A 72,089-nucleotide genomic window follows, 5' to 3' on the forward strand; every position below is an offset into this window, starting at 1 on the left:
CGATACACAGAATTAGAGCTCGCATGTCCCGCAAAAAGAAATAGAGCAAGGGTCACAAAGCTCTAGCTGAATGTGTTTTCGTACATTATGTCGTCAAGCTTTCTGCATGATCTTATATTAGGACGTTGCATTAGAGACTAGCTTTTACTATTATACTTAGCGAAGCAGATCGATCGAGGAGATGCCCAAAACATGATTCCTTAGCAGGTATATGATTCCTCTTTACAGGAGATGAGCTTGACCACAGACCACCCATGCGTTGCAATTCCTTCTCCTATTCAGCCTTGTATGAAGCATCATTCAATCTAGGCTGGCGTTATCCTAGAGTACGTTAGGTCGTCAAGCTGCTCCAAAGGACGTTGCTGCCTTGCACCATGCAAGACAAGAACGGGTATAAATGCCCCTGCTGCAGGGTGATCACTAACCCTGTGTGCTCCCCAGATGAAACAGAGTGCCACACCAGGGGATAGGGGAGAGTTGGCTGGCATCATGATCAGGTAGAAGATGTGCAGCTGAATTGCTGGCCAGGGTCACCTTTGGCAGATGTTGGCACCATTTCATACTAGTGTGTGTGTTGGGGGTTGCCGGTCGGGGGTCTGCCAAACGAAAATTTCCCTGGAATTCATCTTCACAAGCACAGATTGGAGAAGAGAAGATGGGTCTCAAGTTGCCTATGTGTGAATGTACACTATATATACTTGGTGTTACATTCTGAATGTTTTACAGTTGAGTTCGGTTTGTGTGCTCTACATGCCGTCAACATCATTATTGATAACTTGCCCAGAACCCTGACAAAACAAACTTAGTGTGGTTTATCCTTGTTGATAACTTGCCCATAACCCTGACAGAGCAACCTCATTATTGATTTCCAGTTTCAACTTGATGCATTGCTTCACACCTTCAGGACAACGGTTCCCAAAAAAATAGAGGATTTATCCTTGTTGATAACTTGCCTAGAAACCTGACAGAACAAACTTAGTGTGGAATCCAATGTAGCCATACTACGAGTATCACTTCTAGAAAATAAGATCTTGTCATCTACGAAAAAAGATGTGAAATAGGTGGACCAAAATGGCCATTCCGGATACCATGTAGCTCACCACAACTCTCTTTACTAAATAACAAACTTGACAGACATTGCATAGAAGGAACTAGTAGGGACTTATAGGATCACCTTGCCGGATGCCCCGAGAAGGAACCACAGGATTAGTCAACTCACCATTAACTCTGACAATATAACAGACATTAGTGACAAATATCGTCATAGATTGAATCCATACCGAGGCAAAGCCAAGCTTGCAAAGACATATATGAAGATAATCTCATTCGACGCAATCATACGCCTTTATCATATCAATCTTTCGAGCAAAGAAAGGTTGTTTTGCATGTTGCCGACGAATACTGTGTAAGATCATTTTAGTGCAAAAGCAACCATCTTCGTCAGTGCGAAAACAACAAGTTTAAGTAACATGGTGTATGTTAAAATCAACAGTTTGACGAGATTTATACTGATTTTTTGTACTTCACTATAACCTATATTGTCACTAAATATATGTCATGTTCTATTGATTTTCATTCGGTTATCCATAAACATTTGTCACAAGCATAACTAATAGGAGTAACATTGCAATCACATTTTTTTTAATATGAAGTTGTGTATTTTTCATACAATACTAGTAATATTTTTCATACAAATGTTCTATTGTTATTGTGCTAAATCAAAGTTGTATTTTGTCTTTTATTTTATTTTTTAGTTAGTGTTAGAAAAAACATTTACAATCTATTTATGGCATTACATCATAAAATATTTATACATCTGAATTATTTATATGTGCCCTTGTCCATAGTATTTGGTAGAACATACTAGATTGTACTAATCTAATACATTGTTTGATACAAGTTTCTAGAGTGCAAGAGTATCAAGTTTAGGAGTAACTAAATAATAAATTCTAGTTCACTCCAACAACCATAAAATGAATTCTAGAGTGTGTATGAGTTGTCCATAGTAGATTCGTCTCAATCTCCTTATACGATCTTGCTCATTTGTGGTACTCCTTTGTTTGTCCAATTGTATATTTAGGGATGAATAGTTAGCCATGGGCACATGCCTATTGTCCATTGTGTTTGTATGGAAATCATAACTTTTTGTTATAGGCGTGAGTATTTAGAACTTCATTACGATGTTATGTTCTCCACTTGATTTCTATGTTTTTGCACGGACAAATTATTGTAAGCTCCCCATGATGTGTACTCAGTCTAGAGATACCAGCAATTTGAGAATACCCACTTGAAATCAGGACATTCCTCCTAAAACCTAGGAGGGAGACAGGAGTCTACGCCTTCCCCAGCGGGATCCACTAAAATTTCACTAGAATTGGCTTGTATAAAGAGTACTTAATATCGTTAGATGTGTATAGTTATTTTTTTGTAGGGAGATTTATGCAAGTAGTTATCTCCACTACAAAAATCTAGTTCCATATGGTTTTCACTTTCAGTTTCAGAAATATTTCGGAAACAGACAAAACCACGGTGATTTTTGTTTGCATTTCGGCCAAAGGGTCAAACATTCACTTGAATTCAACCAAATGTTTGAAATTTATGAAAAATGTTTTGGAAAGTTATTTAAATTCCACTACAAAAATCTAGGTCCATATGGTGTACTACTGAATTTGTTGAAATATTTTAACCGAGGGGTAAATATTTTAGTGTCTATTGAAATTCAGTGAATTTCATTGACATCGCACTAGAAGTGAAAACCATCTGATGAAACCAACACACTAAGATTCTTATTCATAGGCTACGACCAAATTAAAGTAAATCACCCCTTAAATTATAGATGTACATTCCTGCTATACTAATATTGCTTGGACTTGCTATTACTGGACAAATATTCATGGCCATTTATTATGAATGTCGGAGATAATGGCCACGGGTAGCCTAACCGACTCCTTCTGGCTCTTCGAAAAATTATCAGGCCATTTGAGCCTTCAAGCATACAAAGCATAGGGCCGCCTTCCCCCGGCAGGCTATCCCTGGGGCCGACTACCAGAAGGCGACCCGGCCTCAGAAGCCTCCTCCAAGAAAGATACGAGATGGCCGACTCCAGGAAGCTGGCCCCAAGAAGACCGACTCCCAGAAGCCGGCCACGAAGAAAGCCGGCTCCCAGAAGCCGGCCAAGACTGTACCCACATAGCGGCAGTACGATGGGTTGTGGCCACAGTACAGCCCACTACCCCCGAATCCCAGAACAGGCATGGCCATAGGGCGCCGTACGGGCCAGCCATCTCCCGTCCGGCGCGGCACTGTAGCCATGTTGGCCTCGATGTCACCCATGACGGGTGCCAGTACGGCCCGTGGGCGGCGGGCCCCTTTGCCAGAGTGACATCTGAAGGCGGCCTGGCCTCCTCTAGCCAGCCAGGGATGTGGCTGGCACCCAATAGCCGGCTACCTCCCCCCTCGAAGCGTGCGCCCCATTAAGGAGACAAGACGAGGTAAGGCTGCACTGAGAGCTCGCAAGACGGCGACACTGTAGCCACACTTACCTCGACAAAGCCCTCGTCATCAGAGGTGAGGCAATAGTAACCAGCCGCCGACAAAGCCCCCAAGCGGTGGGGCCGGCCTGCCGGCCAAGAAGCAGGCAACCGGCGGGACCCACCAGTCGGCGGGCCCCAATGACCGGCGGAGAAGCCGGCGAGCATAGACACTGACAGCTGGGACCCGCGCCCAGTCGGATTACCGTTGTACCCCTGGGGGGTAGGCATATATAAACCCCCCAGGGCACCCATGCAAAGGGTTGATCTCATAGAGTTTCACACACCACATAGAGAGAAAGGGAGAGCTAGCCTTGCCCTTCTTCTTCCTCTAGCCAGACAGCTCAAGGAGCACTTGTAGCTACTTGTATTGATCTAGTGATCATGCGGAGACCCCGCAGAGCAGGATTAGGGGTGTTATCTCCACGGAGAGCCCCGAACCTGGGTAAGATCCGCCGGCGTGCATGTCTTCGCCTCATCCTGTTTCCAGGCACCGGCGACGTCTTACTGGCTCCCACAATGATAAGCCAACCGTTGGCATATGTCGCACCTACCACCCGACATTTGGCGCCCACCGTGGGGTCAGGTGCACCGTCGTGCGGAGACCTGTTCTAGACGGGAACCCTTTTCCTCCCCCACGAGCGCAGCCAGCCTACTGTACCCGATGGCGCTTGCCCCGACGCGCTGCGAGGCGTTGACGACGCCTGCGCAGCGAGCTGCCTTGCCGATCTTCTTGGCGAGACTCGCATCTCCGATGAGCCCGCGTCCGGCGCGGGCACGGACTACCCCGAGAGTCGCCTCGTCAGCCTCCTCGACCAACTTCACGTCTCCAGCGAGCTTGCTGTAGACTTGGAGTCGGTCGGCTCCACCGACCCGATGCTTGTCGACTCCGACACAGCATCGCTCGACGCCTACCCCTCCGACGTAATAGTCTTCAACGACCCTCTCCCTCGAGCCGACAGCGGCATCAGCGCTATCACTGAGGTGCTGGTCATCAGCCACATCGCCGACTCGGGCGAGAACGCCCGCGACGCCCTACAAGCGGCGATGCATGACTTGTCCGTCCCCATCGGGGCCGACGCGGACGCCGAGATCCTGGAGGCACGCCGCCTAGCCCTCATCGCGGAGGTCCAGAAGATAGCTTCCATGAGACGCCTCACCGAGGCTCACCAGCGCGAAGTCGACCGCGCCGCCTTCGGTACGCCGCCTCATGGCGGGCCGAGCCGAGCCGGCCTCGTCAAGAAGCGCGGCGCGGCCATCGCCAGCATGCTGGGGGCAAACCGCCCCGTCTACGCCACACTGCTCGAGAATCTGCGAGCCGCTCAGGCGGCCGCTGAAGAGCTAAATAGGCTGGGGGCTGATGAGCTCCCCTACATGACAAGGCGCATCCAGCAGCTGATCGACGCGGCCGTAGAACGGCATGAAGCCGGCGCCCGCACTGAGAGTCCTCCCCCGTGCCGAGAGCACGCCGCGACATCCCGGTCGCCGACTGCGAGCAGCGCCCGCGCAAGGAAAGACAAGGAGCCGGCTGCTAGCCGCAGCCGGACTCGGATCACCATCGAGTGCGACGCGGAAGGCCGCCCTCGAGCAGTGGAGCGCCAAGGCAATCCGCCTCCTCCCCCGCCCCGGGGGGAGAGATATCCCACCCCGCCACCTGTCACACATCCGACTCTCGGTGGCCGACTAGGCCACCGCGAAGGAGTCGGCGAGAAGGACGCCCGCCACCGGATCGACCGCCTAGCTCGATCCCTGGTGCTAGAAGAAGAAGACGATGTCGGCCCGCCATGCTTTGGCCCTCGCATCCGCGACGAGCCCTTCCCCAAATGGTTTTCGCTCCCCAGAGACACGCCCAAGTACAACGGCTCTGTGAAGCCGGAAGATTGGCTCATCGACTACTCCACCGCTGTCAGCATAGTGAACGGCAACAGGCGCGTAGCCGTGAAGTACGTCCCTCTCATGCTGCAAGGCACGTCACACACCTGGCTCAACAGCCTCAAGCCCTACAGCGTCAAGAGCTGGCTGGACTTCATGGAGGCCTTCGTCCGCAACTTCACCAGCACGTACAAGCGGCCTCCCAAGCCCCGCCAGCTCTCCCTATGCGTCCAAGGGCCCGACGAGTCGACCCGCTACCTCACGCGGTGGGACGAGCTCCGCAGCTCCTGCGAGGGGGTGCACGAGGTGCAGGCCATCGAATACTTCACCGCCGGGTGCCGAGAGGGCACCCTCCTCAAGCACCGACTCCTCTGCGATGAGCCGGCTACCCTCGACGAGCTGCTGGTCATTGGAGACAAGTACGCCACAGCTGACTCCTCGATGAAGACCGAGCTCCGAGTAGGCGCCTCTGGGAAGGTGCTCGCTCCGGCTCCTAAGACGCCGGCTGGTGACTCCAATCGGCGCCCCTACCAGAACGACCACAAGCGCAAGGCCCCTATGCCGCCTTCCACCAATCGGCAGGTGGCCACGGTCGAAGACGAGCAGCCCGAAGAGCGGCCCGCTCCCAAGAAGAAGGGCGGCAGGCCGGCTTGGCAGCCGGCCTTCTCCTACGAGCAGACTTTCAATGCCCCCTCCAAGTTCCATAGCGGCGCGAAGCCATCCAACCACACGACCCGAAAGTGCCACTGGCGCACCCGGATCTCCAAGGGCGAGGGGCTGGTGCCGCCTCCCGGCCCGCCGCCTCCAGCCCCCCAGCAGCCGGCTGCTCGACCAGCAGTCGGAGCCATTCAAGATGAGTTCCCTGATGAGCACGCCGCCTACGTCGCCTTCACGAGACAGGTTGAAGACAAGCGCAGCCGGCGCCGACAGCATCAAGAGGTCAATGCAGTCGCCTCCAACAGCCCCGAGTTCATGCATTGGTCCGAAAGGCCTATCAACTGGAGCCGGGCCGATCACCCAGAAGTGATGCCGTCCCCTGGCTCCTACGAATTGGTGTTGGATGTCACTCTCGCAATAGAGAGGCGGGCTGACCGATTCTCCCGCGTTATGATTGATGGCGGGAGCAGTATCAACATACTGTACCACGACACCATGAAGAAGTTGAACCTCAAGGCGAAGCAGCTCATGCCGAGCCGGACCGTTTTCCATGGCATCGTACCTGGCCTGTCCTGTTCCCCGATCGACAAGATCAAGATGGATGTTCTCTTCGGAGACAAGGATCACTTTCGCCGAGAAGCGATCTGGTTCGAGGTAGTGGATCTGGAAAGCCCTTACCATGCTTTGCTCGGCCGACCTGCTCTAGCCAAGTTCATGGCTGTGCCCACTACGCCTACCTGAAGATGAAGATGCCGAGCTCAAAGGGGATCATCACAGTGGCCGGCGACTACAAGAAGTCCATCGAGTGCGCTGCAGCCAGCAGCCGACTGGCTGAGTCCCTCATAGTGGCAGAAGAGAAGAAGATGCTGGATCGAGTTGTGGCCATGGCCGGCAAGTAGCCGGCCTTGTCCCCCAACCCCAAGGAGTATGATACGCAGGGCTTCTTCCAGCCGGCCAAGGAGACGAAGAAGATACCTCTGGACCCGGAGAACCCGGAGAGCTTTGCAGTCATTGGTGCAAACCTGGACAGTAAATAGGAAGGCGAGCTCGTCGACTTCCTCCGTGAGAATCGAGACATCTTTGCATGGTCCACAAAGGACATGCCGGGTGTTCCAAAGGATTTCGCCGAGCACAAATTACACGTCCGAGCAGACGCGAAGCCGGTCAAGCAGCCCCTCCGCAGACTTTCAGAAGAGAAGAGAAGAATCGTACGAGAAGAGATAGCCCGGATCCTTGCCAACCCAGTCTTGGTGTTGAAGAAGAATAATAAATGGCGTATGTGTATAGACTACACTAGCCTCAACAAGGCCTGCCCCAAAGATCCGTTTGCTCTGCCACGGATTGATCAAGTAATAGACTCCACAGCCGGATGCGAGCTGTTGAGTTTTTTGGATGCCTACTCAGGATACCACCAGATTAAGTTGGACCCAGCAGACCGCCTGAAGACCACCTTCATCACACCATTCAGAGCTTTCTGTTACCTGACTATGACATTCGGCTTGAGGAATGCCGGTGCCACTTTTCAGCGTTGCATGCAGAAATTACTCCTCAAGCAACTCGGCAGAAATGCCCACGTCTACGTAGACGATATTGTGGTGAAGACAGAGAAGCGCGGCACCCTGCTGGAAGACCTCAAAGAAACATTTGCCAACTTGCGCCGATTCCAGATCAAGCTCAACCCCGAGAAATGCGTGTTCGGAGTACCAGCCGGCCAGCTTCTAGGCTTTCTGGTCTCCGAACGCGGCATTGAGTGCAACCCTGTGAAGATCAAGGCCATTGAGAGAATGGAGATTCCCACCAAGTTGCGAGACGTTCAGAAGTTCACCGGGTGCCTGGCCTCCCTAAACCGCTTTATCAGCCGGCTAGGAGAGAAGGCTCTCCCCCTGTACCGACTCATGAAGAAATCCACTCATTTCGAGTGGAATGACCAAGCAGACCAAGCCTTCCATGAGTTGAAGAAGATGCTGACCACTCCACCTGTCCTGGCGGCACCGACTGAGAAGGAGCCCATGCTCCTCTACATTGCCGCAACTAGCTGAGTGGTCAGTACAGTCGTCATGGTCCAGCGCCCAGAAGAAGGCCGAGCCCAGCTAGTCTAGAGGCCGGTATATTATCTAAGCGAAGTACTATCCAGCTCAAAGCAAAACTACCCACACTACCAGAAGATGTGCCATGGAGTATACTTCGCCGCCAAGAAACTGAAGCCCTACTTTCAAGAGCATCCCATCACGGTCGTGTGCACCGCCCCGCTTGCTGAGATCATAGGCAGCCGGGATGCATCCGGCCGGGTGGCTAAATGGGCCATTGCGCTTGCACCTTACACAATCTTCTATCAGCCCCGCACCACCATCAAGTCCCAAGCGTTGGCCGACTTCCTCGTCGACTGGGCCGAGACCCAGTACCTACCGCCGGCTCCCAACTCTACTCATTGGCGGATGCACTTCGACGGGTCCAAGATGCGCATCGGCTTGGGAGCCGGCATCGTCCTCACCTCTCCCAAAGGCGACAAGCTCAGATACACGCTGCAAATCCACTTTGCCGCCTCCAACAACGTGGCTAAGTACGAGGCGCTCATACACGGGCTCCGGCTAGCCAAAGAGCTCGGCATACGCCGGATCCTGTGTTATGGCGACTCGGACTTGGTGGTCTAGCAGTCATCTGGCGACTGGGACGCCAAGGATGCAAACATGGCGAGCTATCGATTCCTCGTCCAGCAGATCAGTGGGTATTTCGAAGGGTGCGAGTTCCTTCACGTACCACGGGCCGACAACAACCAAGTAGACGCCCTGGCACGGATCGGCTCCACCCGACAGGCTATACCAACCGGTGTCTCTCTCCAGCGCCTTCTCAAACCATCTATCAAGCCGTCTCCAGAGTCGGACTCTATCTTAGTACCGCCCGTCCCTGATGCAGCCGGATCCGACTGGAGGAACCCAGCAGGCGGCTCGAGGACTTCGACAAGTGACCCGGGGACTGCCGTAGTCGCACCCGGCTCGAGGACTTCAGAACCCGGCCCGGGGACTGCAGCAGTCGGCCCGGGGACTGCAGCGACACAAGAAGCGGTGGCCGACTCCAACTCCCCACCACCCAACCCACCCACCCGAGTCACAGTGGCCGTACTAACAGTAGAAGAAGTCACAGCTCCGTCATGGGCCCAGCCCATCCTCAACTTCCTAGTCAACAGAGAGCTGCCGACTGATGAGATCTCGGCAAGACTAGTGCAACGCCGAGCCGGAGCATATGCAATAATAAACAGAGAACTTGTCAAGCGCAGCGTCACTGGAGTCTTCCAGCGCTGCGTCGAGCCAGAGAAAGGTGTAGCAATCTTCAAGGATATCCACCAAGGCGAATGCGGCCACCACGCAGCCTCAAGATCACTTGTGGCCAAAGCTTTCCGCCATGGTTTCTTCTGGCTGACTGCTTTGGAAGATGCCAAAGAGATAGTCAAATGCTGCAAAGGATGCCAAGTCTTCAGTTCCAAGCAACACCTGCCGGCTTCTGCACTCAAGACCATCCCCCCACCTGGCCCTTTGCCGTCTGGGGGCTGGACATGGTGGGCCCATTCAAGATAGCCCGCGGCGGCTTGACACATCTGCTTGTTGCCGTGGACAAATTTACCAAGTGGATCGAAGCGAAGCCGATCAAGAAGCTGAACGGGCCGACTGCCGTGACATTCATTGCCGACATCACTACTCGGTATGGCGTGCTGCACAGCATCATCACCGACAACGGCACAAACTTTGCCAAAGGAGCACTGGCACGTTTCTGCGCGACACAGGGCATCCGACTGGACTTAGCGTCCGTTTCCCACCCGCAGTCAAACGGCCAGGTCGAGCGAGCAAACGGACTCATCCTCTCCGGCATCAAGCCCCGACTAGTCGTACCACTGGAGCGATCGGCCGGCTGCTGGCTCGATGAGCTGCCGGCTGTCCTCTGGAGTCTGCTACTACCCCAAACAAGTCAACCGGCTTCACTCCGTTCTTCCTTGTATACGGTGCCGAGGCTTTCATCCCAACTGACATCGAGTTCCACTCGCCTCGGGTCACCATGTACACGGAGGCGGAGGCCAAGGAAGCGCGAGAAGACAGCGTCGACCTGCTGGAAGAAGGCCGGCTGTTAGCACTCAGCCGGTCCGCCATCTACCAGCAGGGTTTGCGCCGTTACCACAACCGAAAGGTCAAGCCAAGATCTTTCCAAGAGGGCGACCTTGTGCTTCGGCTGATCTAGCGAACAGCCGGCCAGCACAAGCTCTCGGCCCCTTGGGAAGGCCCTTTCGTCATCAGCAAGGCACTAGGCTACGACTCCTACTACCTGATCGACGCACAAAAACCAAGAGCACACAAGAGGGATGATTCCGGCAAGGAGTCGGAGCGACCATGGAACGCGAACCTCCTGAGAAGATTTTACAGTTGAAAACAGTATGTACCATGCTACCGTTTTTATTAAATATGAGACAAACGGCCCCCCGAGGAGCACTCAGGGACTGCCCTCCTTTATCTATGAATGACGAGCGTCATACTCATGAATGTATTATTACATTTGATTTTCTGTCTGGCACCGGGTTCGACTAGTCGGCCTGGGGACTGGCCGCCTTAAGTTATATTAAAAGTTCTACCTGAAGTCAGACAAGTAGTGTGCCGGCACCCGAGCCCTCTCTTTTTGAAAGTCGCAGCTCGAAGAACCGACTGTCCGACTGGCAAGAGCCAAAGGCAGAAAGGATGCCCACACGAAAAATGGCTAAGGACTAACAAACTTATATAACGCAAAGACGGCCTCCAACCACGCCTGCCGGCTGCCAAAACAGCCGGCTGCCCGGCCTCCCAATCACTTCGCTATAATTCAACAAAGCCAGAGTACTTGCCCTCCCAAGCACTTCCCCAGCCACAGATTGCAGAGCAGCTGTCCGGCTGGGAAGGCGGCAACCAAGGGAGGGCGGCAAAGGAAACAGCCGAAGGATGAAAAGCAAAGAACAAGGGAAAGCCAAACGCATGCATAATTATATTTACACATAAGGCCCCAAACAGGCCGGCAGTCAATATAGTTCGACTACACCCCCAGTGGGTGGAATTGTGGAAACTTAACAAAACACTGTTCCAAGAATGGTGAAACAGGAAAGTAGACGCAGCAGACTAGACTAAGGGCGCAGCAGGGGAGCTGGGCTGGTCGGGGGAGACGGCGCCGCCGGCTGGACGAGTGGCCGGCTGGCGGGTCTCAGCTTGATCATCGCTGGCTGCAGGCGGCGCACCCACGCGTGCCTTGTTGCTAGAGGCACGGTCAAGCTGAGGCTGACCGGCCGCTCCACCATCTGGCGCGGCATCTCCATCCTCCTCCTCCTCCGCCTCCCGCTCCTCCCGCGCCTCCCGCGCGTTTCGCTCCGTCGCCGCCTGAAGCTCGGCGCGGGGGTCCACGCGGCGGGTGCTCCCGGATCCTCGCGGCGATCCAACGACGAAGGCGGCAGCAACCCGCTCGAGCGAAAGCGGAGCCCTAGTTTTTTGAGAAAGGACAAGGATTCAGAAATCACCAAAGAAAAGAAGAAAGAATGTACAAAGGAGTATACGCTTACGCCGACACCATCTGCGGCTGCTTCACCACCTTGCGGATGCGGGCCGCCTTCGCGGCCGCCTCATCCCGCCTGGTCGCCGCCGCCCCGCCCTTGGGCTTCTTCGGCCGACTGCCGAACAAGCCTGATGCGACACGACACTTCTGCCCGCCGCCCCGAGCAGGCGGCGCGGCGGAGGAACCCGCGCCGTGGCCGGACGCCGGCCGGCGGCGTCGGACGAATTCCGCCTCATCGTCGTCCGGCCAGTCGTCGAAGCTGGCTCCAAGCCCGGAGCCGCCTGCCTCGCCACCGGCTTCGCCGCCACCCGCCTCGGTGTTGTCATCCATGGCGGCCGCCCCCAAGTCGTGGTCCTCCAGGTCGTGCTCCGCCCGGTCGGGGAGCAATCGGCGCTCTGCCTCCGACCCGGCTGCAGGTCGAAGGAGAGGGCTCTGCCGAGACGTGCCGACTGGTCAAAGTCGGCCAAAAGGAACTCAGCGACAAAACTAAGAGAAGAAAGGGAAAAAGACAACATACCGTGGGCGGCGGATGTGCCCGAGAATATGTCTCCTTGCCAAACCGCCATTCTGCGGAGAGCTTGCAGTTCGCAAGGTAATTCACCTTATGGGCCACCTCGTCGTGCGGCATGTCCTTGGTGCACATCCGACTCGGATCGAGATGGCCGCTCATCTGACAGATCAGGTGAGGGCGGCTCTGAAGCGGAAGCACCCGGGGCGCGACGAAGGCGGCCAGCAAGTCGGATCCAGTCAGGCTCTCCGACTGGATCATCACCCGCAGTCGGGCGACGGCCGCTGCTCCAGCCTGCGACAGCGTCATGGCCCGATAGGACCAGTGGGGCCGCCTCCCAGCCGGCGGGCCGACTACATAAGCCGGCAAGTTGACGTAGTCGCCTTGCGGGGTGACATTCTTCACGTAGAAATATGACTTCTGCCAGAGCTTCACCGCCTGGATTAACGTGATGACGGGGAAGGGGTTGTCGGCCGCGGGCCTCCGCATCGCAATGAAGGTGCCACTCTGAGCCGGCACGCCCTGCATACGGGTGCCCAGCTTGGATTGGAAGAACTCCCTCCAGAGCTCGAGGGTGGGGAGAACGCCAAGATAGCCTTCGCATAAGGTGACGAAGGCGGACAGCAACACCACCGTGTTCGGGGTGAGGTGGTGCGGCTGGAGTTGATAGAATTCGAGGAAGGAGCGGAAGAAAGCGCTCGCCGACAAGCCGATGCCGCGCAGGAAATGCGAGCGGGAGACCACCCGCTCGCCTTCCTCCGGCTCTGGCATGATCTCCTTCGCAGGCGCGAGACGAACCCGCACCTGGTCCGCGCCGGGCAACCGCCGCGTCTTGCGGAGGAACTCAATATGGACCATATGGACGTTGGAGCCGTCCCAGTCCCCGCCGTACTGCATAACGGCGTGAGGCTGGCAAGAATGAGTGCGGCGGCGGAGAAAGGAAGGGTGGGACGATGCGGCGGCGAGGCGCTGCTGCGAGGGAAAGCAAGAGGAAGAAGATGGCGGAGAGGAGAGGAGCATGCGAGCGTCTGCCGCTTCCCCTCCTCCCCCTACTTATAGCCTCGTGCGGCGAAGCCGAGGAGGCGAGGCGTGGGGAGGAACGTGGGATTAACAGCACCCACTCACCCACGACTCGCGATTATTACGCCCTAAACAGCAAGCGGAAACCGCCCCCGGAAGACGTGTGGACAGTTGTGGGCCGCAAAGAATCCGCGCCTGGGCCTAGGTGTGGGAGTGGCGGGCCCTCGGCCTGCGGCGACGTCTTGTCGCGCGCGTGGGTTGGCAGGCTCTTTTCGGCCAAGGGACGCCACGTGGTTCGCAGGCGGCGAGCGGCCGGCCCACAACCCGGCATGCGCGCCAACAGACTCCCGCCCTCCGACTTTAAAAATTTCGCCAAGACGGCGCGCCCAACCGAAGCCGGCTCCCAGCTGCGGGCTCGTCAAGATAAGAAGCTGACCGAGCTTCTCGACCTCCTCTCAGCCTCGAAGCTCAACCAGCTTCGGGGACTACTGTCGGAGATAATGGCCACGGGTAGCCTAACCGACTCCCCCTGGCTCTTCAAAAAATTATTAGGCCATTTGAGCCTTCAAGCATACAAAGCGTAGGGCCGCCTTCCCCCAGCAGGCTATCCCCGGGGCCGACTTCCAGAAGGCGACCCGGCCTCAGAAGCCTCCTCCAAGAAAGATACGAGATGGCCGACTCCAGGAAGCTGGCCCCATGAAGACCGACTCCCAGAAGCCGGCCACGAAGAAAGCCGGCTCCCAGAAGCCGGCCAAGACTGCACCCACCAAGACTGTACCCACATAGCGGCGGTACAATGGGGTGTGGCCACAGTACAACCCACTACCCCCGCATCCCGGAACAGGCATGGCCATAGGGCGCCGTACGGGCCAGCCATCTCCCGTCCGGCGCGGCACTGTAGCCATGTTGGCCTCGATGTCACCCACGACGGGTGCCAGTACGGCCCGTGGGCGGCGGGCCCCTTTGCCAGAGAGACATCTGAAGGCGGCCTGGCCTCCTCTAGCCAGCCAGGGATGTGGCTGGCACCCAATAGCCGGCTACCTCCCCCCCTTGAAGCGTGCGCCCCATTAAGGAGACAAGACGAGGTAAGGCTACAGTGAGAGCTCGCAAGACGGCGACACTGTAGCCACGCTTACCTCGACAAAGCCCTCGTCATCAGAGGTGAGGCAACAGTAACCAGCCGCCGACAAAGCCCCCAAGCGGTGGGGCCCGCCTGCCGACCAAGAAGCCGGCAGCCGGCGGGACCCACCAGTCGGCGGGCCCCAATGACCGGCGGAGAAGCCGGCGACCATAGACACTGACGGCTGGGACCCGCGCCCAGTCGGATTACCGTTGTACCCCTGGGGGGTAGGCCTATATAAACCCCCCAGGGCACCCATGCAAAGGGTTGATCTCATAGAGTTTCACACACCACATAGAGAGAAAGGGATAGCTAGCCTTGCCCTTCTTCTTCCTCTAGCCAGACAGCTCAAGGAGCACTTGTAGCTACTTGTATTGATCTAGTGATCATGCGGAGACCCCGCAGAGCAGGATTAGGGGTGTTATCTCCACGGAGAGCCCCGAACCTGGGTAAGATCCGCCGGCGTGCATGTCTTCGCCTCATCCCGTTTCCAGGCACCGGCGATGTCTTACTGGCTCCCACAATGATTAGCCACCCGTTGGCATATGTCACACCTACCACCCGACAATGAACTAGCACGGTGTCTGCATAATCATGAGGAAAACACTTTTAATTATCTTCGACAAAAGGGTGGGTATATTTATTTAATTATGATTTTTTATAATCATGCACAATAAGATCGATACACATCACTAGAGCTAGCCGATGGAAATTACAGGAGACTACCCATCATCAGATCGATACACATAATTAGAGCTTGCATATATCCCGCAAGAAGAAATAGAGCGAGGGTGACAAAGCTCTGACTGGTTATGTTTTTGTACATTAGGTCGTCAAACTTTTTTGTACATGATTTTAGATTAGAATGCTGAATTAGACACTAGTTTTTACAATTGTACTGAGCGAAGCAGATCGATCGAGGAGATGCCTATAACCTGATTTCTTAGCAGGTATCTGATTCTTCTTTACAGGAAATGAGCTTGACCACCCATGCATTGCAATGTCCTCTCATATTCAGCCTTATATGAAGCATCATTCAGTCTAGGGCTGGCATTGTCCAAGAGTATATCCTCAGTTCATTCCTCATTGTGCCTTTGCAGCCAGAGCTCAGAAAGGTGCATAGCTGCTACAAAGGACGCTGCTGCCTTGCACCATGCAAGACAAGATTAGGTATAAATGCCCCTGCTGCAGGGTGATCACTAACTATGTGTGCTCGCCAGATGAAACAGAGCGCCACACGAGGGGGAGCAGTGAGAGTTTGTTGTGAACCTGTGATCACTATTGTGTAGAAGATGTGCAGCTGAATTGCTGGGCAGGGTCTCCTTTGGCAGATGTTAAACTTCAATGAAGTCTATGGAGTATAGTTGGCAGTATACTACCACTAACCTGTCGTGCGTCCACCTCTGAACGTTGGAGCAAAGCTGCAGCGATCGAACCGAAGAGCGTGGACGAGTCTCCGCGTGCGAGATCGAGCAGGGTCCATCCAAAGAACATGCTCTCGGATATCCAATTTCCTTTCTCGCCAGTAGATCATGTTGCATTTCGCCTTTCCGTGATTCTGTTCCAACTTTATGCCGGTGAGGTGATCTGGCGGGAATAATATAGGCACGCGCTAGGTGCCGGTCATCCCTCGACCGTGCGATTAGCGCATCTTGTCTCGTTCAAATCTTACCCCCTCGCGCCATGTTTTCCTCCTCGCGCCTTCTGTATACCCCGCTTCGCGCAGCAAACTCAATGTGGCGCGCCGCTCCTCTACACGCTCCCCTCGCCACTTGTGAGACCACCGCGGACCTCCACCCCTTGTCTTCGTAGGTCGTGATGGTCACGGCACCACACCGTCGTCGTTGGAGCACCAGCAGACCAAAATAAGTAAAACCTTCATACGTAGCTTAAAACAGACTACCTTATGATATTTCTTGAGATGTTATCACTGTAATGCTACACTTTGTACTATCACCTTCATTACTAAGTATTTGGCTGTCAAGTATAGTAAATAAACATGTTATTGTTGTCACTTTTTAGTGTACTGCGAAAAACATTTTTTTCCGTAAGAGTGTTTTGTGTAGTGCAACTAAAATGTCACATAGGGGGTGTTTCTCTATTTGAGATGCACAACACAAAAAGTTTCAACCAAATCGCACAACCTGCGGTTTGAGTTAGACCCTTGGCAATTTTTAAAGAAATTGTAAGTTTGCCATTTACTCTAGTTTCTCTACTTTTATCAAGTTGCTATTTATTATGCATTGCCTATTACCCACTTGAAACCAACCCAATCCTCCAGAAACCCAAGCGAGGGGGGGGGGGGGGTACGCATAGCCCAGTGGAACCCACTCAAATTTCACTAGAGTTAGCATGTATTTCAAAGAATATCGGTACTCAATATGGGTCTTAGGTCCACATGCTCCCATTACCTGAGCTTGAACTGTTGACATGTCTCCACCAAAAACATACGGGTCCAAATGGTTTTCACTTTCAATTTCAGAAATATTTCAGCAACAACTGAAATCACCGTAGTGAATTGAGTGATCTCCATTTGCATTTTGTCCAAAGGGCCAAAACATTCACTTGAATTCAACCAAATATTTGGAATTACTGAAAAATATCTTGAAAAATATTGAAATTCCTGTGCACTACTGACATTGTTGAAATATTTTAACCGAAAAAGTGTTTTGTGTACTACCCATAACTAGACCGATACATAGAATTAGAGCTCGCATATCCTGCAAAAAGAAATAAAGCCAGGATCGCAAAGCTCTGGCTCATTGTGTTTTTGTACATTAGGTCGTCAAGTTTTCTGCATGATGTTAGATTAGGACGCCGAATTAGAGACTAGCTTTTACGATTGTACTTAATGAAGCAGATCGACCGACGATATGCCATAACCTGATTTCTTAGAAGGTATCCAATTCTTCTTTACAGGAAATGAGGTTGACATGCAATGCCCTCTCCTATTCAGCCTTGTATGAAGCATCATCCAGTCTAGGCCTGACATTGTCCTAGAGTATATCCTCAGTTCGATCCTCATTGTGATTTTGCAGCCAGAGCTGAGAAAGGTTGCAAAGGACGTTGTTGCCTTTCGCCATGCAAGACAAGAACGGGTATATATAAATGCCCCTGATGAAGGGATCCCTAACCCTGTGTCCTCCCCATATGAAACAGAGTGCCACACGAGGGGGAGCAGGGAGAGTTGGCTGTGATCCTGTGATCAAGATTGTGTAGATTGTAGAAGATGTGCAGCTGAATTGCTGGGCAGGGTCTCCTTTGGCAGATGTGGCGCCGTCCGATACATGTGTGTGTCAGGGGTTGCCGGTCGGGGATCTGCCAAAGGAAATTTTCCCCGGAATTCATCTGCACAAGCACAGACTGGAGAAGAGAAGATGGGTCTCAAGTTGCCTATGTGCGAATGTACATTATATATACTTGGTGTTACATTCTGAATGTTTTACAGTTCGGTCTGAGTACTCTACAGGTCGTCAACATCAGCTACATCATCATTTACAGATGAAAAATGAGAAGCTTGGCAAAAAGAAAAAGGGAGGTACATCTTTCTTGGTTATCTATCTCTACACACCATTAGACTATACTATGCATGTAGCTAAATGTGATGAAATGATATAAGTAGGAATCAGAACAAATATTCCTCTGTACTGCTACTACTTTTTGTTGCCTACTGCATCTGGAAGTTTGTATCTCGGAGGCCTATCAGCACCTTTCCTTGAGTATTCTCTCCATGGCCTAGCAGCTGTTGTCGCTCTGTTCGCTCTCTCTGATGCTTCTTCATCTTCTGTTTGGTTTTGATTAATCAGACTCAGTAAGACAACCATATAGGAATGGATGGACAGTAAGAGAACACATTTGTTTCGAGGAAGGTATTGCTATAAGTTATGTTTTCTTAAATGGATTTTATTGAGGATATCTTATTTGCAACAACATAACCAGTGTTCTGGTGTCGCGTTGGAGATCCCCAGATATCACTCCAAGGGCTAGTTGCGTCTGAATTGCTTTGGTTTATCATTTGTGTTCTGATTCTTTTCTGTAAAACTCAAATAGGTTTGCATACTTGTTTTAGTTCCTTTGTTAACCAATGACACATCTTACGTTCTGGTCAAATATATTGAAAGTGGAAAATTAAAAAAAATGAAAGTGGGAAACCATCATGATATTTTGAAGGGCATATCCTCATATGGTATTATAAAGATGAACAAAACAGGAAGGGATTATACAAACACTTTTGTTTGTCTCTTTCCCCAACTTGCACTTGCCTGCCTGATAAAAAGCATCTTTAAAAAATGTCGTCTTACATGCACCCTCTCTATTCTTCTGGTTTCATTCTTGAGAAGTGAATGTTGACGAGCAGAAGTCTAGCGAATATGGTCAAATTGGTTGTAAATATACAGAGATATCAGATACATAAGAAAGTTCAGTACAACAACCTGAACATGTGCCCTACATCATGAAAATGCCAATCATATATCCAGTAAAATTATTCCGAATCCGAACATCTTGCAAGAACTTCAATATAGTGGTGGGGATAATTGGTAGGCCACAAACTCCTAATGATAAAATAAAGTATCATGGTGGGCATTGTATTCTCACCAACTATCAATGGCATCCTGAATCAACTCCATGCTACGCGTCTAGGAATAGACTCTTGCCCTCCCAAACTCATCCCCAACTTGAAAGACATTGGGGCACACATTGGCACAAACTTTGCATCACACACTCAAAAGAATAAAAAATTGCATCCTAAAACGGAGTGAAATGAAAAAAATACCCAATACATGCGTCACTAGGAGAACAAAACACCACAGTACATTTGGTGACGAACTGCACCGAACATGATGTTTAACAGCAGAAAAAACACTAACACGTGGATCTAGAGACTGATTGGTTTGATGCCAAATATTGGCTGGTGCTTGGTTGGTTACCATGTTTACTTGCCAGCCTCACAAGAAATTACCAATTTTTTGCAACTTTTGATATTGTCAATTGTTCGCTTGCCAAGTATTGGCAATGCCAAATGTTGGCATCAAACTGATTATCCTCCTAATTACTTTGGTGATGATTCTGACTGGTGGGGCCCGCCCATCAGGTTTGACAAAGAAAACTGCCATGCGGGCATGTTGACTTAGTCTTCTTATTTCTCCTCTTCTCTGGCAGGGGCATTACCTCAAGCACCTCACGTGCGTCAGAGATGGCAGCACCATCCTTGCTCTCGTGCCCGACCCGATTGCTCCGGCGAGTCCAGGACGCCGCGTCCGTCCCTCTACGTCATGAAATCCATGCACCCACCTGAGCAGCAAGAACTAAGGCTAAATACTCTGAGGGTGTGCACATGCATACGTCCATGGTTTGGACTCCAGGCACAGATGCATACGTGCACGGCTTGGCCATCCGCTACGGACCCAACTGCATCGCCACGTCTGTGACCCAAGCACTCCGACACCGGCGAGCGACCAGGATGCAACCAGAAGCATTGGAATCATGTTCCATCACAAGTCAAAGTGATCGGTGCAAGCATGCGTCAAGGAGTGAAGCACATCCTGGTAACATGGGACAGACTTGAGGCTAAAGATGGGATATCCCTAAAGATGTCATGGAGGTGGAGTCCTTTTTCCCAATGCCGCTCATACATAAACATGGTTGTGTCAAAATAGCAATTGCAACAGGGGTTTTTTCTCACTTGCAAGACATGAAGCTCGGGCAAACAGATGGAGAGACCGTCTGCATATTTGTTTATGTGGGTCATGTCACCACTCACGACTCTAGTATATAAACAGGACAAAGGTATATATGATGATAGGACTAGTAGGAGTTGCAACTTTACTGATTGCATCAGAAAAATGGAGGGCAAAAAATCCATTGTATTTACTTTTTCAAGTACAATGATTGCCACGTGTACCATGCTCCTACCCACGAGGCTAAAACACACCGACCGACGATTCCCGCCGTCGTCTGCCGTATCTACGAAAGAGTTATGCTACAGCTATAGACTAAATCATTACTCCTACAAAAAATGTTGGAGTATCTGGGGACATCGTGGGCGCGAGTGCCCTCAGTACCGGTCGTTCCCACGTGGCATGCCGCGGGGGCCTCTCGGGGTTTCTCTGCGGCGTCTGATTTGCCTAGACAGCACGCACTCGGGCGGCCCGCCTTGAAGGTCCATCACGGGTGTATCGCGAGCACGTGCGGGTCGACCATCATGTGGGTTTTTCAGTGCATCCGTGTGTGAGGCCTCGTGCATGATCGACCATTCGGACCCGGCTATTGGCGTCTTCGGCCACGCCAGGCTAGTTCAGCCGCGACAAGTGGGGTGTGCGTCGCGCCACACTCACGTGTTGCCCCGTACACGCAGGGAGAGGCCACATTCTTTTCCTTAAGACGGTTGTGTTGTCTTGTAAGTTCACTGGTTTATGCCGCAAGCTAGGTGCCGCCCACACTGGGCTTCCTCTAGACTTCACTCTACTCCTGCCGGCGGCGAATGCAACAACAAGGTGGACATTCTTAGGTGCAACGGCGGGCAGTTAATGGCCCACCAGGGGTGGAACAAGTCATCACCATGGAGGTCGGCATGGCGCCAACATGGCATGTTACTGATGATGATATATTACTGTTGGCGTCGGACACATGGCACGCCATCAATATTTGTATTACGAGTGGCTTGGGTTACCAACGTCACCACTGTTTTATCAATGGCACCATATTGATAGTGTGGGGTGTCCATGCCACCAAGTCATTTTTTGCCACGCCACCAATGGGCTTTTCTGTACTTGTGTCATAGAGTGAAAACTGAACGTAACTCAGATGGTTATGTTCCTTGTGGTCGAACTGGACCATCAGCGTTCAAGTCTTAGACTTGACACTGGTGGTCGCACTATTCTGGATTTATTTCAAACCTTTTGGCGATGTGTTCCCGTCGACTATATATGAAGGCATCTTTGGCGAATTCATCAATCTCAAGATGTTATTCCGTCTCGGTATTTTAGAGGTGCTCAAAGGAATATTGTGTGTGTGCGTACATTCGTATGGTCGAGTATATGTGTGTGTTGTGAGCATCTGCGTGTTACGTACCTCTCTAAGATGATTCAATTATCTCTCTCATGATACAAATCTGAAGAAGTTTGGGGCGAGGACAGGAAGAATAGAGGGGGAGGCCAGGCGGAAGGAAGATTGGGAAGGGGAAAGAGCCTTTCAGTCTTTACATCACCGTAACCCCACACACAAGAGCATAGCCACGCCACGCCGGAGCTGAACCTTCTCTCCTCTTAGGCTGTGCCACACCGGTAGTTACTAATGGGTCTTCATGTGTTAAAAAACTAAATTCATCGACTGTGACTCCATGCATGACGCTGGCGGATGAACACGTATAAATGTCGAAGAAGAAAAAAAATGGTGCGACCCAATCAAAGAACGCGGACAAGTCTCTGCGCGCGAGAGAGGAGGGTCCATCCGTGCAGGGAACCAAAAGCCAGCCCGCGGAAACATGCTCTCGGATATCCAATGGAACAATAATTTCCTTTCTTTGTCACAGATCGCATCATCTTCCGCCTTTCCGCGATTCGGTTCCATCTTTATGCCATCAAAGATATGCAGAGTGGTTGATAAGACATTCTTGTCTTAAGCCTTACATATAATTTAGAGATGACAACAAAAGCATGTCTACAATGGTTACCTCTTAGCTTTATCTTAAATAACTAATTATTCCTAAAATCATGGTGAGACATGTTGTGCTATGAGATCATCTCTTAAATAAGAGAAGACAAGTCTTTTCTTATGATTTCTCTCTCCTTCACCCTAACACCCTAATATTTATCCTACTTGATACTCATAAGATAACATCATTGTATGCCCTAACAAATCCGCGGGGCTTGTCTCTCTAAATTTGCTGGTCCAGAGAGGTGTTTGCGACAAAACAGTGACACGTCAAGATCCCCCTAAAAAAAGGCATGTCCAGCTTTGGATCACCGGCTCTCTTCTCATAATTGTTGTTGTTCACTTTGTTTTTTTATAGAGATAGCGAGAGAAAGAAACAGGGTCCATTGAAATTGTCCAATACGCCCTGGCGCAAACCAACTGGTGCATGGGCAAAACAACGGCCGAGCGCGTCCAGATGATCATCGACGGAGCAACTCCAGACACAAGTTAGGGAACCAGATCGATGCTCTCCTTGGTGGCCTGGCACATTTGGCTCGAGCACAACGCATGCACCTTCAGAGGGAAGACTCCAAGCGTGAGAAACATCACTGAAGCCCGCTGCTGGGATATGGAGCAATGGAGCATAGCCGGAGCAAAATGCATCGAGCACCCCTTCAGGGACGTACCATGAGAAATCGCGATCAGACAAAATCGCTAGCTTAGGAGCCCGCGAAGCTGGCAATGTACTTTTCTTTTTCAACCCACTGATCTCTTGATCAACACTTGTTTTCTGCTCTCTTCATGCTAATGAAATGAAAGCCAGCAATGGCCCTTTCAAAAAAAAATGTGTATTACATATATTTAGGGATGAGACCGGATTGGATTCGGACAGGTAATCCTTTTACCGTATCATACTTCATATTTATTTTTGAATTTGGAAGCTGAATGAACGCGGATTCCAATACTGGATTACGTTGATTCAGGCGTCGTGCAGTAACGGAACAGCGTCAGATCGGAAATAATCATTTACCATATTCATATACGAGGAATACATAAATGCTTCAAATAAAATTATACATAAACACTAGATGGTATTAAAGTAAGCCAAATAAATCACTAACAATCATTTGTCTTGTATCATAAACAGCATTCATGTATTGCTAGCTAATACTAAAAACTTCACCCATAAATCGGTTTAGGAATTTAAAAGGTTGATTACCCGGCTAGAAAAAAGGATTATCCTACGGCATCGTATATTAGCAAGATCATATCCTATACCGTATCCAGATCAGAATGTTGTCGGATGTCAAAATCTCTGACCATATCCTATAAAAACGGATCCGGAACAGTTTCGAGCGAAAATTATCCTAATCACTTTGGAGTTGTGCCAAATAATAGTTGATTTTGCCATGACAACTGTTTTATTGTTGTTGTGCTAAATCATACTTGAATTTGGTCTTTTATTTTATTAGATTAGTTTAAGAAAACATTTACAATATATTTATAGCATTAGTTCATAAATTATTTATACATCTGGATTTATTTATGTGCCCTTGTCCATAGTATTTGGTAGAGCATACTAGATTGCACAAATCAAATACATTGTTTGATACAAGTTTCTAGTGCAAGAGTATCATATTTAGGAGTAACTAAATAATGAATTCTAGTTCACTGCAACAAAAATTAATGAACTCTAGAGTGTGTATGAGTTGCCAATATTAGGTTTCCCCTCAAGCCCCTTCTTCGATCTCGCTCATTGGTGGTACTCCTTTGTACATCCAATTGCTTAATTAGGGGTCAACAGTTAGTGATGATCACTTTCCTATTGTCCATTGTGTTTGTATGAAAATCTTTTTTTTTTGTAATAGGCCATATATTTAGAATTGGAACAAAATTATTGTAAGCCACGTACAATGTGTACTCAGCCTAGATGATGCGGAGCATCCCTCGACCATCCCCGTGGACGTCACACCACCACCGCAAGCACGGAGTGGACCTAGGATGAGTGCACACGCACGTGCCGTCGAAACCGAGGTTAACTCTTTCCTCTTCGAGTTTCATTCAGATTCACACGAAAGTCGGATTCTACATCAAATGGAAATTCTATGCACTCTTAGGTACCAAGAAGAAGACCGTGAAGAGGCGAGGACGGAGACACAAGAACCTATGGAGGAGGAGAAGAAAGAAGGATGCACGAGGCGCGAGGAAAGAGAGGTCTCGGACCTCCTCGGGTGCCCGGCCACCCTCAGCCGCCGGCTGGCCTCGTCTCTGGACACCCCGGGTGCCCGGTCCTCAGCCCCGGGTGCCCGGCCACGGCCTGGGCCGCGCCCCTGCCTGCCCCGGGTGCCCGGCCTTTTGGCCCCGGGTGCCCAGCCCCTCGCCCAGCCGCCGCCTGGGCCTCGCCCCGGGTGCCTTGCCTTTGGCCCCGGGTGCTCGGCCTCCTCTCCTGCCACCACCCCGGGTGCCCGGGCCATCACCCCCGGGTGCCCGGCCCCGACCGCGCCTAGGCCTCGGCCCTCCTGACCGGTCCGGGTGCCCAGGCCATCCGCGCCCGGGTGCCTGGCCCCCTCCGGCCACCTTCACTCCGGGTGTCCGGGCCCCTTTACCCCGGGTGCCCGGACACGTCCGATTTGTGCCTCCGTGCACCAAGGGAAAATGTCCCATGTACCCTTATTTTACCCTCAATTCGTCCCTAGCCTATATATACTCCTCACCTAGCTCATTAGAGGGGATAGCAAAGTAGTTGATAGACAATAGAGAGCTTTTCTCCTTGTATCCACTCCTCTAGGAGATCATGACCTCCTTGGAGAAGATCCCCTTGGGATTCAAGACCCCCTCTTGGGGAAGACTATCATCAAGACCTCATTCGTCATAGGATTGGGATGAACTAGTTACCTTGCATCTTTCCTTTGTTGTCCTTGAATCATTGTGACCTCTTGTATGTTCTTGGATCTACCATATGTGTGATTGGATCTAGTCAATTTGAGTGTTTCCCCTCTCTTGTGTTCTTCGTGTTCTTGGGGATTTCCCCTCCAATTCGTGAAAGATCCCCATCTAGGGTTCCACCCTACAACATCTTGGTATCATGAGCCATGGTTTCTCACGAAATTAGAGGCCCCCTCCTTGTTCTCTTGCCTAATTTTGTTGTGTTCTTCCCCAATTTCGAAATTTCCCCTCCAAAAATAGCCCCAATTTTTTTTTGTGATTTGTTGGCTTCATGAGGTTTTGTTGGATTTGATCCATGGATTTACTTGGTTTCAAGTGGATCTAGCCTTCCCCCCATCCATCTTCACCTTTTCCTCAACGAAATCCACCAATTTCTCCCATTTTCCCACAAATTTCCGCCCAATTCCGTGACCCCCGGGCACCCGGCCCCCCCGCCCATCCCCGCTGACCACCCCGGGTGCCCGCACCCCTTCCCCCCAGGCACCCGGACCCCCGGGCCACTTCTTCGGCCCTACCCCGCTGACCACCCCGGGTGCCCGCATGTCCGACCCCCGGGCACCCGCACCTCCCAGAATTAGCCCACCAACAAAAACCGTTTCGGCCATAACTTTCACTCCCGGAGCCCGATTTTGATGTTCTTTAGCTCGTTGAGTGGCTATTGACATCCCCATCCATCTAGATAGGTTCCAACACCATTTGAATCCATCAAAATGTTAGAATTTTAGCATCTTTGCCTAGGCCATCCACCATATCATCCGCAAAACCACCATAGCTTTCCGCAACCTAACCCATTTTGATCCATATAGCATTTGTGGTTACTTGAGGGGTGACTTGAGTCTCCTGAGGTGTTTCGGCTACTTAGGGACGGTTGCTTCTTCGTCAACCATCGCCACCACTTCCACATTGCTAACTCCGGAACCACCAACGCATTCCGCTACCACCATTTGACATTTTCCTTTGAGATTTTGAGTTTGCGGTTTTTCCGTTTCCTAGGGTGTTTCGGCTAACTAGGAATGGTTCGACTTCGACAACACCGCCGCTCACCTTCGACAAGGATTCGACATCGACCAATTCACCATTTTGACACCCTAACCGTAAGCAAGAACTGTAACCTCTATATCATCTTGTTATCGTGGTATCCCATCATTGTACATTCTTGCCATTACGTTGTTAACCCCTTAGCCCATTTTTCGTCACTTGCCTATCGAGACTAGCCTTTGAGTATTGCCGGCAACGTTACTTGTGCACATTACTGATCATTGATCTACACCTTCCATTGCATACATACCATATATATCATATTGCTATCTTGGTTTGTACATTTCGCATAAGTGGCCATACAAAAACAAAAGAGAATAAGCTTTTAAGCAAAACAAAAGAGCTTGTAAGCTATAGCCATAGCATCGCCACATTGCGTATCATACTACCATATCGATCATCTTGGATCATCGTGTGCGAAACATCGGAACATCATACATATATAGCATATTGGGATAGAAAGTTGCTACATTTGGCATCTAATTTCCCGGCCGGTCACCCATCCTCTCACTACTCCAGCCTGAGCACGCTTTAACTTCCGGGTTCTATTCCCCCCCGTTTCCAAGTCTGCACTTGTTGTTTTCCTGACAATAGTAAGATGTCAATCCTATTAACCATCAGGAGTTTAGTTTGAGCATGAAGTCACACGTTTCATTGTTTGAGTTTGAAACTATTATTCTAAAAATCAATAATTATTTAGTAACACTAATATTTCTTGAATAAGTAGTTTGACCATAGTTTGACTGGATTTGACCAAAATTCAAAAAAACTAAAATAATTATTTAGTCACACTAATATTCTTGAATAATTATTTAGTAACACTAATACATTTTGAATAAGTAGTTTGACCATAGTTTGTCCAGTTTTAACCAAAATTCAAAAAAACTGAAATTTGAGCATAACTTTTTTCCCTTTTAGAATTTGAGGATTCTAAAAATTTGCAAACAGGCCTACGGCAGTCAAAATTGGATGCGGATTTTCATGCTCAACATTTTGATATATTATACGTTTTTTTCAGACATCGTATGCAAAAGTTATAGCCGTTTTACTTTTTCATAACAATTTTTTGCAAAACATGTCCAAATATAAGTTTTTTAATTTTCCTAACTAGTAGATGTAGTAATATGACTACATCTCGAACGATTTTATTTTTTGAAGTTTTTATCATTTTCTTTTGGTTTTTTCAAAACTGAAATGGCGATAAGGGGGGTAGAGTTTGAGACACGAACCCCTTTAGTCCCGGTTCGTGTCTCAAACCGGGACTAAAGGTCTACCAGGACTAATGCCTTTAGCCACTCGAACCGGGAATAATGCTCACATTAGTCCCGGTTCGTAATGCAACCGGGACTAATGTGTATATTGAGCTGTGACAAAAGCCCTATTTTCTACTAGTGATTGATGGCAATCATACCAGGCTGATTAACGTGACCTGAAGATGGAGCATGATTATGGGAAATCAAATGATCCGATGCAGATCCGTAAGTGCTATGATTTTGAGTGGAGTAGATACCTGGCGATCTAAGAGCTTGGAGGTATGATTTCCTAGGACGTTTACGGAAGATATGGGTCCATTCATCCTCCTTTTCTTGAATATATTGATCTAGCTCCTAGGCGGAGTTAGGACCCCCATTACCCCATAGTAAGAAATTGACATTTAGGATGGGGAGTGATATGTTACCTCCTTTGATGATAGAGAAACCCACTTCCTTCAATAAGACAGAGAATTTGAAGGATCAGTTCTGAAGGCGTTGGACTTTGAAAAGGGATCCTCTGCCTCCAAAACATGAAAGCATAATAGTGCCAATGGACTATTCAGTGAGTCGAAATTGAGAACGAGTGAATTCGGTGAGCAAGAGGAACTCCTCAAGATCTTTACCTTCTTCATAGTTGATCGGGACTCCCCACTTATTCCAAATTTCTGCTGCAAAGTCCTGACTGTTGTCAAAATTGAGATCTGCCAGCGCCATGAGGAGTTGATGAATCCAATGTGAAATGTTGTGGATATGGGTTGGGGAAAGGGAGTTTCCGGCAAACTCCGGCGGAGTTTTTTGTGGACGCCGGGGCCGGAATGGCCACCGGCGGGCTGCGTCTGGGGCGCGGGGCTAGGGGGCTAGATTTTTTGGAGGGTTAGTGGAGACATCAGCTGGAACTCCCCCTGTTTACTTGTTCAATCTGCAGAATCTCTATCCAAGAAAGTAGCTATCGTGGCTCACAGGGATGAGTTTGATGTTATATTCCGTTTACTTTGGCCCAAATCTAGACTACATATTGCATTATTATAGAGTAAAGGCAAGTATGGCCTTATTAAGTCAAAGAGATGAGATTATATGGTAACATGATCTCTTTTTAGTTAGCACCTAGCAGTATATCAGTAACCTGTCTGAGAATGTGCACATCGATGTGTCGTGCGTGTACGCTGGCGTGCAGACACGTCTGAACGTCGGAGCAAAAGTTGCAGCGACCGAACCGAAGAGCGGGGGCGATTCTCCGCGCGCGAGATATAGCCTGGAACATGCTCTTGGATATCCAGTCGTGATTTCCTTTATCGCTCGCAGATCGCATCATGTTTCGCCTTTCCGCGATTCCGTTCCATCTTTATGCCGGTGTGTTAATCCGAGGGTAATAACAAATCTGCAGGCCTGTCAAACTCTGGGTCACCGGCTGGTGGGTGGGTTTCACTTACTAGCCTCCCTAAGATCAGCTCTCTTCTCATTAGTGTTGTTGTTTACTTCGTTTTTCGTAAAGAGGCGGAGAGGACCTTGTACCGCAAGAGATGTTCTCGCCATGTCAAGTGTGAGCCCGTTCACAAACTACTCTTTGTAAATTGTTGTAAATGGAACAAAATATGTTGCTGTTGAAAATAACAGTTCCATTGAAACTCTCCAATATTTGTATTACGTATTTTGGAATAGACGCTCATAGTTACATCTTTCTTGACTGAGCGATCTGACCCATCTGATCTGAAACTACAGCTTTGACTGAGCCATCTGAAGTTAAACTACCCCCTTGATTCCAGAACATATATTTAATTCTGGATTTCCAAATTTGTTGCTAAGATGCAACGTTCTTCAACTTTGACTATTTCGCTTCCTTTTACACTATGTGCAAGTGATTTTCTACAAGAGAGCACCATGGACTGAAGCACATAAGGTGACACAACTGAGTTGTACATCCACACTAAGTTGAATCATTTTTCCCAATGCCGCTCATCCCTAAGTCACGGTCAGGCCAAAATAGTGTTTCGAGCAGAGATTTTTCTCATATAAAAATATGAAAGTTGGACTTGCCGATAAAATGGTCTGCTTATTTATTTGCTTTGGTCACGTCACCCTTCACATCTCTAGCATGTAAAGAGGGAATGCTCAAGAGGGAAAGAATAGCCATATATAAAGACACACACGCGCGTGCGTGTGTATATATGATGGAACGTAGTAGGCGTGGCTTTACTCATTGCATTATCAGGGGTACAATAGCCATTAATTGATTTTTTACTTTCACAAGTAAAGTGGTTGGCATACTGCTAATACCCGCGAGGGTAAAACACAACACCCATCGGCGATTCAGACTGCCCGTCACACGCATCAACCTTACTTTGAGCTGCTTTCTTCAGCATATGCTAGTGGGCATAGAGGTTATTCAAGATCTATGATCGATCACAAGTTCACAACTCATGCATGCAGATCATCAAGCCCGGGATCCACAGCTAGCGAGCCTGATCATTCAGCCGGTCACCCAATCCAAATGTGATGTCCTAATGATTAGTTGTGCACACAGGGCCGTCGAACAGTAGAGATAGACGTTTTGTTCAAGCCGGTCAGCACATATACTTCGTAGGAGATCTTCCCTTTCTTTTACGTACCAGAAAAACTAGCTAGCATATCTTCGGATATATCAAGCTACCTTGTGCTGCGCATAATGTTGGTTCCATCTCCCGGTCTGGAAAACATGGCCGTACGCACCCTACACCTATAAATTCCTTGATCAATGAGGAGAAACCTCAAAGCATACAATGGTGAGCTTGTAGCAACCGCGGTATGGGCCCATGCATTACTGGGCGGGTCTCCTTTGGCAGTGGCCTCATCAAATAACCAACCACTGCCAAAGGAGACTTGCCCAGCGATGCAGCTTTTGCGCCCCATGGAAAGGTCGTGCACGGTGTATGGTTTGCATAGCCACATAGTGCTTCCTTTCAGTATTTTGTGATATGTGTAGTTGCAATTTCAAGTGTTGCTCAGGCCTGAACAGTCTAGAACCTGATCAAGGTGTGACAAGAATTGGTATGCTCCTATACGTACGCAGGCCGGCTGTAGACAGGTGCGGTTGCGGTTGTTATCAGCAACTTCGACAAGTGACACATTGTTGAGCTAACATCTCAGTGTGCATGTAATCAGTACTTTGTACTAGTGGAAGCTACAAACGTTTCCCAGACTTTTTGTGATACAAACCATGCTAAGTTGTATGATTAACACATACGACAATAATGGCGACCTCTAAATTTGTGAGTGTAAGACATAGAGAACAAGTGCTACAAAAATGTTTGACCGAAAGTGACCCCGCAAAAAAAAGTTTGACCGAAAGTGACTTTTGCCCTGTTTTAAATATAAGCAACAACCAAGCATTACAACCAGCATTATGATACCAGAGTGCACCACACAAACGACAAAGGAAACTGCAAAATATTACAGTGATGATGATGGCAAGAAAGCCCCAAAACAACAAGCAAACAAGAAAATGAAGATTAAAGCACCGCCTGGAGTCCTAGGAGCCCTTATCCATGATCAGGTAACCAGAGCCGAGAATGGAGCCAATTTTAAAGGGGGACTAGCCGTCCCATGAGGATATCCCGTAGCCAAGTGTTTAGTTGTTCTTCTACCCGATTGACCTATGTTTAGTTGGGGCTGAGAAACCATTTAGTTCTTCTGCTCATGCAACACTAGCTTTGCATGTCAGTGTACGTTGCTAGTTGTTGCCCTTATAACCCAACTTCTTATTTCTACCTACCAATGAAATAATACGCACTCTGTGTATTCGCGATAAAAAATCCTTTTCCCAATGCCTCTCGTTCCTAACTCATGGCCATGCCAAAATAGCGATGGGAGCAGGATTTTTTTTCTCAACTGATTATATGAAGCCTGGCGAGAAATAGTAATAAAGAGATAGTCTGCATATTTGTTTCCTTAGCTACATGCATGGCACACGGCAGCACTCACATAGTCACATCTCTAGCATATGTAAAGAGAGGATAGAGATATATATACAGCTTTACACTCATTCTACCAAAATTCTTCAAGGGCAAACTGACCATTGGTTTTTACATTTCAAGTACAAGTACAGTGCTTGGTACGGTGTACCATGCTCTCATCACGCAAGAGTAAAACACACCCAATAGCAATTCCCACTGTCTTCGTCACATGCAGCATTAAGTTGCTTTCTTGGGATATTCTAGTGGACGTCGAGCATATCCAAGATCAGTGATCGATCACAAGTTCACCTAAACGTATGCATGCAGATTGATTTTTCCCAGGATCAACATCTAGCAAGCCAGGTTGACTGGTCACCGAATCGAAACAAAATATAGTACTACAATTGGCTGTGCAATGCGGAATCCTCAAACAGAAGAGAGAGATGTTAGCTAGCATGCACAAACTTCATGGGAAGATCTTCTTTTTCTTCCACGTACCGGAAACGCCAACATATCTTTAGATACAACTATCCAGCTTGTCTCGAGCATAATGCTGGTTCGATCTCCCGGTCCGGCGAACACGGCCCCACGTGCCATACTGCCATGCGCCTATATATTTGCAAGCTGAGGAGGATAAACCTTGATCTTGGAGAGTAGGTAGCGTGAGTACGCAAGCCGCGGCGAAGGACCCAACGACCAACATATGGGGCCATGCTTTACTAGGCATGTCTCCTCTGGTCCGTGCATGGGGAGCAAATCACGACCGTCAGATCACAGAGACCGCAGATGAATCTCTGCGAAGCTAAGGAACCAAGAACCATCGGGGGACATGCTCTTGGATATCCTACCTATCACCCGCCTTTCTTGCTCGTGCTATATTCCGTCTATTTATTCCAATGGTCTCAGTCGGGAGGAATAAATCTGCAGAGTCAACCCCAGAAAGTAGCAATCGTGGCTCAAGGATCAGTCTGCTACTCGATCCTGTTTACTTTGGTCCAAATCTGGATTACATATTGCATTATTACAGAGTAAAGTCCAAATCTAAAAGTTAAACTTCGATGAAGTCTATGGAGTATAGTTACTAGATCCTGTTCACTAACCTGTCGTGCGGCCACGTCTGAACGTTGGAGGAAAGCTACAGCGACCGAACCGAAGAGCGTGGACGAGTCTCCGCGTGCGAGATCGACCAGGGTCCATCCAAAGAACATGCTCTCGGATATCCAATTTCCGTTCTCGCTAGCAGATCGTGTCGCATTTCGCCTTTCCGCGATTCCGTTCCAACTTTATGCCGGTGAGGTGATCTGTGGGGAATAATAAAGGCACGCGCTAGGTGCCGGTCATCCCTCGACCGTGCGATTAGCGCATCTTGTGTCGTTCAAATCTTACCCCCTCGCGCCCTGTTTTCCACCTCGCGCCTTCTGTATACCCCGCTTCGCGCAGCAAACTCAATGTGGCACACCGCTCCTCTACACGCTCCCCTCGCCACTCGTGAGACCACCGCAGACCTCCACCCCTTGTCTTCGTAGGTCGTGATGGTCACGGTACCACACCGTCGTCGTTGGAGCACCAGCAAACCAAAATAAGTAAAATCTTCATACGTAGCTTAAAACAGACTAGCTTATGATATTTCTTGAGATGTTATCACTGTAATACTACACTTTGTACTATCACCTTCATTACTAAGTGTTTGACTATCAAGTACAGTAAATAAACATGTTATTGTTGTCACTTTTTAGTGTACTGCAAAAAACATTTTTTTCGTAAGAGTGTTTTGTGTAGTGCAACTAAAATGTCACATAGGGGTGCGTTTCTCTATTTGAGATGCACAACACAAAAGGTTTCAACCAAATCACACAACCTGCGGTTTGAGTTAGGCCCTTGGCAATTTATAAAGAAATTATAAGTTTGCCATTTACTCTAGTTTCTCTACTTTTATCAAGTTGCTATTTATTATGCATTGCCTATTACCCACTTGAAACCAACCCAATCCTCCAGAAACCCAAGCGAGGGGGGGGGGGGTGTACGCATAGCCCAGTGGGACCCACTCAAATTTCACTAGAGTTAGCTTGTATTTCAAAGAAAATCGGAACTCAATATGGGTCTTAGGTCCACATGCTCCCATTACCTGAGCTTGAACTGTTGACATGTCATAGTTCTTTTTTGCAAGGAGATTTGTACAAGTAGTTGTCTCCACCAAAAACATACGAGTCCAAATGGCTTTCACTTTAAATTTAAGAAATATTTTAGCAACAACTGAATCACCGTAGTGAAATGAGTGATCTCCATTTGCATTTTGTCCAAAGGGCCAAAACATTCACTTGAATTCAACCAAATATTTGGAATTTCTTAAAAATCTCTTGAAAAATATTGAAATTCCTGTGCACTACTGACATTGTTGAAATATTTTAACCGAAAAAGTGTTTTGTGTACTACCCATAATTAGATCGATACACAGAATTAGAGCTCGCATATCCTGCAAAAAGAAATAAAGCCAGGATCGCAAAGCTCTGGCTCATTGTGTTTTTGTACATTAGGTCGTCAAGCTTTCTGCAGGATGTTAGATTAGGACGCCGAATTAGAGACTAGCTTTTACGATTGTACTTAATGAAGCAGATCGACCGACGATATGCCATAACCTGATTTCTTAGCAGGTATCCAATTCTTGTGTACAAGAAATGAGGTTGACTTGCAATGCTCTCTCCTATTCAGCCTTGTATGAAGCATCATCCAGTCTAGGCCTGGCATTGTCCTAGAGTATATCCTCAGTTCGATCCTCATTGTGCTTTTGCAGCCAGAGCTGAGAAAGGTTGCAAAGGACGTTGTTGCCTTTCACCATGCAAGACAAGAACGTGTATATATAAATGCCCCTGCTGCAGGGATCCCTAACCCTGTGTCCTCCCCATATGAAATAGAGTGCCACACGAGGGGGAGCAGGGATAGTTGGCAGTGAACCTGTGATCAAGATTGTGTAGATTGTAGAAGATGTGCAGCTGAATTGCTGGGCAGGGTCTCCTTTGGCAGATGTTGGCGCCGTCCGATACCTGTGTGTGTCAGGGGTTGCCGGTCGGGGATCTGCCAAAGGAAATTTGCCCCGGAATTCATCTGCACAAGCACAGACTAGAGAAGAGAAGATGGGTCTCAAGTTGCCTATGTGCGAATGTACGTTATATATACTTGGTGTTACATTCTGAATGTATAACAGTTTGGTCGGTGTACTCTACAGGTCGTCAACATCAGCTACATCATCATTTACAGATGAAAAATAAGAAGCGTGGTAAAAAGAAAAAGGGAGCTACATCTTCTTGGTTATCTATCTCTACACACCATTAGACTATACTATGCAGGTAGCTAAATGTGATGAAACGGTATAAGTAGGAATCAGAATAAATATTCCTCTGTTCTGTTTTTACTCTTTGTTGCCTACTGCATCTGGAAGTTTGTATCTCGGAGGCCTGTCGGAACCTTTCCTTGAGTACTCTCTCCATCGCCTTGCAGGTGCTGCCGCGCTCCTTGCTCTCTCTGAAGCTTCTTCTTCATCAATTAGGTTTGGTTAATCAGAATCAGAAATATAAACCATATAGCAATAGACCGACAGTAAAGGGAACACTTTTGTTTTGAGGAAATATTAACCCATCTACTTCGTTGGGAAGGTGATGCGAATTTATCATGGTGTCGAGGTGTTGCTGCAATATATGTTATTTGCAGAAACATTACCGTTGCTTTGGTATCATGTTGGGGATCCCCACATATCACTCCAAGGGCTAGTCATGTCTGAATTATTTTGGTTCATCATCCGTGTTCTGATTTTTTCCTGTAAAAACACACAGGTTAACATACAAAACTTGTTTTAGCTCCCTTGCACTTCTTCAGTTCTGATCATACAATGAAAGTGGGAAATAATCATGAAATTCTCAAGAGCATATGGCATTATAAATATGAACAAAATGGAAAGGAATTATACCAAGACTTTCGCTTGTCGCTTTTCCCAACTCGCACTTGCCTGCCAGGTAAAAGGTATATTAATAGCAAGTAACAACATATTAAAGCAGGCAGTATCTGCAGAACCCCAGATATTGAACAGAAGTAAACGACATTTGTATTCAGGTAGCCTGAAACCCTCGACATTGAGAAGGAATACATAATTTTGGGAGGATGCCTAAAGAGTAAATTAGATAAGAAAATAAAGTCACATGAATGAAGAGACTATTACCATACGAAATACGTTGACTGAAACTCCCATCCCTGCATTCATCAGCCCAATCTGCCCAAATACGATACACACTTTGCATATTAGCGATTAAAAAATCATTTTCCCAATGCTGCTCATCCCTATGTTATGGTCATGTCAAAATAGCTATGGGAGCAGGATTTTTTTTCTCAACTGACGTATGAAGCTTGAAGATAAATGAATAGAGATAGTTTGCCTATTTATTTGCTTAGCTACATGCATGGATCACGGCATCACTCACACATCTAGCATATGTAAAGAGAGGATAGAGATATATATAATGGTAGACTAGCAGGTGCGGCTCTACACTCATTGTACAAAAATATTGAAGGGCAAAATAGTCATTGATTTTCATGTTTTCAAGTACAAGTACAGTGGTTGGCGTACCAGGCTCTCATCATGCAAGGGTTAAACATACCCATCGGCAATTCCCTCTGTCTCCGTCACATGCATCATCCTTAATTTGAGTTGCCTTCTTCAGCATATGCTAGTGGACGTCGAGCATATCCAAGATCAGTGATCGATTACAAGTTCACCAACACGAATGCTTGTAGAACGATCGAGCCCAGAATCGACAACTAGCGGACCCAATCTCCTGGTCCGACGAACACCGCCTATATATTTGTCGGTCGAGAAGGAGAAACCTCGGACTTGAAGAGTAGGTGGCGTGAGTCTAACATGTGCAAGCCACGGCAAAGGGCCCAACGACCAATGTACGAGGCCATGCATTCCTGGGCGGGTCTCCTTCGGGAGTAGCCTGATCAAAAATCCAGCCACTGCCAAAGGAGACTTGCCCAGCGATGCAGCTTTTGCGCCCCCATATGGAAACGTCATGCACGGTGTCTGGTTTGCATAGCCACGTAGTTGCTTCCTTCACTAGTAGAAAAAGGGCCTATTGTCCAGGTTCGTAAGGCCCATTTGTCCCGGTTGTTGAACCGGGACTAACGGATCGTTACTAAAGTCCTAGGCCTTTAGTCCCGGTTCTTACACGAACCGGACAGATGGGCCTCCACGTGGCCGGTGCGGCAAGCCCAGGCAGAAGGGCCTTTGGTCCCGGTTGGTGGCACCAACTGTGGACCAATAGGCATCCACGCATCAGCAGCTGGCAGGAGCTGAGTTTTTTTTGAAAGGGGGTGGGTTTAGGGGGTTTGGGGGGGGGGGGGGGGGGTAATAGGCGTCCACGCATTATTGTTTACGCACTTCATATTGTTCGTTAGAGTAGCCCTGCTCACAGGTCGTGTGGCAGATGGACTCGCAAACGTAGTATCCACAGTAATTATTCCCAGCTTCCTGCCACAACCACCTTACAAGAACTAGAGGTCAATCAAACTGATAAGCAAGCATGCTATAAATGGTATTGATGAAACTAGCGCTTGAATCACTAGGAGATGCGCAGAACATGCTAGTAGTACTTACTTTCGGGTGTCTAAATTGCAGCTTCTTCGGCAGTCTCGGAGCTTTTGAGGTGAATTTTGTCCAAACCCTGCCAGACAAAGAAACAATTACTTGATATCAGGAAATGAACAAAGTTGCCGATATAGTGCGATAATGATTGATTTAACTTACTTCTCTAGCATTTCAGTCATGTCCGCATACTCCTGGGGATCTTTTCGTTTCGAGTCTGAGACGGTTACTAGTCCCTGCTCAAGCTTAATCTCTAGGAGAATATAGTGGAACCTGCGCACGCATGCATAACTCATCAATTACATTACTATAACCTGGACTAATAAGGGAAACCGAATATGCACAAGACAGTAACACTCACTTGAAGTTGTAAGGAAAGAGTATTGTATCTTTGTTTTCATTTATTACCAACGATCGTAGCAAGTTGGCCTCGGTCTCTCTGGCCTTAAATTCAACCGTATATGCATCTATGAGATTTGTGTTAATGAACCCAATATCACCGATTTATCTTTTCTTCAATTCGGCGATTTTCAATCTGCATAATATAGTGAGGATAATTATATATACATGCAATGAAAGAGCTGACCTATATATAAAGACTTAATGACTGAAGTAGTACTTACAGACAATAGCAAGCGACCATTAATTTATCGAGGGCCTTTTGATTGAAAAACTGGAAAAACTCCTCAAATGGAACATTCAACAGATCAATTCCAACGAGGTCATGCTTCTCTTTAACTCTCAGCGTCAAAATATTCATCCCCCAGGCTCTCTGCAGGTTTTCATGTATCAATCATGGAATCTTCGCATCATCATTGTTAGAGATCTTTCATCTTTGACGAGAGGCTTCCCGTAATGGTATCTGTGTTCGTCCACCTTCAAGAAATCATAATGTACATCGTCGGGCAGGTAATCTCCAAGATTGGTATAACCGGGCACCATCCTCGGATCATTAGCGACGATATCGCTAGACACCTTCAGCGGGGGCACGATTGGTTCGCTTGTTCGCCGAGCTTAGCAATTTTATTCCCAGCTCGTCGTTCTGCTAACCTTTGATCACTGATAGTACTTTCCGACCGCTCCGCTTCGATAAGTGACCTTTCAATAATGCGCTCATAGTTGCCTTTCGGCGGAGACTTTGGTGGTTTCTTCAGGGCAGCCAGAGTGTGCTTCTCTTTCACCGGATCTATCTTCTCCTCCGGAGGTGGTTGTTTCTTCGCTTTCACCACTTCAAATAAGTTCGTCACTTCGGCTTGCACTATCTTCGCGTTTTACGCCACACTCCTCTCGTATGGTAACTTCTCCTGAGGCTTGAGAGATGGACCGAATCTGTATTGCCTCCCACCTCTGGCTGTACTGATAGACGCCGGAGCAGACGGAGCGGCTGCGGCTGTCTTCTTTCCTTGCTTACGTGGCAGAGGAGAAGGACTACGACGCGCCGGAGCATGCATCGATGTCACGTTGTTGTGTGTAACATGCATGCATGTAGTTGGCTGGTCATAGGTGGTTGCCGAGTCACTTGGATCAAGGAGTGAGTTTAGGCCGTTGCTAGTAGTGCATGCGTGGGTTGTTAGGATAAGTGGTGCGTCCAAGTTGTTAGCTGGATGTGGATGTGGTTAGTTAGTTAGTGCGTGGAGTTGGGGCCGGCTCGCGTGTGTGTGCACCGGGTATAAAGACCATACCATGTACTCATCGAGGCGCTGTGTTGTGTTGCCGAGCCGGTGTATGTGTCCAATCTAAAGAAAAGTGAGGCCGTTCGTGCGGTCGAGGCGCCGTTTATCAGCGTGGCGCCGTTTGTGCGGCATTGGTGTTTGTCGCCTGGAAAATTCAGTGTGCTTCTCTTCTTTCTCCTACCTCCGTTCGAGCGTGAGTGCAACGCGAGAGAGAGAGCTAGAGTTCATCCCGGGTTTGTTCCCACACGTGCCTCGTCCAGAGCGCTGGGGCAATGTAAGGTTCTTCCTCGTGCACAATCTGAACAGCTCAGGGAAGAGCACGTCCAAGCTGGCATGAAGAAGCGGAGCTTCTTTCCAGAAGCTGATCCGCTGCCCATTACCCAGATCTGAACAGCCAATGTCCTGATCCAAGGTGTGAGAAGCACCGATATGCATGCTTCAACGTGCCTCCACTAATACCCGGTCTATGCAATTTTTAAAACTTCAACGTGCCTCCACTAATACCCGGTCTATGCAATTTCAAAAATCTGCATTCCCACAAGAACAAAAGTTCGAAAATCTGCACGCTCTGAAAGTTAACTTCGATGAAGCCCGTGCAAATGCGACCCTCTCTCGTCTGTGCTCTCCGTGCTTAGGAAGCAAATCACGACCGTCAGATCGTAGAGAACGCAGATGAGTCTCTGCGAAACTGAGGAACCAAGAGCCACCGGGGGACATGCTCTCGGATATCCTAACCTATCACCTGCCTTTCTTGCTCGTGCTATATTCCGTCCTTATTAATTCCAGTCACTAGTAGAAAAGGGGGTTTTTGTCCCGGTTGGTAAGGCCCTTTAGTCCCGGTCCCGGTTTTTGAACCGGGACTAAAGGGTCGTTACTAATGCCTCTCCCCTTTAGTCCCGGTTCTTACACGAACCGGGACTAAAGGCCGCGGCCACGTGGAGCTCCACCTTGAGTCTACCAACCGGGACTAAAGGAAATTTTATGATTTTTTTTCTGAAATTTTTTTTTGAATTATTTTTGAAATTCTTTTTTGATTTTCAAATTTCTGAATTATTTTAACCTCTAATCTCTAATCATCATCCCTCATCACTGCTCAATTTATCCTCTAATATCTAATCATCACCCCTCATCATTCCAAATCATCTAACTTCCCGAACGGTCACCCATCCTTCCACTCCCCCAGCCTGAGCACGCTTAACTTCCCGGTTCTATTCTCCCTCGTTTCCAAGTCTACAGTTGTTGTTTTCCTGACAATAGTAAGATGTCAATCCTATTAACCCTCAGGAATTTTGCTTGAGCATGAAGTGACACATTTCACTGTTTGAGTTTGAAACTATTGTTTTAAAAAACAATAATTATTTAGTAACACTAATATTTCTTAAATAATTAGTTTGACCATTGTTTGACCACAGTTTGACCAGATTTGACCAAAATTCAAAATAACTGAAATAATTATTTAGTAACACTAATATTCTAGAATAATTAGTTTGACCGTTGTTTGACCATTGTTTGACCACAGTTTGAATTTTTTTTGATTTTTTCCACTCTAGATCTTAAAAGCCCCGTAACTTTTTTTCTGTTAGGTTTTTGAGGATTTTGAAAATGTTTAACGGAGTTTCCCCGGTTAAATTCGGATGTAACTTTTCGAGTAGATGATTTTTCATATAAAAAACTTTTTCATCCGAGTTCGTATGCAAAAGTTATGCCCATTTTACAAATTCGAGAGAGATTTTGCAAATAAAGTCGAAATTCATGTACCGGTTGGTGGCACCAACCGGGACTAAAGGTCAAACTTTAGTGCCAAAAACCGGGACTAATGGGCATCGCACCCTTTAGTCCCGGTTCGTGGCACCAACCGGGACTAAAGGGCCCAGGTGAACCGGGACTAATGCCATAGCCGCACGAACCGGGACGAATGCTCACATTAGTCCCAGTTCGTGACTGAACCGGGACTAATGTGAATACTGCCCTGTGACCAAAGCCCTGTTTTCTACTAGTGAGTGGTCTCAGTTCAGAGGAATAAATCTATAGAATCTACCTCAGAAAGTTGCTAGCGTGGCTCAGGGATCAGTCTGCTACTAGATCCCGTTTACTTCGGTCCAAATCTGGATTAAATATTGCATTATGATAGAGTAAAGTCCAAATCTGAAAGTTAAAAGTCGATGAAGTCTATGGAGTATAGTTTGCAGTATATCACTAACACTCCTAAAAAAAGCAGTATATCATTAACCTGTAGTGTGAGCCAGGTCTGAACGCCGGAGCAAAGTTGCAGCGAACGAAGAGCACGAACGAGTCTCCGCGCACGAGATCGAGCAGGGTCCATCCAAAGAACATGCTCTTGGATATCCAATTTCCTTTCTCGCTAGCAGATCGTGTCGCATTTCGCCTTTCCGTGATTCTATTCCAACTTTATGCCGGTGAGGTGATCTGGCGGGAATAATATACGCACGCGCTAGGTGCCGGTCCTCCCTCGACCGTGCGATTAGCGCATCTTGTGTCGTTCAAATCTTACCCCCTCGCGCCCTGTTTTCCTCCTCGCGCCTTCTGTATACCCCGCTTCGCGCAGCAAACTCAATGTGGCGCGCCGCTCCTCTACACGCTCCCCTCGCCACTCGTGAGACCACCGCGGACCTCCACCCCTTGTCTTCGTAGGTCGTGATGGTCACGGCACCACACCGTCTGTCGTTGGAGCACCAGCAGACCAAAATAGGTAAAACCTTCATACGTAGCTTAAAACAGACTAGCTTATGATATTTCTTGAGATGTTATCACTGTAATACTACACTTTGTACTATCACCTTCATTACTAAGTGTTTGACTGTCAAGTATAGTAAATAAACATGCTATTGTTGTCACTTTTTAGTGTACTGCGAAAACATTTTTTTTCCGTAAGAGTGTTTTGTGTAGTGCAACTAAAATGTCACATAGGGGGTGTTTCTCTATTTGAGATGCACAACACAAAAAGTTTCAACCAAATCGCACAACCTGCGGTTTGAGTTAGGCCCTTGGCAATTTTTAAAGAAATTGTAAGTTTGCCATTTACTCTAGTTTCTCTACTTTTATCAAGTTGCTATTTATTATGCATTGCCTATTACCCACTTGAAACCAACCCAATCCTCCACAAACCCAAGCGAGGGGGGGGGGGGTACGCATAGCCCAGTGGAACCCACTCAACTTTCACTAGAGTTAGCATGTATTTCAAAGAAAATCGGAACTCAATATGGGTCTTAGGTCCACATGCTCCCATTACCTGAGCTTGAACCTTTGACATGTCTCCACCAAAAACATACGGGTCCAAATGGTTTTCACTTTCAATTCCAGAAATATTTCAGCAACAACTGAAATCACCGTAGTGAATTGAGTGATCTCCATTTGCATTTTGTCCAAAGGGCCAAAACATTCACTTGAATTCAACAAAATATTTGGAATTACTGAAAAATATCTTGAAAAATATTGAAATTCCTGTGCATTACTGACATTGTTGAAATATTTTAACCGAAAAAGTGTTTTGTGTACTACCCATAACTAGACCGATACACAGAATTAGAGCTCGCATATCCTGCAAAAAGAAATAAAGCCAGGATCGCAAAGCTCTGGCTGATTGTGTTTTTGTACATTAGGTCGTCAAGCTTTCTGCATGATGTTAGATTAGGACGCCGAATTAGAGACTAGCTTTTACGATTGTACTTAATGAAGCAGATCGACCGACGATATGCCATAACCTGATTTCTTAGTAGGTATCCAATTCTTCTTTACAGGAAATGAGGTTGACATGCAATGCCCTCTCCTATTCAGCCTTGTATGAAGCATCATCCAGTCTAGGCCTGGCATTGTCCTAGAGTATATCCTCAGTTCGATCCTCATTGTGATTTTGCAGGCAGAGCTGAGAAAGGTTGCAAAGGACGTTGTTGCCTTTCGCCATGCAAGACAAGAACGGGTATATATAAATGCCCCTGATCCAAGGATCCCTAACCCTATGTCCTCCCCATATGAAACAGAGTGCCACACGAGGGGGAGCAGGGAGAGTTGGCTGTGAACCTGTGATCAAGATTGTGTAGATTGTAGAAGATGTGCAGCTGAATTGCTGGGCAGGGTCTCCTTTGGCAGATGTTGGCGCCGTCCGATACCTGTGTGTGTCAGGGGTTGCCGGTCGGGGATCTGCCAAAGGAAATTTGCCCTGGAATTCATCTGCACAAGCACAGACTAGAGAAGAGAAGATGGGTCTCAAGTTGCCTATGTGCGAATGTACGTTATATATACTTGGTGTTACATTCTGAATGTTTTACAGTTCGGTCTGAGTACTCTACTGGTCGTCAACATCAGCTACATCATCATTTACAGATGAAAAATGAGAATCTTGGCAAAAAGAAAAAGGGAGGTACATCTTTCTTGGTTATCTATCTCTACACACCATTAGACTATGCTATGCATGTAGCTAAATGTGATGAAACGATATAAGTAGGAATCAGAACAAATATTCCTCTGTTCTGCTACTACTTTTTGTTGCCTACTGCATTTGGAAGTTTGTATCTCGGAGGCCTATCAACACCTTTCCTTGAGTATTCTCTCCATGGCCTAGCAGCTGTTGTCGCTCTGTTCGCTCTCTCTGATGCTTCTTCATCTTCTGTTTGGTTTTGATTAATCAGACTCAGTAAGACAACCATATAGGAATGGATGGACAGTAAGAGAACACATTTGTTTCGAGGAAGGTATTGCTATAAGTTATGTTTTTTTAAATGGATTTTATTGAGGATATATTATTTGCAACAACATAACCAGTGTTCTGGTATCGCGTTGGAGATCCCTAGATATCACTCCAAGGGCTAGTCGCGTCTGAATTGCTTTGGTTTATCATTTGTGTTCTGATTCTTTTCTGTAAAACTCAAATAGGTTTGCATACTTGTTTTAGTTCCTTTGTTAACCAATGACACATCTTACGTTCTGGTCAAATATATTGAAAGTGGAAAATTAAAAAAAATGAAAGTGGGAAACCATCATGATATTCTGAAGGGCATATCCTCATATGGTATTATAAAGATGAACAAAACAGGAAGGGATTATACAAACACTTTTGCATGTCTCTTGCCCCAACTTGCACTTGCCTGCCTGATAAAAAGCATCTTTAAAAAATGTCGTCTTACATGCACCCTCTCTATTCTTCTGGTTTCATTGTTGAGAAGTGAATGTTGACGAGCAGAAGTCTAGCGAATATGGTCAAATGGGTTGTAAATATATAGAGATATCAGATATATAAGAAAGTTCAGTACAACAACCTGAACATGTGCCCTACATCATGAAAATGCCAATAATATATTCAGTAAAATTATTCCGAATCCGAACATCTTGCAAGAACTTCAATATAGTGGTGGGGACAATTGGTAGGCCACAAACTCCTAATGATAAAATAAAGTATCATGGTGGGCATTGTATTCTCACCAACTATCAATGGCATCCTGAATCAACTCCATGCTACCCGTCTAGGAATAGACTCTTGCCCTCCCAAACTCATCCCCAACTTGAAAGACATTGGGGCACACATTGGCACAAACTTTGCATCACACACTCAAAAGAATAAAAAATTGCATCCTAAAACGGAGTGAAATGAAAAAAAAACCAATACATGCGTCACTAGCAGAAAAAAACACCACAGTACATTTGGTGACGAACTGCACCGAACATGATGTTTAACAGCAGAAAAAACACTAACACGTGGATCTAGAGACTGATTGGTTTGATGCCAAATATTGGCTAGTGCTTGGTTGGTTACCATGTTTACTTGCCAACCTCACAAGAAATTACCAATTTTTGGCAACTTTTGATATTGTCAATTGTTCGCTTGCCAAGTATTGGCAATGCCAAATGTTGGCATCAAACTGATTATCCTCCTAATTACTTCGGTGATGATTCTGACTGGTGGGGCCCGCCCATCAGGTTTGACAAAGAAAACTGCCATGCGGGCATGATGACTTAGTCTTCTTATTCCTCCTCTTCTCTGGCAGGGGCATTACCTCAAGCACCTCACGTGCGTCAGAGATGGCAGCACCATCCTCGCTCTCGTGCCCGACCCGATTGCTCCGGCGAGTCCAAGACGCCGCGTCCGTCCCTCTGCGTCATGAAATCCATGCACCCACCTGAGCAGCAAGAACTAAGGCTAAATACTCTGAGGGTGTGCACATCCATACGTCCATGGTTTGGACTCCAGGCACAGATGCATACGTGCACGGCTTGGCCATCCGCTACGGACCCAACTGCATCGCCACGTCTGTGACCCAAGCACTCCGACACCGGCGAGCGACCAGGATACAACCAGAAGCATTGGAATCATGTTCCATCACAAGTCAAAGTGATCGGTGCAAGCATGCGTCAAGGAGTGAAGCACATCCTGGTAACATGGGACAGACTTGAGGCTAAAGATGGGATATCCCTAAAGATGTCATGGAGGTGGAGTCCTTTTTCCCAATGCCGCTCATACATAAACATGGTTGTGTCAAAATAGCAATTGCAACAGGGGTTTTTTCTCACTTGCAAGACATGAAGCTCGGGCAAACAGATGGAGAGACCGTCTGCATATTTGTTTATGTGGGTCATGTCACCACTCACGACTCTAGTATATAAACAGGACAAAGGTATATACGATGATAGGACTAGTAGGAGTTGCAACTTTACTGATTGCATCAGAAAAATGGAGGGCAAAAAATCCATTGTATTTACTTTTTCAAGTACAATGATTGCCACGTGTACCATGCTCATACCCACGAGGCTAAAACACACCCACCGACGATTCCCGCCGTCGTCTGCCGTATCTACGAAAGAGTTATGCTACAGCTATAGACTAAATCATTACTCCTACAAAAAATGTTGGAGTATCTGGGGACATCGTGGGTGCGAGTGCCCTCAGTACCGTCCGTTCCCACGTGGCATGCCGCGGGGGCCTCTTGGGGTTTCTCTGCGGCGTCTGATTTGCCTAGACAGCACGCACTCGGGCGGCCCGCCTTGAAGGTCCATCACGGGTGTATCGCGAGCACGTGCGGGTCGACCATCGTGTGGGTTTTTCAGTGCATCCGCGTGTGAGGCCTCGTGCATGATCGACCATTCGGACCCGGCTATTGGCGTCTTCGGCCACGCCAGGCTAGTTCAGCCGTGACATGTGGGGCGTGCGTTGCGCCACACTCACGTGTTGCCCCGTACACGCAGGGAGAGGCCACATTCTTTTCCTTAAGACGGTTGTGTTGTCTTGTAAGTTCACTGGTTTATGCCGCAAGCTAGGTGCCGCCCACACTGGGCTTCCTCTAGACTTCACTCTACTCCTGCCGGCGGCGAATGCAACAACGAGGTGGACATTCTTAGGTGCAACGGCGGGCAGTTAACGGCCCACCAGGGGTGGAACAAGTCATCACCATGGAGGTCGGCATGGCGCCAACATGGCATGTCACTGATGATGAAATATTACTGTTGGCGTCGGACACATGGCACGCCATCAATATTTGTATTACGAGTGGCTTGGGTTAACAACGTCACCACTGTTTTATCAATGGCACCATTTTGATAGTGTGGGGTGTCCATGCCACCAAGTCATTTTTTGCCACGCCACCAATGGGCTTTTCTGTACTAGTGTCATAGAGTGAAAACTGAACGTAACTCAGACGGTTATGTTCCTTGTGGTCGAACTGGACCATCAGCATTCAAGTCTTAGACTTGACACTCGTGGTCGCACTATTCTGGATTTATTTCAAACCTTTCGGCGATGTGTATTCAGTGGGGGGCGGGGGGGGGGGGGGGGGGGAGTTCCCGTCGACTATATATGAAGGCATCTTTGGCGAATTCATCAATCTCAAGATGTTATTCCGTCTCGGTATTTTAGAGGTGCTCAAAGGAATATTGTGTGTGTGCGCGTACATTCGTATGGTCGAGTATACGTGTGTGTTGTGAGCATCTGCGTGTTACGTACGCTCTAAGATGATTCAATTATCTCTCTCATGATACAAATCTGAAGAAGTTTGGGGCGAGGACAGGAAGAATAGAGGGGGAGGCCAGGCGGAAGGAAGATTGGGAAGGGGAAAGAGCCTTTCAGTCTTTACATCACCGTAACCCCACACGCAAGAGCATAGCCACGCCACGCCGGTAGTTACTAATGGGTCTTCATGTGTAGCCAGGGTCGTGACACTACGTTCGTAATGTGTTAAAAAATAAATTCATCGACTGTGACTCCATGCATGACGCTGGCGGATGAACACGTATAAATGTCGAACAAGAAAAAAAATGGTGCGACCGAATCAAAGAACGCGGACAAGTCTCTGCGCGCGAGAGAGGAGGGTCCATCCGTGCAGGGAACCAAAAGCCAGCCCGCGGAAACATACTCTCGGATATCCAATCGAACAATAATTTCCTTTCTTTGTCACAGATCGCATCATCTTCCGCCTTTCCGCGATTCGGTTCCATCTTTATGCCATCAAAGGTATGTAGAGTGGGACGAGACTTGCCTGCTCCCTTCTCATGCTCCCATCCGTGCTCCCGCATACGTGGCTTGATTTGATTAGAAGAAAATAAGGCCCAGCCCCACCCCCTGAAAATCAGGGGGGGGGGGGGGGGGGGGGGGGGGAGATGATTAGATTAGAAACGAAAAACGGAAAAGAACAGCCGTAGGATGAAGTGGGAGCACGGATGGGAGCATGGAGAGGGAGCAGGCAAGCCGGATCCTGTAGAGTGGTTGATAAGACATTCTTGTCTTAAGCCTTACATATAATTTAGAGATGACAACAAAAGCATGTCTACAATGGTTATTTCTTAGCTTTATCTTAAATAACTAATTATTCCTAAAATCATGGTGAGACATGTTGTGCTATGAGATCATCTCTTAAATAAGAGAAGACAAGTCTTTTCTTATGATTTCTCTCTCCTTCACCCTAACACCCTAATATTTATCCTACTTGATACTCATAAGATAACATCATTGTATGCCCTAACAAATCCGTGGGGCTTGTCTCTCTAAATTCGCTGGTCCAGAGAGGTGTTTGCGACAAAACAGTGACACGTCATGATCCCCCTAAAAAAAGGCATGTCCAGCTTTGGATCACCGGCTCTCTTCTCATAATTGTTGCTGTTTACTTCTTTTTTTATAGAGATAGCGAGAGAAAGAAACAGGGTCCATTGAAATTGTCCAATATGCCCTGGCGCACACCAACTGGTGCATGGGCAAAACAACGGCCGAGCGCGTCCAGATGATCATCGACGGAGCAACTCCAGGCACAAGGAAGGGAACCAGATCGATGCTCTCCTTGGTGGTCTGGCACATTTGGCTCGAGCACAACGCATGCACCTTCAGGGGGAAGACTCCAAGCGTGAGAAACATCACTGAAGCCCGCTGCTGGGATATGGAGCAATGGAGCATAGCCGGAGCAAAATGCATCGAGCACCCCTTCAGGGACGTACCATGAGAAATCGCGATCAGACAAAATCGCTAGCTTAGGAGCCCGCGAAGCTGGCAATGTACTTTTCTTTTTCAACCCACTGATCTCTTGATCAACACTTGTTTTCTGCTCTCTTCATGCTAATGAAATGAAAGCCAGCAATGGCCCTTTAAAAAAATGTGTATTACATATTTTTAGGGATGAGACCGGATTGGATTCGGACAGGTAATCCTTTTACCGTATCATACTTCATATTTATTTTTGAATTTGGAAGCTGAATGAATGCAGATTCCAATACTGGATTACGTTGATTCAGGCGTCGTGCAGTAACGGAACAACGTCAGATCGGAAATAATCATTTACCATATTCATATATGAGGAATACATAAATGCTTCAAATAAAATTATACATAAACACTAGATGGTATTAAAGTAAGCCAAATAAATCACTAACAATCATTTGTCTTGTATCATAAACAGCATTCATGTATTGCTAGCTAATACTAAAAACTTCACCCATAAATCGGTTTAGGAATTTAAAAGGTTGATTACCCGGCTAGAAAAAAGGATTATCCTACTGCATCGTATATTAGCAAGATCATATCCTATACCGTATCCAGATCAGAATGTTGTCGGATGTCAAAATCTCTTACCGTATCCTATAAAAACGGATCCGGAACAGTTTCGAGCAAAAATTATCCTAATCACTTTGGAGTTGTGCCAAATAATAGTTGATTTTGCCATCACAACTGTTTTGTTGTTGTTGTGGTAAATCATACTTGAATTTGGTCTTTTATTTTATTAGATTAGTTTAAGAAAACATTTACAATATATTTATAGCATTAGTTCATAAATTATTTATACATCTGGATTTATTTATGTGCCCTTGTCCATAGTATTTGGTAGAGCATACTAGATTGCACAAATCAAATACATTGTTTGATACAAGTTTCTAGTGCAAGAGTATCAAATTTAGGAGTAACTAAATAATGAATTCTAGTTCACTGCAACAAAAATTAATGAACTCTAGAGTGTGTATGAGTTTCCAATATTAGGTTTCCCCTCAAGCCCCTTCTACGATCTCGCTCATTGGTGGTACTCCTTTGTACATCCAATTGCTTAATTAGGGGTCAACAGGTAGTCAAGGTCACATGCCTATTGTCCACTGTGTTTGTATGAAAATCTTTTTTTTTGTAATAGGCCCATATATTTAGAATTGGAACAATAAATTATTGTAAGCTACCTACAATGTGTACTCAGCCTAGATGATGCGGAGCATCCCTCGACCATCCCCGTGGACGTCACACCACCACCGCAAGCACGGAGTGGACCTAGGCCGAGTGCACACGCACGTGCCGTCGAAACCGAGGTTAACTCTTTCCTCTTCGAGTTTCATTCAGATTCACACGAAAGTCGGATTCTACATCAAATGGAAACTCTATGCACTCTTAGGTACCAAGAAGAAGACCGTGAAGAGGCGAGGAGGGAGACACAAGAACCTATGGAGGAGGAGAAGAAAGAAGGATGCACGAGGCGCGAGGAAAGAGAGGTCTCGGACCTCCTCGGGTGCCCGGCCACCAAGGGCCCGGGTGCCCGGCCACCCTCAGCCGCCGGCTGGCCTCGTCTCTCGACACCCCGGGTGCCCGGTCCTCAGCCCCGGGTGCCCGGCCTCGGCCTCGGCCGCGCCCCTGCCTGCCCCGGGTGCCCGGCCTTTTGGCCCCGGGGGCCCAGCCCCTCGCCCAGCCGCCGCCTGGGCCTCGCCCCGGGTGCCTTGCCTTTGGCCCCGGGTGCTTGGCCTCCTCTCCTGCCGCCACCCCGGGTGCCCGGGCCATCACCCCGGGTGCCCGGCCCCGACCGCGCCTAGGCCTCGGCCCTCCTGACCGGTCCGGGTGCCCGGGCCATCAGCGCCCGGGTGCCTGGCCCCCTCCGGCCACCTCCACTCCGGGTGTCCGGGCCCCTTTACCCCGGGTGCCCGGACACGTCCGATTTGTGCCTCCGTGCACTAAGGGCAAATGACCCATGTACCCTTATTTTACCCTCAATTCGTCCCTAGCCTATATATACTCCTCACCTTGTATCTTTCCTTTGTTGTCCTTGAATCATTGTGACCTCTTGTATGTTCTTGGATCTACCATATGTGTGATTGGATCTAGTCAATTTGAGTGTTTCCCCTCTCTTGTGTTCTTCGTGTTCTTGGGGATTTCCCCTTCAATTCATGAAAGATCCCCATCTAGGGTTCCACCCTACAACATCTTGGTATCATGAGCCATGGTTTCTCACGAAATTAGAGGCCCCCTTCTTGTTCTCTAGCCTAATTTTGTTGTGTTCTTCCCCAGTTTCGAAATTTCCCCTCCAAAAATAGCCCCAATTTTTTTTGTGATTTGTTGGTTTCATGAGGTTTTGTTGGATTTGATCCCTGGATTTGCTTGGTTTCAAGTGGATCTAGCCTTCCCCCATCCATCTTCACCTTTTCCTCAACGAAATCCACCAATTTCTCCCATTTTCCAACAAATTTCCGCCCAATTCCGTGACCCCCGGGCACCCGGACCCCCCGCCCATCCCCGCTGACCACCCCGGGTGCCCGCACCCCTTCCTCCCGGGCACCCGGACCCCCGGGCCACTTCTTCCGCCCAACCCCGCTGGCCACCCCGGGTGCCTGCACGTCCGACCCCCGGGCACCCGCACCTCCCAGAATTAGCCCACCAACAAAAACCGTTTCGGCCATAACTTTCACTCCCGGAGCCCGATTTTGATGTTCTTTAGCTCGTTGAGTAGCTATTGACATCCCCATCCATCTAGATAGGTTCCAACACCATTTGAATCCATCAAAATGTTAGCATTTTAGCATCTTTTCCTAGGCCATCCACCATATCATCCGCAAAACCACCATAGCTTTCCGCAACCTAACCCATTTTGATCCATATAGCATTTGTGGTTGCTTGAGGGGTGACTTGAGTCTCCTGAGGTGTTTCGGCTACTTAGGGACGGTTGCTTCTTCATCAACCATCGCCACCACTTCCACATTGCTAACTCCGGAACCACCAACGCATTCCGCTACCACCATTTGACATTTTCCTTTGAGATTTTGAGTTTGCGGTTTTTCCGTTTCCTAGGGTGTTCCGGCTAACTAGGAATGGTTCGACTTCGACAACACCGCCGCTCACCTTCGACAAGGATTCGACATCGACCAATTCACCATTTTGACACCCTAACCGTAAGCAAGAACTGTAACCTCTATATCATCTTGTTATCGTGGTATCCCATCATTGTACATTCTTGCCATTGCATTGTTAACCCCTTAGCCCATTTTTCGTCACTTGCCTATCGAGACTAGCCTTTGAGTATTGCCGGCAACGTTACTTGTGCACATTACTGATCATTGATCTACACCTTCCATTGCATACATACCATATATATCATATTGCTATCATCTTGGTATCATATCATCCCTTGTGTCACAAGATTGTTCCCGTATATACACAATTGCTATCTTGGTTTGTACATTTCGCATAAGTGGCCATCCAAAAACAAAAGAGAATAAGCTTTTAAGCAAAAAAAAACAAAGAGCTTGTAAGCAATAGCCATAGCATCGCCACATTGCGTATCATACTACCATATCGATCATCTTGGATCATCGTGTGCGAAACATCGGAACATCATACATATATAGCATATTGGGATAGAAAGTTGCTACATTTGGCATCTAACTTCCCGGCCGGTCACCCATCCTCTCACTACTCCAGCCTGAGCACGCTTTAACATCCGGGTTCTATTCCCCCTCATTTCCAAGTCTGCACTTGTTGTTTTCCTGACAATAGTAAGATGTCAATCCTATTAACCATCAGGAGTTTAGCTTGAGCATGAAGTCACACATTTCATTGTTTGAGTTTGAAACTATTATTCTAAAAAATAATAATTATTTAGTAACACTAATATTTCTTGAATAAGGAGTTTGACCATAGTTTGACTGCAGTTTGACCACAGTTTGACTGGATTTGACCAAAATTCAAAAAAACTAAAATAATTATTTAGTCACACTAATATTCTTGAATAATTATTTAGTAACACTAATACTTTTTGAATAAGTAGTTTGACCAGATTTAACCAAAATTCAAAAAAACTGAAATTTGAGCATAACTTTTTTTCCTTTTAGAATTTGAGGGTTCTAAACATTTGCAAACAGGCCTACGACAGTCAAAATTGGATGCGGATTTTCATGCTCAACATTTTGATATATTATACGTTTTTTTCAGACATCGTATGCAAAAATTATAGCCGTTTTACTTTTCATAACCTTTTTTTGCAAAACATGTCCAAATATAAGTTTTTTAATTTTCCTAACTAGTAGATGTAGTAATATGACTACATCTCGAAGGATTTTATTTTTTGAAGTTTTTATCATTTTCTTTTGGTTTTTTCAAAACTGAAATGGCGATAAGGGGGGTAGAGTTTGAGACACGAACCCCTTTAGTCCCGGTTTGAGACACGAACCGGGACTAAAGGGCATCGCACCCTTTAGTCCCGGTTCGTGTCTCAAACCGGGACTAAAGGTCTAATCTTTAGTCCCGGTTTGAGAAACGAACCGGTACTAAAGGGCATCGCACCCTTTAGTCCCGGTTCGTGTCTCAAACCGGGACGGTTCGTGTCTCAAACCGGGACTAAAGGTCTACCAGGACTAATGCCTTTAGCCACTCGAACCGGGACTAATGCTCACATTAGTCCCGGTTCGTAATGCAACCGGGACTAATGTGTATATTGAGCTATGACCAATGCCCTGTTTTCTACTAGTGATTGATGGCAATCATACCAGGCTGATTAACGTGACCCGAAGATGGAGCATGATTATGGGAAATCAAATGATCCGATGCAGATCTGTTAGTGCTATGATTTTGAGTGGAGTAGATACCTGGCGATCTAAGAGCTTGGAGGTATGATTTCCTAGGACGTTTACGGAAGATATGGGTCCATTCATCCTCCTTTTCTTGAATATATTGATCTAGCTCCTAGGCAGAGTTAGGACCCCCATTACCCCATAGTAAGAAATTGACATTTAGGATGGGGAGTGATATGTTACCTCCTTTGATGATAGAGAAACCCACTTCCTTCAATAAGACAGAGAATTTGAAGGACCAGTTCTGAAGGCGTTGGACTTTGAAAAGGGATCCTCTGCCTCCAAAACATGAAAGCATAATAGTGCCAACGGACTATACACTGAGTCGAATTTGAGAACGAGTGAATTCGGTGAGCAAGAGGAACTCCTCAAGATCTTTACCTTCTTCATAGTTGATCGGGACTCCCCACTTATTCCAAACTTCTGCTGCAAAGTCCTGACTGTTGTCAAAATTGAGATCTGCCAGCGCCATGAGGAGTTGATGAATCCAATGTGAAATGTTGTGGATATGGGTTGGGGAAAGGGAGTTTCCGGCAAACTCCGGCGGAGTTTTTTGTGGACGCCGGGGCCGGAATGGCCACCGGCGGGCTGCGTCTGGGGCGCGGGGCTAGGGGGCTAGATTTTTTGGAGGGTTAGTGGAGACGTCAGCTGGAACTCCCCATGTTTACTGGTTCAATCTGCAGAATCTCTATCCAAGAAAGTAGCTATCGTGGCTCACAGGGATGAGTTTGCTATTATATTCCGTTTACTTTGGCCCAAATCTAGACTACATATTGCATTATTACAGAGTAAAGGCAAGTATGGCCTTATTAAGTCAAAGAGATGAGATTATATGGTAACATGATCTCTTTTTAGTTAGCACCTAGCAGTATATCAGTAACCTGTCTGAGAATGTGCACATCGATGTGTCGTGCGTGTACGCTGGCGTGCAGACACGTCTGAACGTCGGAGCAAAAGTTGCAGCGACCGAACCGAAGAGCGGGGGCGATTCTCCGCGCGCGAGATATAGCCTGGAACATGCTCTTGGATATCCAGTCGTGATTTCCTTTATCGCTCGCAGATCGCATCATGTTTCGCCTTTCCGCGATTCCGTTCCATCTTTATGCCGGTGTGTTAATCCGAGGGTAATAACAAATCTGCAAGCCAGTCTTTCTTAAATCACTAATCCGGAGAGGCGTTTGCGACAAACAAGTAACCTTTCCAACTCTGGGTCACCGGCTGGTGGGTGGGTTTCACTTACTAGCCTACCTAAGATCAGCTCTCTTCTCATTAGTGTTGTTGTTTACTTCGTTTTTCGTAAAGAGGCGGAGAGGACCTTGTACCGCAAGAGATGTTCTCGCCATGTCAAGTGTGAGCCCGTTCACACAACTCTTTGTAAATTGTTGTAAATGGAACAAAATATGTTGCTGTTGAAAATAACAGTTCCATTGAAACTATCCAATATTTGTATTACGTATTTTGGCGTAGACGCTCATAGTTACATCTTTCTTGACTGAGCGATCTGACCCATCTGATCTGAAACTACAGCTTTGACTGAGCCATCTGAAGTTAAACTACCACTAGTAGAAAAGGGGGATTTTGTCCCGGTTGGTAAGGGCCTTTAGTCCCGGTTTTTGAACCGGGACTAAAGGGTCGTTACTAATGCCTCCCCCCTTTAATCCCGGTTCTTACACGAACCGGGACTAAAGGCCGTCCCGGTTGGTGTTACCAACCGGGACTAAAGGAGATTTTATGATATTTTTTTTGAAATTTGTTTGCGAATTTTTTTTAATTTTCTTTTTGATTTTCAAATTTCTGAATTATTTTAACCTCTAATCTCTAATCACCACCCCTCATCACTGCTCAATTTATCCTCTAATCTCTAATCACCCTTCAGACTAAAGGGTTGTTACTAATGCCTCCCCTTTAGTCCCGGTTCATACACGAACCGGGACTAATGGCCGTCCCGGTTGGTAATTGGTGTTACCAACCGGGACTAAAGGAAATTTTATGATATTTTTTTTTGAAATTTTTTTTGCGAATTTTTTTTAATTTTTTTTTATTTTCAAATTTCTGAATTATTTTAACCTCTAATCTCTAATCACCCCTCAGACTAAAGGGTCGTTACTAATGCCTCCCCCTTTACTCCCGGTTCTTACACGAACCAGGACTAAAGGCCGTCCCGGTTGGTAATTGGTGTTACCAACCGGGACTAAAGGAAATTTTATGATATTTTTTTTTGAAATTTTTTTTTGCGAATTTTTTTATTTTTTTTTAATTTTCAAATTTCTGAATTATTTTAACCTCTAATCTCTAATCACCACCCCTCATGACTGCTCAATTTATCCTCTAATCTCTAATCACCCCTCATCATTCCAAATCATCTAACTTCCCGGACAGTCACCCATCCTCTCACTAATCCAGCCTGAGCACGCTTAACTTCCGGGTTCTATTCTCCCTCGTTTCCAAGTCTGCACATGTTGTTTTCCTGACAATAGTAAGATGTCAATCCTATTAACCCTCAGGAATTTAGCTTGAGCATGAAGTGACACATTTCACTGTTTGAGTTTGAAACTATTGTTTTAAAAAACAATAATTAGTTACTAACACTAATATTTCTGGAATAATTAGTTTGACCATTGTTTGACCACAGTTTAACCAAATTTGACCACAGTTTGACCAGATTTGACCAAAATTCAAAAAAACTGAAATAACTATTTAGTAACACTAATATTCTAGAATAATTAGTTTGACCATTGTTTGACCAAATTTGACCACAATTTGAAATTGTTTGAATTTTTTTGCCTCTCCAGATCTTAAAAGCCCCGTATCTTTTTTTCTGTTAGGTTTTTGAGGATTTTGAAAATGTTTAACGGGGTTCCCCCGTTTAAATTCGGATGTAACTTTTCGAGTAGATGATTTTTCATATAAAAAACTTTTTCATCCGAGTTCGTATGCAAAAGTTATGCCCATTTTAAGAAATTACAGAGAGATTTTGCAAATAAAGTCGAAATTCATATTTGTTAATTTTTCCAACAACTAGACCACATATCACATGGGAAACTTATTTTATTTTATTTTATTGACACTTCCATCATTTTCTTTTGTTTTTTCTAAAACTGAAAAGGCGGTCCACAGGGGGGGTAGAGTTTGAAAATAGGACCTTTAGTACCGGTTCGTGCCATGAACCGGTACTAATGCCTCAAAGCCCATTAGTACCGGTTGGTGGCACCAACCGGGATTAAAGGTCTAACCTTTAGTCCCGGTTGGTGCCACCAACCGGGACTAATGGGCATCGCACCCTTTAGTCCCGGTTCGTGGCACCAACCGGGACTAAAGGGCCCAGGTGAACCGGGACTAAAGGGCCCAGGTGAACCGGGACTAATGCCTTAGCCGCACGAACCGGGATAAATGCTCACATTAGTCCCGGTTCGTGACTGAACCGGGACTAATGTGAAAACTGCCCTGTGACCAAAGCCCTGTTTTCTACTAGTGTACCCCTTGATTCCAGAACATATATTGAATTCTGGATTTCCAAATTTGTTGCTAAGATGCAACGTTCTTCAACTTTGACTATTTCGCTTCCTTTTACACTATGTGCAAGTGATTTTCTACAAGAGAGCACCATGGACTGAAGCACATAAGGTGACACGACTGAGTTGTACATCCACACTAAGTTGAATCATTTTTCCCAATGCCGCTCATCCCTAAGTCACGGTCAGGCCAAAATAGTGTTTCGAGCAGAGATTTTTCTCATATAAAAATATGAAAGTTGGACTTGCCGATAAAATGGTCTGCTTATTTATTTGCTTTGGTCACGTCACCCTTCACATCTCTAGCATGTAAAGAGGGAATGCTCAAGAGGGAAAGAATAGCCATATATAAAGACACACACGCGCGTGCGTGTGTATATATGATGGAACGTAGTAGGCGTGGCTTTACTCATTGCATTATCAGGGGTACAATAGCCATTAATTGATTTTTTACTTTCACAAGTAAAGTGGTTGGCATACTGCTAATACCCGCGAGGGTAAAACACAACACCCATCGGCGATTCAGACTGCCCGTCACACGCATCAACCTTACTTTGAGCTGCTTTCTTCAGCATATGCTAGTGGGCATAGAGGTTATCCAAGATCTATGATCGATCACAAGTTCACAACTCATGCATGCAGATCATCAAGCCCGGGATCCACAGCTAGCGAGCCTGATCGTTCAGCCGGTCACCCAATCCAAACGTGATGTACTAATGATTAGTTGTGCACACAGGGCCGTCGAACAGTAGAGATAGACGTTTTGTTCAAGCCGGTCAGCACATATACTTTGTAGGAGATCTTCCCTTTCTTTTACGTACCAGAAAAACTAGCTAGCATATCTTCGGATATATCAAGCTACTTTGTGCTGCGCATAATGTTGGTTCCATCTCCCGGTCTGGAAAACACGGCCGTGCGCACCCTACACCTATAAATTCCTTGATCAATGAGGAGAAACCTCAAAGCATACAATGGTGAGCTTGTAGCAACCGCGGTATGGGCCCATGCATTACTGGGCGGGTCTCCTTTGGCAGTGGCCTCATCAAATAACCAACCACTGCCAAAGGAGACTTGCCCAGCGATGCAGCTTTTGCGCCCCATGGAAAGGTCATGCACGGTGTATGGTTTGCATAGCCACATAGTGCTTCCTTTCAGTATTTTGTGATATGTGTAGTTGCAATTTCAAGTGTTGCTCAGGCCTAAACAGTCTAAAACCTGATCAAGGTGTGACAAGAATTGGTATGCTCCTATACGTACGCAGGCCGGCTGTAGACAAGTGCGGTTGCGGTTGTTATCAGCAACTTCGACAAGTGACACATTGTTGAGCTAACATCTCAGTGTGCATGTAATCAGTACTTTGTACTAGTGGAAGCTACAAACGTTTCCCAGACTTTTTGTGATACAAACCATGCTAAGTTGTATGATTAACACATACGACAATAATGGCGACCTCTAAATTTGTGAGTGTAAGACATAGAGAACAAGTGCTACAAAAATGTTTGACCGAAAGTGACCCCGCAAAAAAAAAGTTTGACCTAAGTGACTTTTGCCCTGTTTTAAATATAAGCACCAACCAAGCATTACAACCAGCATTATGATACCAGAGTGCACCACACAAACGACAAAGGAAACTGCAAAATATTACAAAGATGATGATGGCAAGAAAGCCCCAAAACAACAAGCAAACAACAAAATGAAGATTACAGCACCGCTTGGAGTCCTAGGAGCCCTTATCAACGATCAGGTAACCAGAGCCGAGAATGGAGCCAATTTGAAAGGGGGACTAGCCGTCCCATGAGGATATCGCGTAGCCAAGTGTTTAGTTGTTCTTCTACCCGATTGACCTATGTTTAGTTGGGGCTGAGCAACCATTTAGTTCTTCTGCTCATGCAACACTAGCTTTGCATGTCAGTGTACGTTGCTAGTTGTTGCCCTTATAACCCAACTTCTTATTTCTACCTACCAATGAAATAATACGCGATAAAAAATCCTTTTCCCAATGCCTCTCGTTCCTAACTCATGGCCATGCCAAAATAGCGATGGGAGCAGGATTTTTTTTCTCAACTGATTATATGAAGCCTGGAGAGAAATAGTAATAAAGAGATAGTCTGCATATTTGTTTCCTTAGCTACATGCATGGCACACGGCAGCACTCACATCGTCACATCTCTAGCATATGTAAAGAGAGGATAGAGATATATATACAGCTTTACACTCATTCTACCAAAATTCTTCAAGGGCAAACTGACCATTGGTTTTTACATTTCAAGTACAAGTACAGTGCTTGGTACGGTGTACCATGCTCTCATCACGCAAGAGTAAAACACACCCAACAGCAATTCCCACTGTCTTCGTCACATGCAACATTAAGTTGCTTTCTTCGGGATATTCTAGTGGACGTCGAGCATATCCAAGATCAGTGATCGATCACAAGTTCACCTACACGTATGTATGCAGATTGATTTTTCCCAGGATCAACATCTAGCAAGCCAGGTTGACTGGTCACCGAATCGAAACAAAATATAGTACTACAGTTGGCTGTGCAATGCGGAATCCTCAAACAGAAGAGAGAGATGTTAGCTAGCATGCACAAACTTCATGGGAAGATCTTCTTTTTCTTCCACGTACCGGAAACGCCAACATATCTTTAGATACAACTATCCAGCTTGTCTCGAGCATAATGCTGGTTCGATCTCCCGGTCCGGCGAACACGGCCCCACGTGCCATACTGCCATGCGCCTATATATTCGCAAGCTGAGGAGGATAAACCTTGATCTTGGAGAGTAGGTAGCGTGAGCCTAACATACGCAAGCCGCGGCGAAGGACCCAACGACCGACATATGGGGCCATGCTTTACTAGGCATGTCTCCTCTGGTCCGTGCACGGGGAGCAAATCACGACCGTCAGATCACAGAGACCGCAGATGAATCTCTACGAAGCTGAGGAACCAAGAACCACCGGGGGACATGCTCTTGGATATCCTACCTATCACCCGCCTTTCTTGCTCGTGCTATATTCCATCTATTTATTCCAATGGTCTCAGTCGGGAGGAATAAATCTGCAGAGTCAACCCCAGAAAGTAGCAATCGTGGCTCAAGGATCAGTCTGCTACTAGATCCTGTTTACTTTGGTCCAAATCTGGATTACATATTGCATTATTACAGAGTAAAGTCCAAATCTAAAAGTTAAACTTCGATGAAGTCTATGGAGTATAGTTACTAGATCCTGTTCACTAACCTGTCGTGTAGCCACGTCTGAACGTTGGAGCAAAGCTGCAGCGACCGAACCGAAGAGCGTGGACGAGTCTCCGCGTGCGAGATCGACCAGGGTCCATCCAAAGAACATGCTCTCGGATATCCTATTTCCTTTCTCGCTAGCAGATAGTGTCGCATTTCGCCTTTCCGCGATTCCGTTCCAACTTTATGCCGGTGAGGTGATCTGTGGGGAATAATAAAGGCACGCGCTAGGTGCCGGTCATCCCTCGACCGTGCGATTAGCGCATCTTGTGTCGTTCAAATCTTACCCCCTCGCGCCCTGTTTTCCTCCTCGCGCCTTCTGTATACCCCGCTTCGCGCAGCAAACTCAATGTGGCACACCGCTCCTCTACACGCTCCCCTCGCCACTCGTGAGACCACCGCAGACCTCCACCCCTTGTCTTCGTAGGTCGTGATGGTCACGGCACCACACCGTCGTCGTTGGAGCACCACAGACCAAAATAAGTAAAATCTTCATACGTAGCTTAAAACAGACTAGCTTATGATATTTCTTGAGATGTTATCACTGTAATACTACACTTTGTACTATCACCTTCATTACTAAGTGTTTGACTATCAAGTATAGTAAATAAACATGTTATTGTTGTCACTTTTTAGTGTACTGCGAAAAACATTTTTTTTCGTAAGAGTGTTTTGTGTAGTGCAACTAAAATGTCACATAGGGGTGCGTTTCTCTATTTGAGATGCACAACACAAAAGGTTTCAACCAAATCACACAACCTGCGGTTTGAGTTTGGCCCTTGGCAATTTTTAAAGAAATTATAAGTTTGCCACTTACTCTATTTTCTCTACTTCTATCAAGTTGCTATTTATTATGCATTGCCTATTACCCACTTGAAACCAACCCAATCCTCCAGAAACCCAAGCGAGGGGGGGGGGGGTGTACGCATGGCCCAGTGGGACCCACTCAAATTTCACTAGAGTTAGCTTGTATTTCAAAGAAAATCGGAACTCAATATGGGTCTTAGGTCCACATGCTCCCATTACCTGAGCTTGAACTGTTGACATGTCATAGTTCTTTTTTGCAAGGAGATTTGTACAAGTAGTTGTCTCCACCAAAAACATACGAGTCCAAATGGCTTTCACTTTAAATTTAAGAAATATTTCAGCAACAACTGAATCACCGTAGTGAAATGAGTGATCTCCATTTGCATTTTGTCCAAAGGGCCAAAACATTCACTTGAATTCAACCAAATATTTGGAATTTCTTAAAAATCTCTTGAAAAATATTGAAATTCCTGTGCACTACTGACATTGTTGAAATATTTTAACCGAAAAAGTGTTTTGTGTACTACCCATAATTAGATCGATACACAGAATTAGAGCTCGCATATCCTGCAAAAAGAAATAAAGCCAGGATCGCAAAGCTCTGGCTCATTGTGTTTTTGTACATTAGGTCGTCAAGCTTTCTGCAGGATGTTAGATTAGGACGCCGAATTAGAGACTAGCTTTTACGATTGTACTTAATGAAGCAGATCGACCGACGATATGCCATAACCTGATTTCTTAGCAGGTATCCAATTCTTCTTTACAAGAAATGAGGTTGACTTGCAATGCCCTCTCCTATTCAGCCTTGTATGAAGCATCATCCAGTCTAGGCCTGGCATTGTCCTAGAGTATATCCTCAGTTCGATCCTCATTGTGCTTTTGCAGCCAGAGCTGAGAAAGGTTGCAAAGGACGTTGTTGCCTTTCACCATGCAAGGCAAGAACGGGTATATATAAATGCCCCTGCTGCAGGGATCCCTAACCCTGTGTCCTCCCCATATGAAATAGAGTGCCACACGAGGGGGAGCAGGGATAGTTGGCAGTGAACCTGTGATCAAGATTGTGTAGATTGTAGAAGATGTGCAGCTGAATTGCTGGGCAGGGTCTCCTTTGGCAGATGTTGGCGCCGTCCGATACCTGTGTGTGTCAGGGGTTGCCGGTCGGGGATCTGCCAAAGGAAATTTGCCCCGGAATTCATCTGCACAAGCACAGACTGGAGAAGAGAAGATGGGTCTCAAGTTGCCTATGTGCGAATGTACATTATATATACTTGGTGTTACATTCTGAATGTATAACAGTTTGGTCCGTGTACTCTACAGGTCGTCAACATCAGCTACATCATCATTTACAGATGAAAAATGAGAAGCTTGGTAAAAAGAAAAAGGGAGCTACATCTTCTTGGTTATCTCTCTCTACACACCATTAGACTATACTATGCAGGTAGCTAAATGTGATGAAACGGTATAAGTAGGAATCAGAATAAATATTCCTCTGTTCTGTTTTTACTCTTTGTTGCCTACGGCATCTGGAAGTTTGTATCTCGGAGGCCTGTCGGAACCTTTCCTTGAGTACTCTCTCCATCGCCTTGCAGCTGCTGCCGCGCTCCTTGCTCTCTCTGAAGCTTTTCTTCATCTATTAGGTTTGGTTAATCAGAATCAGCAATATAAACCATATAGCAATAGACCGACAGTAAAGGGAACACGTTTGTTTTGAGGAAATATTAACCCATCTACTTCGTTGGGAAGGTGATGCGAATTTATCATGGTGTCGAGGTGTTGCTGCAATATATGTTATTTGCAGAAACATTACCGTTGCTTTGGTATCATGTTGGGGATCCCCACATATCACTCCAAGGGCTAGTCATGTCTGAATTATTTTGGTTCATCATCCGTGTTCTGATTTTTTTCCTGTAAAAACACACAGGTTAACATACAAAACTTGTTTTAGCTCCCTTGCACTTCTTCAGTTCTGATCATACAATGAAAGTGGGAAATAATCATGAAATTCTCAAGAGCATATGGCATTATAAATATGAAAAAAATGGAAAGGAATTATACCAAAACTTTCGCTTGTCGCTTTTCCCAACTCGCACTTGCCTGCCAGGTAAAAGGTATATTAATAGCAAGTAACAACATATTAAAGCAGGCAGTATCTGCAGAACCCCAGATATTGAACAGAAGTAAACGGCATTTGTATTCAGGTAGCCTGAAGCCCTCGACATTGAGAAGGAATACATAATTTTGGGAGGATGCCTAAAGAGTAAATTAGATAAGAAAATAAACTCACATGAATGAAGAGACTATTACCATACGAAATACGTTGGCTGAAACTCCCATCCCAGCATTCATCAGCCCAATCTGCCCAAATACGATACACACTTTGCATATTAGCGATTAAAAAATCATTTTCCTAATGCTGCTCATCCCTTTGTTATGGTCATGCCAAAATAGCTATGGGAGCAGGATTTTTTTTCTCAACGGACGTATGAAGCTTGGAGATAAATGAATAGAGATAGTTTGCATATTTATTTGCTTAGCTACATGCATGGATCACGGCATCACTCACACATCTAGCATATGTAAAGAGAGGACAGAGATATATATAATGGTAGACTAGCAGGTGCGGCTCTACACTCATTGTACAAAAATATTGAAGGGCAAAATAGTCATTGATTTTCATGTTTTCAAGTACAAGTACAGTGGTTGGCGTACCAGGCTCTCATCATGCAAGTGTTAAACATACCCATCGGCAATTCCCTCTGTCTCCGTCACATGCATCATCCTTAATTTGAGTTGCCTTCTTCAGCATATGCTAGTGGACGTCGAGCATATCCAAGATCAGTGATCGATTACAAGTTCACCAACACGAATGCTTGTAGAACGATCGAGCCCAGAATCGACAGCTAGCGGACCCAATCTCCTGGTCCGACGAACACTGCCTATATATTTGTCGGTCGAGAAGGAGAAACCTCGGACTTGAAGAGTAGGTGGCGTGAGTCTAACATGTGCAAGCCACGGCAAAGGGCCCAACGACCAATGTACGAGGCCATGCATTCCTGGGCGGGTCTCCTTTGTGAGTAGCCTGATCAAAAATCCAGCCACTGCCAAAGGAGACTTGCCCAGCGATGCAGCTTTTGCGCCCCCATATGGAAACATCATGCACGGTGTCTGGTTTGCATAGCCACGTAGTTGTTTCCTTCACTAGTAGAAAAAGGGCCTATTGTCCAGGTTCGTAAGGCCCATTTGTCCCGGTTGTTGAACCGGGACTAAAGGATCGTTACTAATGTCCTAGGCCTTTAGTCCCGGTTCTTACACGAACCGGACAGATGGGCCTCCACGTGGCCGGTGCGGCAAGCCCAGGCAGGAGGGCCTTTGGTCCCGGTTGGTGGCACCAACTGTGGACCAATAGGCATCCACGCATCAACAGCTGTCAGGAGCTGAGTTTTTATTGAAAGGGGGTGGGTTTAGGGGGTTTGGGGGGGGGGGGGGGTAATAGGCGTCCACGCATTATTGTTTACGCACTTCATATTGTTCGTTAGAGTAGCCCTGCTCACAGGTCGTGTGGCGGATGGACTCGCAAACGTAGTATCCACAGTAATTATTCCCAGCTTCCTGCCACAACCACCTTACAAGAAATAGAGGTCAATCAAACTGATAAGCAAGCATGCTATAAATGGTATTGATGAAACTAGCGCTTGAATCACTAGGAGATGCGCAGAACATGCTAGTAGTACTTACTTTCGGGTGTCTAAATTGCAGCTTCTTCGGCAGTCTCGGAGCTTTTGAGGTGAATTTTGTCCAAACCCTGCCAGACAAAGAAACAATTACTTGATATCAGGAAATGAACAAAGTTGCCGATATAGTGCGATAATGATTGATTTAACTTACTTCTCGAGCATTTCAGTCATGTCCGCATACTCCTGGGGATCTTTTCGTCTCGAGTCTAAGACGGTTACTAGTCCCTGCTCAAGCTTAATCTCTAGGAGAATATAGTGGAACCTGCGCACGCATGCATAACTCATCAATTACATTACTATAACCTGGACTAATAAGGGAAACCGAATATGCACAAGACAGTAACACTCACTTGAAGTTGTAAGGAAAGAGTATTGTATCTTTGTTTTCATTTATTACCAACGATCGTAGCAAGTTGGCCTCGGTTTCTCTGGCCTTAAATTTAACCGTATATGCATTTATGAGATTTGTGTTAATGAACCCAATATCACCGATTTATCTTTTCTTCAATTCGGCGAACTTCAATCTGCATAATATAGTGAGGATAATTATATATACATGCAATGAAAGAGCTGATCTATATATAGAGACTTAATGACTGAAGTAGTACTTATAGACAATAGCAAGCGACCATTAATTTATCGAGGGCCTTTTGATTGAAAAACTGGAAAAACTCCTCAAATGGAACATTCAACAGATCAATTCCAACGAGGTCATGCTCCTCTTTAACTATCAGCGTCAAAATATTCATCCCCCAGGCTCTCTGCAGGTTTTCATGTACCAATTATGGAATCTTCGCATCATCGTTGTTAGAGATCTTTCATCTTTGACGAGAGGCTTTCCGTAATGGTATCTGTGTTCGTCCACCTCCAAGAAATCATAATGTACATCGTCGGGCAGGTAATCTTCAAGATTGGTATAACCGGGCACCATCCTCGGATCATTAGCGACGATATCGCTAGACACCTTCAGCGGGGGGCACGATTGGTTCGCTTGTTCGCCGAGCTGGGCAATTTTATTCCCAGCTCGTCGTTCTGCTAACCTTTAATCACTGATAGTACTTCCCGACCGCTCCGCTTCGATAAATGACTTTTCAATAATGCGCTCATAGTTGCCTTTCGGCGGAGACTTTGGTGGTTTCTTCAGGGCAGCCAGAGTGCGCTTCGCTTTCACCGGATCTATCTTCTCCTCCGGAGGTGGATGTTTCTTCGCTTTCACCCCTTCAAAGAAGTTCGTCACTTCGGCTTGCACGATCTTCGCGTTTTACGCCACGCTCCTCTCGTATGGTAACTTCTCCAGAGGCTTGAGAGATGGACCGAATCTGTATTGCCTTCCGCCTCTGGCTGTACTGCTAGACGCCGGAGCAGACGGAGCGGCTGCGGCTGTCTTCTTTCCTTGCTTACTTGGCGGAGGAGAAGGACTACGACGCGCCGGAGCGTGCATCGGTGTCACGTTGTTGTGTGTAACATGCATGCATGTAGTTGGCTGGTCATAGGTGGTTGCCGAGTCACTTGGATCAAGGAGTGAGTTTAGGCCGTTGCTAGTAGTGCATGCCGTGGGTTGTTAGGATAAGTGGTGCGTCCAAGTTGTTAGCTGGATGTGGATGTGGTTAGTTAGTTAGTGCGTGGAGTTGGGGCCGGCTCGCGTGTGTGTGCACCGGGTATAAAGACCATACCATGTACTCATCGAGGCGCTGTGGTGTGTTGCCGAGCCGGGGTATGTGTCCAATCTAAAGAAAAGTGAGGCCGTTCGTGCGGTCGAGGCGCCGTTTATCAGGGTGGTGCCGTTTGTGCGGCATTGTTGTTTGTCGCCTGGAAAATTCAGTGTGCTTCTCTTCTTTCTCCTACCTCCGTTCGAGCGTGAGTGCAACGCAAGAGAGAGAGCTAGAGTTCATCCCGGGTTTGTTCCCACACGTGCCTCGTCCAGAGCGCTGGGCCAATGTAAGCTTCTTCCTCGTGCACAATCTGAACAGCTCAGGGAAGAGCACGTCCAAGCTGGCATGAAGAAGCGGAGGTTCTTTCCACAAGCTGATCCGCTGCCCATTACCCAGATCTGAACAGCCAATGTCCTGATCCAAGGTGTGAGAAGCACTGATATGCATGCTATGCACCTACGTACGCCGGCTATCGGCCGGCACGCTTGCGAATGATATCAGTGGCTTGGACAGTTGACAGAGTGTTGCAATCATGTCCCAATTCGCATGCTGTCTGTATTCTGCACTGGTGGAAATTGTATGTTTTGCGATCTTTTTTGGCACATTTCTTATGGCACAAAATTAACCATCCTGATAAGTATGATTCACAAATGGGACATAATTGATGGAGCTCTGGCATAACTTCATGTCGTCTCCTTGGGCCGATGAGATTAGCATCTCTCATCATGCGTGCACGACGATGAGATTTGGTGGCATACACTATGGATCATTTAAGGGGTTCAACGACGACGACTACAACTCTGGTGTGCTGGTCCTTGGGGACACATGCATGAAGACCTCACGGTTGTCGTCAACAATGTCATGTTGGCTCCTGTAAGGGAGCAGCGACTGTGTCAACTCGACGGTTCATTTTGACAGGCAGTGCTTGTTGGTGGCCTGAAGATCTCGATGTAATTCTTATTATGTTTTGGTGCTTTCTACTTCCGATGAACCTTTATAATAGATCGTGTCTTTGTTGCAAAAAACAAATATAATGATAATATAGAAACCCCAAAACTTTAGTCTAATAAAAATTGACACATACGAACACATCTATATATGATTGTGGAGTTTTCTTCTTTAGTTTTTGCACTTTTAATTGTGAATCTAGGGGGGGGGGGGGGGGGGCTCTAGATCTCGGGCTCAAAACCATTTCTGCCTATAAATTTTTATTGAAAAATGTGACTAGTTGTGGTCTACATAGAAAAAACAAGTTTTAACTAAATAAATAGCACCATTTAAAGTGTTCCAGGAGCTAGATGGTAGTATTAAATTTGGTTTAGACTTTAAAAACTCGTATGGTACATGACAAAGCAAAATCATAAACGTTTTTCATAGTTTCTAAAAACTTCGACATGCCTCCACTGATATCCGGTCTATACAAGTTCGAAAATCTGCATTCCACAAAAATAAAAGTTCAAAAATCTACACACTCTGAAAGTTAACTTCGATGAAGCCCATGCGAGTGCGACCCCTCTCGTCCGTGCTCGGGGAGCAAGTCACGACCGTCAGATCGGAGAGACCGCAGACGAGTCTCCGCGAAATTGACGAAACAAGAACCACCGGGGGACATGCTCTGAGATATCCTACGAATCACCCGCCTTTCTTGCTAGTGCTATATTTCGCCTTTATTTATTCCAGTGGTCTCAGTCGGGAGGAATAAATATGCATAATCACTGGTAGAAAAAAGGCCTTTAGTCCCAGTTCGCAAAGGCCTTTAGTCCCGGCTGTGCAACCGGGACTAAATATGCGCGACTAAAGACCCCCCCTTTAGTCGCGCCTCTTACGAACCGCGACTAAAGGCTTTAGTCCCGGTTCTCGTGGCTAACCGGGACTAAAGGCCCGTCCTTTAGTCCCGGTTCTCGTGGCTAACCGGGACTAAAGGCCTCCTCCGCAGGTTTAAACCTGGTTGCGAATTTTTTTAATTTTTTTTATTTTCAAATTTCTGAATTATTTTAACCTCTAATCACTGCTCAATTTATCCTCTAATCTCTAATCACCCCTCATCACTGCTCAATTTATCCTCTAATCTCTAATCACCCCTCATCATTCCAAATCATCTAATTCTCCCTCGTTTCCAAGTCTGCACTTGTTGTTTTCCTGACAATAGTAGGATGTCAATTCTATTAACCCTCAGGAATTTAGCTTGAGCATGAAGTGACACATTTCACTGTTTGAGTTTGAAACTATTGTTTTAAAAAACAATAATTATTTAGTAACACTAATATTTTTTGGAATAATTAGTTTGACCATTGTTTGACCACTGTTTGACCAGATTTGACCAAAATTTAAAAAAACTGAAATAATTATTTAGTAACACTAATATTCTAGAATAATTAGTTTGACCATTGTTTGACCACAGTTTGACCACAATTTGAATTTTTTTGAATTTTTTAGCCTCTCCAGATCTTAAAAGCCCCGTATCTTTTTTTCTGTTAGGTTTTTGAGGATTTTGAAAATGTTTAACGCGGTTCCCCCGTTTAAATTCGGATGTAACTTCTCGAGTAGATGATTTTTCATATAAAAAACTTTTTCATCTGAGTTCGTATGCAAAAGTTATGCCCATTTTAAGAAATTACAAAGAGATTTTGCAAATAAAGTCGAAATTCATATTTGTTAATTTTCCCAACAACTAGACCACATATCACATGGGAAACTTATTTTATTTTATTTTTTTGACATTTTCATCATTTTCTTTTGTTTTTTCTAAAACTGAAAAGGCGATCCACGGGGGGGAGGGGGGTAGAGTTTGAAAATGAGGCAGTTAGTCCCGGTTGTTCTGGCCAACCGCGACTAAAGGACTAACCTTTAGTCCCGGTTGATCTGGCCAACCGCGACTAAAGGACTAACCTTGGTCTGGCTAACCGCGACTAAAGGACTAACCTTTAGTCCCGGTTGGTCTGGCCAACCGCGACTAAAGGCCTTCGGGCCAGCCTGAGGACCTTTAGTCCCGGTTGGCCAGGCCAACCGCGACTAAAGCCCCTCCCGTCCGCCAGCCGTCGACCGAGCGCGCTGGGCCCAGATAGTTGGTCGCGGGTCTCCTCCCGAACCGCGACTAAAGACCCCTTTGGTCACAGTTCGATTATTTTGGGGACTAATGGGGGCGTATGGAAGCCTCTTTTTCTACTAGTGAATCTACCCCAGAAAGTAGCTAGCGTGGCTTAGGGATCAGTCTACTGCTAGATCCCGTTTACTTTGGTCCAAATCTGAATGTTAATCTTCAATGAAGTCTTTGGAGTAGTTCGCAGTATATCACTAAGAGCAAAGTTGCAGCGACCAAACCGAAGAGTGCACACGAGTCTCCACGCGCGAGATCGAGCAGGGTCCATCCAAAGAACATGCTCTTGGATGTCCAATTTCCTTTCTCGCTACCAGATCTTGTCGCCTTTCCGCGATTCCGTTCCAACTTTATGCGGTGTCTATGATATGGTGTCTATGATAACATAGAACAAATACAATGATACAATGATAATATAGAACCCACCCCCCCCCCTCTCCCTCAAAAAATGGTCAAATAGAAATTGAAAGATACATATAACGCATCTATATATGATGTGGTGTTTTTTTCCTCTAGCTTTTGCACTTTTAAATATATATCTAAAAAAAGGGCTCTAGAGCTCGGGCTCAAAAATATTTGTGCCTACAAATTGTTATTGAAAAATATGACTAGTTGTAGTCTGCATAGAAAAAACAAGTTTTAACTAAATAAATATCACCATTTGAAGTGTTCCAGGAGGTAGATGGTAGTATTAAATTTGGTTTAGACTTTAAAAACTCATATGTTACATCACAAGCAAAATCATAAAAGTTTTTTTAATTTTTAAAACTTCAACGTGCCTCCACTAATACCCGGTCTATGCAATTTCAAAAATCTGCATTCCCACAAGAACAAAAGTTCGAAAATCTGCACGCTGTGAAAGTTAACTTCGATGAAGCCCGTGCAAATGCGACCCTCTCTCGTCCGTGCTCTCCGTGCTCAGGAAGCAAATCACGACCGTCAGATCGTAGAGAACGCAAATGAGTCTCTACGAAACTGAGGAACCAAGAGCCACCGGGGGACATGCTCTCGGATATCCTAACCTATCACCTGCCTTTCTTGCTCGCGCTATATTTCGTCCTTATTAATTCCAGCGGTCTCAGTTCAGAGGAATAAATCTACAGAATCTACCTCAGAAAGTTGCTAGCGTGGCTTAGGGATCAGTCTGCTGCTAGATCCCGTTTACTTCGGTCCAAATCTGGATTAAATATTGCATTATGACAGAGTAAAGTCCAAATCTGAAAGTTAAAAGTCGATGAAGTCTATGGAGTATAGTTTGCAGTATATCACTAACACTCCTAAAAAAAGAAGTATATCATTAACCTGTAGTGTGAGCCAGGTCTGAACGCCGGAGCAAAGTTGCAGCGACCGAAGAGGGTGAACGAGTCTCCGCGCACGAGATCGAGCAGGGTCCATCCAAAGAACATGCTGTTGGATATCCAATTTCCTTTCTTGCTTCGCCTTTTCGCGATTCTGTTCCAACTTTATGCCGGTGAGGTGATCTAGGGAAAATAATAAAGGCACGCTAGGCGCCGGTCAACCGGCCCAAAATTCGTCCGGCCACCCCTCGGCCGTGCGATTAGCGCATCCTGTACCATTCAGATCTTACCCCCTCGCACCTTCTGTATCCCTTGTGCCGCACAACAAACTCAGCATGCCGCTCCTCCTCGCGCTCCCCTCGCCACTCATCATATCACCATGGACCTCCACCCCTTGTCTGCGTAGGTTGCGATAGTCACGGCACCACACCGTCATCGTTGGAGCACCAGCAGACCGAAATACATAAAACCTCCATACATAGCTTAAAACAGACTAGCTTATGATATTTCTTGTGATGTTATCATTGTAATACTACACTTTGTACTATCACTTTCATTACTAAGTGTTTGACTATCAAGTAGAGTAAATAAACATGTTCTATGTTTTGTGCCAACATGCTTATGGATAAACATCGTTATTGATGTGACTTTTTAGTGTAACGCATAAAACACTTTTCTGGTCATGTGGGGGCGCGCCGGAGGGTGGTGGTGTGGGGGTGGGGGTGCGCATTTCTCTGTTTGAGATGCGCTACGCAAAATGTTTCAACCAAATCACACAACCACTGCTGTTTGAGTTAGGCCTTCTTGGTGATTTTTAAAAGCAATTGTAAATTTGACATTTACTCTGGTTTCTCTATTTTATCAAGTTGCTATTTCTTATGCATTGCCAATTACCCACTTGAAACCAACCCAATCCGCCTGAAACCCGAACCGGGGGGGGGGGGGGGGTCTACGCAGAGCTAGCTTGTAATTCAAAGAAAATCGGAACTCAATATGGGGCTTTGGTCCACATGCTCCCATTAGTTGAGCTTGAGCTGTTGAAATGTCACGGGTACTTAATATCTTTAGATTTATACAGTTCTTTTTTGCAAGGAGATTTGTACAAGTAACTGTCTCCACTAAAAACAAATGTGTCCATATTGTTTTCACTTTCAATTTCAGAAATATTTCAGCAACAACCGAAATCACCGCAGTGAATTTAGTGATCTCCGTTTTGCATTTTGTCCAAAGAGCTAAAACATTCACTTGAATTCAACCAAATATTTGGAATTTCTGAAAATATTTTGACAAATATTGAAATTCATGTGCACTTCCGACATTTTTGAAATATTTTAACCAAAAGGTAAATATTATAGTGTCTACTCAAGTTCAGTGAACTTCATTGACATCTCGCTGGAAGTGAAAACCATTTTGCATATTCACAGGCTACCAAAAATCAAACATCACCCCTTACATTATAGATGTACAATCCTGCTATATTGCTTGGACTTACTATTGATGTGCTAATAGTCATGGCCAGCCCTTTAATGATAACTAGCATAGTGTTTGCAAAATTGTGAGGAAAACTGTTCTAATTACCTTTGAACGAAGGTCTGGCATATTTACTTATTTGTGATTTTTGATAATCATGTGCAATAATAATTTATGGGAGACTACACATCATTAAAGTTAGCCCATGGAATTTACAGGATACTACCCATAATTAGATCGATACACAGAATTAGAGCTCGCATGTCCCGCAAAAAGAAATAGAGCAAGGGTCACAAAGCTCTAGCTGAATGTGTTTTCGTACATTATGTCGTCAAGCTTTCTACATGATGTTATATTAGGACGTTGCATTAGAGACTAGCTTTTACTATTATACTTAGCGAAGCAGATCGATCGAGGAGATGCCCAAAACCTGATTCCTTAGCAGGTATATGATTCTTCTTTACAGGAGATGAGCTTGACCACAGACCACCCATGCGTTGCAATTCCTTCTCCTATTCAGCCTTGTATGAAGCATCATTCAATCTAGGCTGGCGTTATAATAGAGTACGTTAGGTCGTCAAGCTGCTCCAAAGGACGTTGCTGCCTTGCACCATGC

This window comes from Aegilops tauschii, chromosome 1 (assembly GCF_002575655.3).
Source record: "Aegilops tauschii subsp. strangulata cultivar AL8/78 chromosome 1, Aet v6.0, whole genome shotgun sequence".
NCBI classification, from domain to species: Eukaryota; Viridiplantae; Streptophyta; class Magnoliopsida; order Poales; family Poaceae; genus Aegilops; species Aegilops tauschii.